At 38.6% G+C, this 71,041-nt stretch overlaps 8 protein-coding genes, 1 long non-coding RNA gene and 1 other non-coding gene across 14 annotated transcripts in view; 5 read left to right on the top strand and 5 right to left on the bottom strand.

Annotated features, from left to right (window-relative positions):
• The first annotated feature begins 7,011 nt into the window (after positions 1–7,011).
• LOC103849586 lies at positions 7,012–11,177 on the top strand. Its single transcript, XM_033276883.1, has one exon. The coding sequence runs from the start codon at positions 8,335–8,337 to the stop codon at positions 8,695–8,697; it is 363 nt and encodes a 120-aa protein (XP_033132774.1). The 5' UTR covers positions 7,012–8,334; the 3' UTR covers positions 8,698–11,177.
• Positions 11,178–12,594: 1,417 nt separating this feature from the next.
• LOC117127643 lies at positions 12,595–12,700 on the bottom strand. Its single transcript, XR_004450663.1, has one exon. It is a non-coding gene; the product is annotated as a small nucleolar RNA R71 (small nucleolar RNA).
• Positions 12,701–19,716: 7,016 nt separating this feature from the next.
• On the top strand, positions 19,717–22,222 carry LOC103849582 (metal transporter Nramp2). Its single transcript, XM_009126343.3, has 4 exons — positions 19,717–20,681; positions 20,772–20,908; positions 20,988–21,640; positions 21,778–22,222. Exons 1-4 carry the CDS (start codon positions 20,119–20,121, stop codon positions 22,006–22,008), a joined length of 1,584 nt encoding a protein of 527 aa, XP_009124591.1. The 5' UTR covers positions 19,717–20,118; the 3' UTR covers positions 22,009–22,222.
• Positions 22,200–25,509, bottom strand: LOC103849581 (cyclin-A3-4-like). Of its 4 annotated transcripts, none has more exons than XM_009126340.3 (7): positions 23,691–25,509; positions 23,380–23,618; positions 23,137–23,289; positions 23,023–23,056; positions 22,782–22,931; positions 22,571–22,705; positions 22,200–22,469 (listed from the first exon to the last, which is right to left on the bottom strand). In XM_009126340.3, the coding sequence occupies exons 1-7, from the start codon at positions 24,093–24,095 to the stop codon at positions 22,395–22,397; spliced, it is 1,191 nt and encodes a 396-aa protein (XP_009124588.1). In that variant the 5' UTR covers positions 24,096–25,509; the 3' UTR covers positions 22,200–22,394.
• A 287-nt stretch (positions 25,510–25,796) lies between these two features.
• LOC103849583 (cyclin-A3-2) lies at positions 25,797–28,044 on the bottom strand. Its single transcript, XM_009126344.3, has 7 exons — positions 27,464–28,044; positions 27,054–27,286; positions 26,809–26,961; positions 26,677–26,710; positions 26,436–26,585; positions 26,222–26,356; positions 25,797–26,135 (listed from the first exon to the last, which is right to left on the bottom strand). Exons 1-7 carry the CDS (start codon positions 27,776–27,778, stop codon positions 26,064–26,066), a joined length of 1,092 nt encoding a protein of 363 aa, XP_009124592.1. The 5' UTR covers positions 27,779–28,044; the 3' UTR covers positions 25,797–26,063.
• A 281-nt stretch (positions 28,045–28,325) lies between these two features.
• LOC103849584 lies at positions 28,326–32,845 on the top strand. Its single transcript, XR_004450062.1, has 4 exons — positions 28,326–31,422; positions 31,592–31,757; positions 31,984–32,050; positions 32,160–32,845. It is a non-coding gene; the product is annotated as an uncharacterized LOC103849584 (long non-coding RNA).
• Positions 32,846–34,850: 2,005 nt separating this feature from the next.
• LOC103849585 (WPP domain-containing protein 2) lies at positions 34,851–35,741 on the top strand. Its single transcript, XM_009126345.3, has one exon. It carries the CDS (start codon positions 34,968–34,970, stop codon positions 35,487–35,489), a length of 522 nt encoding a protein of 173 aa, XP_009124593.1. The 5' UTR covers positions 34,851–34,967; the 3' UTR covers positions 35,490–35,741.
• Positions 35,742–40,847: 5,106 nt separating this feature from the next.
• LOC108870572 lies at positions 40,848–41,699 on the bottom strand. Its single transcript, XM_018656074.2, has one exon. It carries the CDS (start codon positions 41,320–41,322, stop codon positions 41,071–41,073), a length of 252 nt encoding a protein of 83 aa, XP_018511590.1. The 5' UTR covers positions 41,323–41,699; the 3' UTR covers positions 40,848–41,070.
• Positions 41,700–41,951: 252 nt separating this feature from the next.
• On the bottom strand, positions 41,952–46,655 carry LOC103849587. Its single transcript, XM_009126347.2, is given in 7 exon segments — positions 41,952–43,262; positions 43,353–43,489; positions 43,751–43,951; positions 43,954–44,115; positions 44,118–44,256; positions 44,338–44,607; positions 44,609–46,655. Coding segments are annotated over 7 exon segments (1,284 nt in total). The 5' UTR covers positions 44,891–46,655; the 3' UTR covers positions 41,952–43,169.
• A 19,478-nt stretch (positions 46,656–66,133) lies between these two features.
• LOC103833094 (cysteine proteinase RD21A) overlaps positions 66,134–71,041 on the top strand; it is a 13,229-nt gene continuing 8,321 nt past the window's right edge. The window contains exons 1-2 of one of the 2 annotated variants that reach the window (XR_004450160.1): positions 66,140–66,913; positions 67,228–71,041. The exon at positions 67,228–71,041 is cut by the window's right edge and continues 6,442 nt beyond it. The gene's annotated coding sequence lies outside the window, so the exon portion shown is untranslated. The other variant, XR_004450159.1, reaches the window with a different exon arrangement.

A 71,041-nucleotide genomic window follows, 5' to 3' on the forward strand; every position in this document is an offset into this window, starting at 1 on the left:
CAAGACAGTTGCAAAAGTTTTACAAGCTGGATTCTGGTGGCCACATATGTTCAAGGATACACAAGACTTTGTTTCGAAGTGTGATTCTTGCCAAAGAAGAGGAAACATCACCAAGAGGAATGAGATGCCTCAAAATCCAATCCTTGAAGTTGAAGTGTTTGATGTGTGGGGTATTGACTTCATGAGACCATTTCCATCATCTTTTGGCAACAAATACATTCTTGTGGCTGTTGATTATGTCTCCAAATGGGTGGAAGCCATTGCAAGCCCCACCAATGATGCTAGAGTTGTAATCAAGATGTTCAAGAGCATCATCTTCCCAAGGTTTGGAGTTCCAAGAGTTGTAATCAGTGATGGAGGTTCCCACTTCATTAACAAACTGCTTGAGGGACTTCTCAAGAAGAACGGTGTGAAGCACAAGGTGGCAACTCCTTATCATCCCCAAACAAGTGGCCAAGTTGAGATTTCTAACAGGGAGATCAAATCTATCCTGGAGAAGATTGTGGGGATTACAAGGAAGGATTGGTCTAATAAGCTTGACGATGCACTTTGGGCTTATAGGACAGCGTACAAGACACCACTGGGTACCACACCTTTCAACCTAGTGTATGGGAAAGCTTGCCATTTGCCAGTGGAGCTTGAGTACAAGGCACTATGGGCAATAAAGTTGCTGAACTTTGACATCAAGAGTGCCAAGGAGAAAAGGCTCTTTCAGCTACATGAGCTTGATGAGATAAGATTGGATGCTTTCGAGAACTCAAGAATCTACAAGGAGAAGACTAAGGCTTTCCATGACAAGAACATCCTGAAGAGAGAGTTTAAAGAAGGAGACCAAGTTCTTCTCTACAACTCTAGGCTGAAGTTGTTTCCAGGAAAGCTTAAGTCAAGGTGGTCCGGTCCTTTCAAGGTCAAGGAGGTTAGACCATATGGAGCAATAGTTTTGTGGAGCACTGATGGAAGAGACTTCACAGTCAATGGACAAAGGGTTAAGCTCTACATGGCTACTGCACCAGAGGAAGATGGGGTTTCAACTCCACTGTCTGATCCTACCCCGGCCTAATCTAAAAGGAGGCAAAGTCAAGCTCGGGACTTAAAACAAGCTCACTTGGGAGGAAGTCCCATGCGTATCCTTGTACATATTGCATTGGTATTTCCATTTTTCATCTTATTGCATAAAAAAAAAAAGAGAGAGAAGTTGTGTGCAGGTGCTTGATCGGTTCATTTTGAGCAGGAGTCGTGCGTGGGAGCGAGGTCTCACAGCGACACCTCAAGGTCGCTCCAGCTGGGAGCGAGGTTTCGAGAGCGACACTCCATGGTCGCTCGCGTTTTCGTCGTCGGATCAAGAAAAAATCGCCTCAGAGCGAGGTCTCGGAGCGAGGCCGAAGGGTCGCTCCAGCTGGGAGCGACATTATGGGAGCGACACCTCGGAGTCGCTCGCGTTTTCGACGAAACGGAGCTCAAAAACTGACCCGGAGCGACGTCCTAGAGCGACACCTTGAAGTCGCTCCAGCCCAGAGCGAGGTTTCTAGAGCGACACTTCAAGGTCGCTCGCGGTTTTGTCGAAACACGACGCGAGGAAACGACTCGGGAGCGACCTCTCCCAGCGACACCCTCACGTCGCTCCCGAACCGGTCCAGGTAAGTTTCCTAACTCTAAACCCCGGTTTAATTCAAGTAAACCGACCCTAACCACCCTAGACCGAACCGGACGACCCTAACCCTACCCCCAACCCCCGCGACTCTATCTCTCTCACTCTCCCCTCCTCTCACAAACTCACAAACTCTCTCAAACTCACCCACACCAAAAATCCCAAAACCTTCTCAATTCTCACCCAAATCAACTAGTTCTTGTTTCTAAACCAAGCTTTCGCCCCTGTAGCCTATTCCTCACCACCCATTCACCATTTCCTTTCATCCAGAGCAAGGTATTGAGTTTTTAAATTCAAATTCGTAGGTCCATGAACCCTAGAATTTGAAAGTCGAAATTTGGTCACTTTCTTGCTAGATTGTGGTGAAATAGACTAGGGAAAGTTTATCTATCAAGTTGGGTTGTTGAATTAATGGTGAAATTGAGTTTAATTTGCACTTTGGCAAAATTAGGGTTCATGGAATTAGGGATTTTCGAATTTGACCTTAATTGGGTGAGTTTGTGGGTGAACTAGATGTGTTAAGGTGTTACAAGAGTGAGAATTGTTGCATTGTGTTGAACTTGAGTTTAAATTGATAATTCATTTGTTAAGTTCACTTTTGCAATTTTCTCTTGCAAAATCCTGTTTTTCTTTACTTCCAACTACTTATCCCTTTTCAAGTTTTTACTTCTTCAGGTGAAAATGGTTAAGAAGACAAAGGGAAAGTTGGAAGCTGAGAAGCAAGAAGCTGAAAGAACAGAGTTTGCATTAAGAGGAAAAGCTTTATCCTGCGAGCCAACTGGGTCAGGGACGCAGAGAACCGTTCGACAGCAGACTTTGGCTGCAAGGAAATCGCAAGAACAAGAGAAGAGGGCTGGGAAAAGTGTAGCAGTTCCCACTCATGAGGAGAGTGAAACTGAGAGTGCTGATGAGCAGGCACCTACGAAGAAAGCCAAGATGTCCAAAGGAAAAGGGGTTGCTGTTGATCGAGACAGGGCAAAAACTCCATCTGTGGAGGAGCTGTATGATCACTTGAAGAATGGGGTCACTTGGGCTCCAACCAGGTTCGCCGACCTCGATTTGCTGAAGGAGTTGGGCCTAGAATCCGATATTGAGGCGATGCTGGGACATTTGAAGATGCCAAAACTCCTCACCATGGCTTATCCTTTCTACAAGGATGTCACTTGTCAGTTCCTATCCTCTCTTGTGGTCACTTACCACGACACGGCGCATGTGAGGCAAGGATGGGGAAAAATCACGTTCAAGGTCAATGGAAGGGAATACAACATGAACTTCAAGGACATTGGGAGGGTCATGGGGTTCCAAGACCTAGAAGACCACTCACTTCCCAAGTGTGAGAACCTCCCCACAGAGCTTTGGAAGTTGATCACTGGAAACAGGCACTCTACCGGGGCTGACAAGAACTCACACATCCGACACCCGTCTGTACGCTACCTCCACAGATTGCTAGTCCATGCTTTCTACCCACGGAAGCAAGCTGGTAATGTTACTGAGGAAGACATGCGACTGCTCTGTCCGGCTATCCGTCCTTACGCTCAACCTGGAGTGTTACCCCTTCCCAGCACTGATATCTATGCTACCTTTGGGATGGTCAGTTTCTTTGTGGGCCGTCTCGAACACTACAGAGACTGGGCGTGGTACACCACTGATTCGCGCCCAAAGATGGGGATAGGCGGAATGATCACACCACTGCTCCAATTTCTGAATGTTCCCTTGGGAAAGGACGCAGCGGGGCCTAGGTTCATTGATGGCACCTACTTGAGGATTGCCACCTATTTCAGTGGGATGTATGGGAAGGACTACGTCTACCACTACTACTTGCAGGGCAAGCCAGTCGAGGTGGTTCTTCCAAACCGGAACCTGACGAGTTTAGAGATACCAGGAGCTGTCAGCTTCAACATTCCCCAGGAGTACTTTCTCGGAGAACACGGGCCTCTCGATCCAATTCAAGCAGCTTCATCAAGGAGAAGGAGTGTCCCTACGCAACCTGACCCGCCTGTTGCAGACACGTCTGAGCATATCTATGGACCTCCGCGCTACTACTTCAAGCCCCATGACGGAGTCCTTCCCCCTGGAGCTCTCCGTGATGCTCATGACCACATTGGTCGTCTCCAGAGGTGGAACAAAGCTCAGGACAGAACGATAGCAAAGCTGAAGGATAAGTGCAAGGCGCTCAGCAAGACTGTGAAGAAGCAGGCAAAGACTTCAGCCAAGTTCATGAAGAAAGTAGCTGATGTCTTAACTAGGGGAGGAATAGCTGGATGTAGCTCAGCCGATTTCGCTTTCGCGAACACCTCAAACCCCCAGCCCCCACCCCCGCCTGATGCTCTTGGCTTCCCCCTCACTGCTGCGCAGCTTCAGCGTAAGTGGAGGAACCCACCCACTCAACCTTCCACTTCCGGCAACAAATCCCAATCCCTCGCTTCTTCTGACAGTGAGCACGAGATTGACGAGGTTGAGAGCCAGCCATGGTATGGAGGCTCCGGTTCAGCATCCGGTGGTTACTACACCACCTTCCCTCCTGACGACGACGATGCTGGGGCATCTGCCCCCACCTATTATCCATAGGAGGTACTTCTTTCTCTCCCTTGTATATACCATCTCAATTTTTTTGCATATTAGTTTTCTTCTCGGTATCTCCTTCTTTCTTTGACAACACAGAGACTGTGTAACTCAAGTTTGGGGGAGGTACCAAGCATTTGATCATGTTTGCTTTGATTGTGTTTCATTTGAGTCATGCATTGCACACCTATTTGCATAAAAAAAAAAAAAAAAAAGATCTTTCATTTAGTTTGCATCATTTGCACCATTAGGAGAGTCTAGAGCATATAGGTTGCATTCACTTGCATTGGGAGCAATGATTTTAAATGCCTTGTAAAGAACACTACGTTGCACCATTGAGTAGCCATGCACCTCTCGAAAAGACTTGTATGTTTCGAGCCTTGAAAACTCTTCTTGAAACTTGTTGATTGCTGAAACTCAGTCTTTGAAGCCAACTACAACCTTATTAGAAATGAATGAACTTAATGCTTCTTGCTTAGGGTCCCTTGTGTACTGAGTCATGGCTATACACACTGGAGTTGTCACATCTTTTATGCCAATCTTTTTGACAAACTCTAGTGGTAGACCACTCCCAAAACCTTTCCTTCCTTTTAAGCTTTCATTGTTTGATGAGTGAGGCCTTCTTCGGAAAGTCTTACATGCGCATAATGTTGAGAGTATCGGGAACGACAATGCTTGATCTTCATTTTTGCTAGATTGGACACTCTTTTGTCTAGCTATAGGTGGGAGGGTGAGTGTTGTGATCATGATTTGGGAGAAATGAAAAATAAAAAGGATAGACTCTTTGTGCTTAAGTGAATTGATTTTCTGGGATAAGTAGAGAACCTCTAGCTCTAGTTTTGAAAAGTCTTGGCCCCCAACCTAAAAAAAAAAAAAAAAAAAAAAAAAAATCGAAAAAAAAAAAAAAAAAAATCGAAAAAAAAAAAAAAAAAAAAAAGGGGCTAGCAAAGTTGTTAGGAGCTAAGAAATGTTTTGAGGTTGTAGAAAAATCCCTTGTAGATTTCAAAAAGAAAGAGTTAAAGTTCTTAGGATCTTTTGGTGAGAGATGTGAGTTGGGTTTGACATTTGGGAATGATTGTGTAATTGTATGTTTGGGAAAAGGGTAGAACAATGGAGATTGAGCATTGTATGCATGAGTTGGTCCCTTTCTTAGATATATTATGTGCAATGTCAAGGCTACTTGTTTTGAGAGTAAACCACCTTAAAGATCATATGTTTTGAACCTCTTGAATCACTTGAATAAAAGCCTTCCCTTACCCAACCAAATGACTTGGACCAACGGACCATTTGCAAGAATTCACCTGATGTTTTGTGCTTAATGAATGTGAGAGTTGGTTGATTTGAATGTGTGGATGCTTGATGATGAGTGTAGGGACAAAAGGAGTTGAGATAGGCCTAGAGAAGCTAGAGTGTAATAAGAGAGTGTGCTAATTATATTTGCTAGTTGTGTTTCTTTTGGCTATGAGCTCCCACCTTCAAACCTCTCTCCTTATGAGTTCTAGAAAGTTCACTTGAGGACAAGTAAAAGAACAAGTTTGGGGGAGTTGATATCTTGCATATTTACATTGTCTTATCCATTTATTCATGTGCATTTTCATCATATAGATTAGGATTTAGCCATGTCTAGGTTGCATTTTGCATACATATGTCTCTATCAGGTATTTGAGTACCACATGGAGTTTCTGGAGACATTTAGGTGCATTTGGAGCTCAAAGGAGTTGATTAGAGTGGTCTTTGGACGAGCACTGCCTGGAGCGACTTCTCGGAGCGACGGCATGAGGTCGCTGTGCACCACATCCCGGAGCGACTCATCCAGAGCGACTGCACAAAGTCGCTCGCGTTTTCACATCCGGAGACACACATTTTGACCTCGGAGCGACCTTCCAGAGCGACGTGCTGAAGTCGCTCCCGAAGCTTGGAGCGACCTTACCAGAGCGACAGGGAGAAGTCGCTCGCCATTTTGGTTCTCGGAAACACGAAATCGCTCTCGGAGCGACCTCTCGCAGCGACCCAGCGAGGTCGCTCCCGAAGCCCAGAGCGACGTGCTGGAGCGACTTGCCGAGGTCGCTGCGCGTCGCCTATCTGCTCGAATTAATGTTTTCTCAAGGGCCTTTTTGTCATTTTATTATGCACGTTTTTTATTCTGAAAACCTATGTTTTAATACTCTGTAAGCCACCAAGAGGGGATTATCTTTGTTCTTAGAAAAACCACCAAAAACCTTTGGAAAGTCATCTCTTTGAATCAATTGATCAGTTTATTATTGAGAATTCTGTGTTCTTATCTATTTTTCCTGTGTTTCTCTACATGATTAATCTGAAATCCAACATGGGTTTAAGAGGAATCATGGAGATTAGTGAGTAATCACCTTTTGAATTCATGGGTTAGGGAGATTGAGGGTGATTAGGTTAGAACTAGGATGTTTTAGTGTAGATCATTCATATTTCCTTGCTAGTTGAGTGAGCATAATGCATCTTCTGAGTTGGCCACTCAGTAGTTGATCTTAGGCATTTCCCCCGAAAGGTGTTCGAGGAAATGCCCGAGACAACTCTTCTTAGCTTTTAGCATACTTTGCCAAAGACATTTGTTGTTAGAGGTGCTAAGATAGCCATTGGACTTGCTAGTTATGATTGCTTTCATATTATTCAACCAAAGACATTTGATGTTTGAATTGTGTTAAGTAAATGAACATTCATCTAGACATAGAGTTTGTTTAGGATTGTGTCCAAGCTTAAGGTTAATAGATTGATTGATCGTTTGCCATCTTTAGTTCGAAACTTGATCACCCGAGGTCTAATCCCTATATCCATGAGTTCTCTTTTCCAATAGTTAAGAAAGTATCATTTAGTTATTTCTTTTAATTAGTCATAGTTTAAAAACCCATCTAAATCATTGATTGCACTTAGATTAAGTGATTACTTGCATTCTCGGTGCTTTGATATCTCTCAGAACTGGTTCGACAATCATTTATACTACAGCATTTGTCTTAGGAGCCTTGAAAACTCCTAACATCAGTAAACAATTTGGTTGAACAAATAAGTGTCATCAACGACAACTCAGTAGACGATTCGGTGAAACAAATTAGTGAGTCGTAAACTCTCACATCAACCACCAATACTCATTTATGTTTCACTAATTCTTTTAAATCTTTTTTTTTGTTAGTAAACATGACTGAACAAGTCCTTTTTGGTTTCATTGGAGGAATATGAAAGGAGAAAGAAAGACCTGCATGGTGCTACAAGAGCATTTGGATTAGGAAATTGGAAAGAGCATATCGTACAGCTACAAATCATCTTTGGTTTGTTTGGTTTTTAGCTCGTCCAGTTTTGATGTGTTCACTGATTATTGTTGAAGACATTTTAGGAGAGAGACAAAGAGAGTTAACTAGTAAAGGAGAGAGAGTGAGTTTCACAAAACTAACTAGTAAAGGAAAGAGAATGAGTTTCAGAAAACTGAAACGGAAGCTTTTGGGTTTAGCGGTAATAAAGACTTTACACAGACAGAAAGTATGTCTCATGTGACAAGTGCCGTAAAATGTAACCGAATTCTTGAAATTTGTCTCTGAACATAATTTTCTCAAACCTTATGCATACCATGATGTCCAAAATATCTTATCAATGTTGTATTGTCCACAATTAATATATTTTAACTCATAATCAAAATTGTAAGTTTTGTGAGAGAGAGAGAGAGAGAGAGAGAGAGAGAGAGAGAGAGAGAGAGAGAGATAGATAGATAGAGAGAGAGAGAGAGAGAGATTTAGCTTAGATGTGAGATGATTTGAAAACAATAGTTTTGAACACTTCTGTGGGGCCAGGATACCTCTGTATAATTAAAAAAAAAAAAGCATAACAAAACGGTAGGACTATAAACTGGTCTGATCAGTTTTCTCATGACTTAAGAGTCACCAGTTGTTTGTTATTAATATTGTTCGTCTCATCGGTTTCAGCTTTGTTTTACTTTTGAAAACTGGTAATTAAATATATTATAAAAGTCCAAAAACGTTTCTTAACCTTCTTTCCATTAAATATAAATAGGTATGGGATTGTACTATCAGCAATCAAAACACAATTTCGATAAAGACTCATATATTTGAAGAAATCTATATTCTTTTTTTCCTTATCTCATAATGTCTATTAAACATGTTTTTTTCTCAATGGTGGTTGTGTGTGTTGTAGTCTCTGCCAATGCTCAACTACCCCAGTTTCCCATCTCATTTCCTTTTCCACTCCCATTCCAACCAAGTCTCGGCATTCCCGGATTACCTGATGTGGCAAAATGTTGGTCTTCATTGATGGATATTCCAGGATGCATTATAGAGATTTACACATCTATACTCACAGGACCATTTGGACATATAGGTCCCTCTTGTTGCAAAGCATTTTTGGAAGCAGAAGCCAATTGCTTACCGAAACTTCCATTCATTCCACTTTTTCCTCTCAAAGAACAATGTTCAAAAATTTCTAGCGCAGCTCCTCCTACCACAAAATAGAGTTTCAAATTAATAGAAGTAATAGCTATGTCGTTTTTATTTTCAATGTATTTTAACATTTTAGCTAAATTCTACGATGTTATCCTCCAAAAATACGAATATGTAAACATAATTTTAGAAGTAAAAAAACTTCCAGCATTTACTTCTAAATTAACCATGTGGTTCATGCCTGTGAAGATTCTCAACCAATCTTAATTAATAAACATATTTAAATTATACTACAAACTAAACAGTACAATTTGATATATGAGAAAGTACATGGATGCGTCTACACAATAAATATAAATAAAAACATTCAGAAGGATCGATTTAAGATATGAGTTTCATTTTACGACAAATCCTATAAAGTCTATTCATAATTTTCTTATAAGCTGTACAAGTTTCCTTTATTTCGTCTGTTTATTTTTTGTTTCATAAAAAAACATTTTTGTATTGCGAAATTAGGCAGTATAGCCACAAAACAAAAGATAATTAAGTATATAACCAAAAAAAAATACCTCCATTATTTCTGAAATATATATTATATTGCCCTTGTCATCCGGTTAATGTTAAATCAAAATATCTTCTTCTTTTTCATTTATCAATTACCATTACTCTTCTTCCATCTCCATTATCTCTCCTTCCGCCACCGTTACAATATATTCATCACCAACTTCATGATGTGTTCTGTACTTATCTTATCCATAAGCACCACTTTTTTATAATCAATTTTATTTTTCCTAATTATTATCACTTTATTTATATTCACATTCATCATTGAGTCGCCATCACCACAATCACCATAACAACCTCTGAATCTATAATCTCTGCTAGTACTGTAAATTCATGGTTGTACTATAATATTTAAACAATTTGTACTATGTTATTTAGTTTGTTACTATTCTATTTTAAAAATATTTCATATTCTGGAGGAAGAATGAAATCTTAGAACCAGACCAAGATAGGGATCCTTATCCCTCGATAATATGATATATTTGGAAGGCTCGTAATGATAAACTTTTCAGGGGAATAGACAGAGACCCATTGGAACTAGTTCGATATGCAGAAAGTGAATGTCAAGCCTGGTTTAATGCAAACGACAGAATACCACCAGTAGTACAGGTCAGCAATAATGAGGAAAGCCAAACCTTAAGCTTGGGTAATATTTGCCTAATAGATGGATCTTGGACAGCTTATGATCGCTTTAGTGGATGTGGATGGGTCTGGATAGATAGCGGGGAGAACACACAGCTTATGGGAACACATAATTTCGCGAGATGTGAATCAGCATTGCATTCGGAGGTAGAAACACTGCGATGGGCGATGGAGAATATGCTTCAACACTCGCCATGCCAGAGCTTTGGAACAGATTGCAAGGAGCTGATTGCAGTGATAAAGGAACCCCAAGAGTGGCCAAGCTTCACGACATAATTGGAGAAGATAAAGATGCTGCAGATTTGCTTCCCGGACTTCAAAATCACCCATGTGCCACGAGCGCGCAACCAGTTTTCTGATTTTTTGGCTAAAACTGCTAGGACCTTTCGTAGAGAGTTACTTTTCATTGGTTGTTCTATTCCGGTCTGGTTACCCAGACCACCTCAAGCTTGAGTAATAGAATAGCCATTCGACGTCAAAAAAAAAATCAACTATGTGCATATTTTTATATTTGAGTTAGGGTTTAGATTTGTTTAGCGTTTGGTGATTAGTGTTTTGGGTTTAGTTATGGAAGATTTGGATTGAAGTTGGGGTAAGCATTATCTATTTCTGCAATCATGAACACTTCAAAATTTGAACAATATATAGTTGATATCTTGCATATTTGCATTGTTTTATTCATTCATCCATGAGCATTTTCATCATATAGATTAGGATTTAGTCATGTGTAGGTTGCATTTTGCATTCATTGTCCTTATTAGGTGTTGGAGTGCCACATGGAGTTCTTCGGGACATTTGGATGCATTTGGAGCTTAAAGGACGTGAAACAGGTGATCATTGGACGAGCAGAGCATGGGAGCGAGGTTCCGCAGCGACGTCATGAGGTCGCTCCAAAGCACCTCTCAGAGCGACCTAGCTAGAGCGACCCCATGAAGTCGCTCGCCATATTTCATCCCGTTGGAAGCCCAGAGCGACTTGCCCAAAGCGACGCACCGAGGTCGCTCGCATCTCACACCCCTCTCGGAGCGACCTCCCAAAGCGACACCCCGAGGTCGCTCGCATCTCTATGGCGAGACGACAAGAAGCGAAGCCCGGAGCGACCTCTCAGAGCGACCCACTGAGGTCGCTCCCGAAGGCCGGAGCGACTTGTCGGAGCGACATGCCGAGGTCGCTCCGCGTCTATTGTTGGGTCGATTTCTATTTTACTTAAGGGCCTTTTGGTCATTTCATTATGCACGTTTTACCCTTCTAAAAAACCTAAGTTAAGTACTTTTGTAAGCCATTGGAGGCAAGATAATCTCTTTTCTAGAGAAGAACTAGTAAAAAACCTCTTTTGATTCAGATTTCATTGCTTTCATCTTGTGTTCTTGTTGATTTCTTATCTATTTCTCTACATGGTTAATCTGAAATCCAATATGGGTTCAAGAGGAATCATGGAGATTAGTGAGTAATCACCTTTTGAATTCATGGGTTAGGGAGATTAAGGGTGATTAGGTTAGTTCTAGGATGTTTTAGTGTAGATCATTCTTGTTCCTTGCTAGTAGAGTATTCATAATGCATCTTCTGAGTTGGCCACTCAAAAGTTGATCAATAGACATTTCCCACCCAGAAGGTGTTTGATGAAATGCCTGAGACAACTCTCCTAGGCTTTTAGTATACTTTGCCAAAGACATTTGTTGTTAAAGATGCTAAGATAGCTAATAGACTTGTTAGTAATGATTGCTTTCATATTATTCAACCAAAGACATTTGATGTTTGAGATATGTTAGCAAATGAGCATTCATCTAGACATAGAGCTTGCTTAGAATTGTGTCTAGGCTTAAGGTTGATAGTTTGATTGATCATTTGCCATCCTTAGTTCGATACTTGATCACCCAAGGTCTAATCCCTATGCCCATGAGTTCTCTTTTCCCTTAGTCAAGAAAGTATCATTCTGTTATTGCTTTCTAGTTTAGTAGTAGTTTAAAACCCATCTAAATCATTGGTTGCACTTAGATTAAGTGAGTACTTGCATTCTCAGTGCTTTGATATCCCTCAGAACTGGTTCGACAATCTTCTATACTACAACATTTGTCTTAGGAGCCTTGAAAACTCCTAACATCAAATTGGCGCCGTTGCCAAATTCTGAGTAGATTTGAACATTGAGATTTAGTCACTTGCTTGAGACTAAGTCATTTTTATTTTCTTTTGTTACTGATTCTCTTTCTTCACCTCCCTTTAATCTACAGGTGTATGAACTTGAGGAGCAGGGGTCCATCAAACCTAGTTCCAATAGCTGCAGACATCAGAGCTTTAGAGAGAGAGAGTGCTAGAAATAGAAGAGAAGAAGAGCAACATGCTCACTTGCAGAGATTGAGTACTGATATGGGAGACATACCTCAAAACCAACAGCGAGCAGCTCGACCCATTGGCACTTACGACCGCCCCAACATTCATGGTCATAGATTGGGAATCCGAGCACCCGCTGTGGCAGCCAACAACTTTGAGATCAAATCAGGACTCCTCAACGTGATCGAGAATAACAAGTATCATGGCTTGGCTCTAGAGGATCCATTTGATCACTTGGACAGGTTCGACAGCTACTGTGGGTTGTCAAAAACCAATGGTGTGTCCGAAGATGCCTTAAAGCTCAAGCTATTCCCTTTCTCTTTGGGGGATAAGGCACGTCAGTGGGAGAAGTCTCTACCCAGCGACTCCATCACCACTTGGGATGACTGCAAGAAAGCATTCTTGGAGAAGTTCTTCTCTACTTCAAGAACTGCTAAGCTGAGAAACGAGATCTCCAGCTTTCAACAGAAGAACTTGGAAGGTTTCAGTGAAGCCTGGGAAGATTCAAGGGCTACCAAGCTCAATGCCCACACCATGGCTTTTCTAAGGAGAGCTTGCTGAGCACATTCTACCGTGGTGCTCTCCTAAGTACAGAGCCAGACTGGATACAGCTAGCAATGGGTTCTTCTTGGGGAGAACTGAGGAGGATGCAGAAGAGTGGTTGACAACATGGTAAAGAGTGATGCAGTCTACAGTGGAGACCACGACAGAGGCAGTAGAACAGATGATAAGCAGACGAGGAAAGAGATCAAAGCTTTGGAAGACAAGATCGACCTACTCATTGCTGAAAAAGCCACCCAAGAGCAGCTGAAGTTTGTTGGTAACTCCAAGCAGGAAGATCCACTTGCTGTCAATGAGGTTGAGGGTTTGGAAGGTCAAGAGGAGTTGTGTTTCATTAACAACAATGGTAGCTGGTACAAAAAGGAGCCCAACTTTCAGTACAACAACTACCAACAAAATCCTATCCCAACAACCAACAGAGTGGTTATCCGCCTAGAAACAACCAGCAAGGCAGCTATCAGCCTCAGCAAAACCCCTCGTCTGGTTCCTCTGCTCCTCAAGAGAGCAGCACTGATACCTTACTGAAACAAATCTTGGAGTCTCAGACTAGAAGTGAGAAGCAAGTTGGTTATGAGTTGAAGAACCTTCATTCCAAGATTGATGGGAGCTACAATGAGCTCAACAACAAATTCTCACACCTTGCTTCTACAGTCAGGAATTTAGAGAATCAATTTGCTTCCATGAACACTCACCAGAATCGCCAGCAAGGATCTCTACCTGGAAAGTCTGACCAAAATCCCAAGGAGGCCAAAGCTATCACCCTTAGGAGTGGTAAGCAGTTACCTCCTAGAACCCTCACCAAGGATGCTGAGAAACTAGGTGAGGGGGTTGCCATCAACATAGATGATGAAGTGGTGATTGTTGATGAGAAGATCAATGACGAGATCTTGGAGAAGATAGTGGAAGCCAAAGGTAAAGGAAAGGTTGGGGAAGAGAAGAAGACAGTAAAGGATGGTGAAGTTGTTACTCCAGCAAGTGAAAGTTCTTTTGTTCCTCCCCCTATGAACCCAAACTTCCATTCCCTGGTAGATTCAAGAAGCAGCTGCTAGAGAAGTACAAGGCTCTGTTTGAGAAGCAAATGAGTGAAGCTCAGGTTGCAATGCCCATCATCGATGCTTTCATGTTGATTCCTCAATACAACAAGTTCCTGAAAGATGTTGTAGCTGCAAAGAAGAAGGAGATGGAAGGCATGATGATTCTTACCCATGAGTGCAATGCCATCATCCAGAGGCTTGATGTTCCAGAGAAATTAGAGGATCCAGGAAGCTTCACACTACCTTGTGCTCTTGGACCTATGGTATTTGAGAAAAGTCTCTGCGATTTGGGAGCTAGTGTCAGCTTGATGCCTTTGTCTGTTGCAAAGAAGCTTGGATTCACTCAGTACAAGAAGTGTAGACTCTCTCTGGTGTTAGCTGATCGTTCAGTGAAGTACCCTGTGGGCATCTTAGAGGACCTCCCTGTGAAGATTGGAAGGTATGAGATACCTACAGATTTTGTGGTGCTTGAGATGGGTGAGGAGGCTCAAGACCCATTGATTCTAGGAAGGCCATTCTTAGCTACAGCAGGAGCTATTGTTAATGTGAAGGAAGGCACGATTGATCTCCATTTGGGTAAAGAGAACATCCTCCACTTTGACATCAAGGAGAAAATGAGGAAACCAACTGTGTTCGGGCAAGCCTTCTACATTGAAGAGATGGCCACTCCTGCTGATGAGCATCTTGAAGAGTTACCACCTGAGGACGACGAGGAGGGAGCATCTCCCTCTACTCATTCCCCATAGAAGGTAAACCACCACACTCCCTTGTATATACCATTTCATTTTTGCATATTAGTCTTCTTTTCGGTATCTCTCTCTACTTGACAACACAGAGACTGTGTAACTCAAGTTTGGGGGAGGTACCAAGTATTTGATCATGTTTGCTTTGATGTTGTTTCATTGAGTCATGCATTGCATACCTATTAGCATATAAAAAAAAAAAACAATCAATCATTTAGTTTGCATCATTTGCATTTCTAGGAGAGTCTAGAGCATATAGGTTGCATTCACTTGCATTGGGAGCAATGATTTTAAATGCCTTGTAAAGAACACTACGTTGCACCTGAGTAGCTTTTGCACCTCTCAAAAAGACTTGTATGTTTCGAGCCTTGAAAACTCTTCCTGAAACTTGTTGATTGCTGAAACTCAGTCTTTGAAGCCAACTACAACCTTATTTGAACTGAACGAACTTAATGCTTCTTGCTCATGGTCCCTTGTGTACTGAGTCATGGCTATACACACTTGAGTTGTCACATCCTTTATGCCAATCTTATTTTGACAAACTCTAGTGGTAGACCACTCCCAAAACCCTTCCCTCCTTTTAAGCTTTCATTGTTTGATGAGTGAGGCCTTTTTCGGAAAGTCTTACATGTGCATAATGTTGTGAGTATCGGGAACGACAATGCTTGATCTTCATTCTTGCTAGATTGGGCACTCTATTATCTAGCTATAGGTGGGGGTGAGTGTTATGATTATGATTTGGGAGAAATGAAAAAGGAAAAGAATAGACTCTTTGTGTTTAAGTGAATTGTTCTATTGGGACCAGTATAGAAGCCTCTAGCTCAAGTTTTGAAATGTCTTGGCCCCCAGCCTAAAAAAAAAAAAAAGGGAAAAAGAAAAACGAAAAAAAGAAGGAGAAAAGAAAAAAAAAAGAAAAAGAAAAGAAAAAGGGGGCTAGCAAGGTTGTTAGGAGCTAAGAAATGTTTTGAGGTTGTGAAAAATCCCTTGTAGATTTCAAAGAGAAGGAGTTAAAGTTCTTAGGATCTTATGGTGAGAGATGTGAGTTGGGTTTGACATTTGGGAATGATTGTGTGATTTGTATGTTTGGGAAAAGGGTAGAACAATGGAGATTGAGCATTGTATGCATGAGTTGGTCCCTTTCTTAGATATATTATGTGCAATGTCAAGGCTACTTGTTTTGAGAGTAAACCACCTTAAAGATCACATGTTTTGAACTTCTTGAATCACTTGAATAAAAGCCTTCCCTTACCCAACCAAATGACTTGGACCAACTGACCATTTGCAAGAATTCACCTGATGTTTTCTGCTTAATGAATGTGAGAGTTGGTTGATTTGAATGTGTGGATGCTTGATGATGAGTGTAAGAACAAAAAGAGTTAAGATAGGCCTAGAGAAGCTAGAGTGTAATAAGAGATTGTGCTAGTTGTGTTTCTTTTGGCTATGTGCTCCCACCTTCAAACCTCTCTCCCTATGAGTTCTAGAAAGTTCACTTGTGGACAAGTAAAAGAACAAGTTTGGGGGAGTTGATATCTTGCATATTTGCATTGTTTTATTCATTCATCCATGAGCATTTTCATCATATAGATTAGGATTTAGTCATGTGTAGGTTGCATTTTGCATTCATTGTCCTTATTAGGTGTTGGAGTGCCACATGGAGTTCTTGGGGACATTTGGATGCATTTGGAGCTTAAAGGACGTGAAACAGGTGATCATTGGACGAGCAGAGCATGGGAGCGAGGTTCCGCAGCGACGTCATGAGGTCGCTCCAAAGCACCTCTCAGAGCGACCTAGCTAGAGCGACCCCGTGAAGTCGCTCGCCATATTTCATCCCGTTGGAAGCCCAGAGCGACTTGCCCAAAGCGACGCACCGAGGTCGCTCGCATCTCACACCCCTCTCGGAGCGACCTCCCAAAGCGACACCCCGAGGTCGCTCGCATCTCTATGGCGAGACGACAAGAAGCGAAGCCCGGAGCGACCTCTCAGAGCGACCCACTGAGGTCGCTCCCGAAGGCCGGAGCGACTTGTCGGAGCGACATGCCGAGGTCGCTCCGCGTCTATTGTTGGGTCGATTTCTATTTTACTTAAGGGCCTTTTGGTCATTTCATTATGCACGTTTTACCCTTCTAAAAAACCTAAGTTAAGTACTTTTGTAAGCCATTGGAGGCAAGATAATCTCTTTTCCAGAGAAGAACTAGTAAAAAACCTCTTTTGATTCAGATTTCATTGCTTTCATCTTGTGTTCTTGTTGATTTCTTATCTATTTCTCTACATGGTTAATCTGAAATTCAATATGGGTTCAAGAGGAATCATGGAGATTAGTGAGTAATCACCTTTTGAATTCATGGGTTAGGGAGATTAAGGGTGATTAGGTTAGTTCTAGGATGTTTTAGTGTAGATCATTCTTGTTCCTTGCTAGTAGAGTATTCATAATGCATCTTCTGAGTTGGCCACTCAAAAGTTGATCAATAGACATTTCCCACCCAAAAGGTGTTTGATGAAATGCCAGAGACAACTCTCCTAGGCTTTTAGTATACTTTGCCAAAGACATTTGTTGTTAAAGATGCTAAGATAGCTAATAGACTTGTTAGTAATGATTGCTTTCATATTATTCAACCAAAGACATTTGATGTTTGAGATATGTTAGCAAATGAGCATTCATCTAGACATAGAGCTTGCTTAGAATTGTGTCTAGGCTTAAGGTTGATAGTTTGATTGATCATTTGCCATCCTTAGTTCGATACTTAATCACCCAAGGTCTAATCCCTATGCCCATGAGTTCTCTTTTCCCTTAGTCAAGAAAGTATCATTCTGTTATTGCTAGTTTAGTAGTAGTTTAAAACCCATCTAAATCATTGGTTGCACTTAGATTAAGTGAGTACTTGCATTCTCAGTGCTTTGATATCCCTCAGAACTGGTTCGACAATCTTCTATACTACAACATTTGTCTTAGGAGCCTTGAAAACTCCTAACATCAATAGTATGCTATTTCATTTGTTAATATTCTATTTTGATAATTTTTTATATTATGTACTATGTGCATATTTTGATATTTGGGTTAGGATTTATATTTCCTTTTAGGGTTTAGTAATTAGTGTTTTGGATTTAGTTATGGAAGATTTGGATTGAAGTTGGAGTAAACATTATCTCTTTCTGCAATCATAGACATTTCAAAATTTGAATAATATATACTACGTTATTTCGTTTGTTACTATTCTATTCAGATAATGCTACATATTATGTACTATGTGCATATTTTGATATTTGGGTTGGGGTTTATATTTCTTTTTAGGATTTAGTGATTAGTGTTTTGGTTTTAGTTTATGAAAGTTTGGGGTTGACATTGAGGTAAACATTACATCTTTCCCTGCAAATATAAACATTTCAAAATTTGAACAATATGTATTATTCTATTTGTTTGGTACTAGTCTATTTGCATAAGTTGATATTTGGGTTTAGGGTTTATATTATCTTTTAGGAATTAGTGATTATGTACTATATTGCTAAATTGTCTATATGCTATTATTAATTTTGGACATATATAATATAAAATATTTAAACTCTTTTATGTTTTCATTAATATAAACTATATCATTTACCATGTTCTATTCTATTTAAATAATAGCACTATAGTAACCATTATAGTCGATATTATAAACAACATTCATTTAACAACAATTTTTGTTTTGTTTTATTTAAGTGACATATGTTTTTACCTTCAACTGGCTTGGAAAATGGACAAAACCGGAAGAAAATGAAGAAAATGCTAGGAGAACTAATAATGTCAACATCAGTGCTATATTCTTAATTTCCTCTCAAAATTGGCTATTACACCAATTAGCCCTTTTGTATTTTCAATGTAACTTTATTGCTTATGTATCCATTTTACTCATATTAATTAAGATAGCTACTACATATATTGATTTATGTACATTACATATTAAAGTATGATTCTTTTCAGTGTTGTAAGTTTATTATTAAAATGTGTGAAAATTCCAAAACTACCTTCTTCGTGAAATATAGTGAAAAATACGCACTATAAGAATTCACTTGTGAACACTCAAGACTTGTCTTGGAATATGTCCATCTCTATATTGACTTGTGCATTTACTATCTAAATCAAAAAAGCATATAATTACATAGAAATAATCTTTATTTCGTCATATGTCTGTTTAATGAGTAAATTGTTTCCAAATGATGTTTTTGCTCGTTAAAAAAGTTGCCACCTAAAGGAGCCAATATAGTTAGCCTGTTGAAATTGTTATTTTCAACAAAATTCTACTCTCAAGCTTATTATAAAAACTCGTTATCATATTTTGTCTCCTCAAAAATTAATTTATTTGGCTTAATGAAAAGTTGTTTAGCGTCTAACCATCAAAACTCTAGAAATTGGTATATTGTCTGCCCCTTGTTTAGAGAGAGAGAGAGTTCACTACTCTATTGATATTTACAAGAGTTATTTCTGATTTCATGTACAATATTCAAGTATAGTTTATAATATTGAAAATCAGTAATTAACAAAAAAAATATTTTAAAATTTGTCTACATTAAATGTTTAATTTGTCTACATTTACGAGTGACTACGCCGATCTTTATATGTTTTGGCCAATCCAAAATTGACCTTTGGATTCTGCAGTAGGGGCGCGTTTATCAGAGGAAGTATCTAGAAGTCCCCAAGGTTTCTTCTAGTCTTCTCCTCCCTTCCTATGTTCCGAGTGAAAGTAGAAGCGCTATTGGTGGACGGTTGCAAAGAAAGGCCGACAACGAGTTCAGTCAGGGGAGACAAAAGAGAGATGCTTTCATGATCTGCCATAATCTCTTTGAAGAACACATGGACTAGCCCGATTTCCATTACTTAAGAGGACAGAAAAATTATAACAATAATAAAATTATAGTTAATTCACAGATCTATTTTTCTTTTTATATGAAAATAAAAATATGAACATAGATTTATTGTGGTGACCAAAAAAAACATAGATTGTATTGTACATGTTATTTTTGAATACAAATGATATACATGGTTTAACTAATATCTCAATGGCTTAGATGGATAGATGACAAAAAAAAACTAATATCTCAACTAAATAGTAAAACATAAAATAGTTAAATCATGAAATATAAAACTATTAAAGTAAAAATAGAAAATAAAATAGCTAAATTGTGAAATAAGAAAATTATTGGAACCAAATAAAAAAAAATATATTTATTATAAAATTAAAATTTGTTAACTGAACTAAACCAAAAATATTTATCCTTTTTGTGGTTTATTACTTATTATTCATATATTTAACTCTAAATAAATGGTAATGTAATTGGCGAAATGTAAATAAACTGATGAATACGACATAATTCATGTGTCATAATAGTCATCCACCTAATCAATCGGTTCGCAAAAGCAATACTAAATATAATTTGGGTATGGAAAAGATAGAAAAAAAGACAATGCTTTTAAAAAAATTTAAAAAGTGTGACATAACCAAATGAAAAAGTAAAGCAATGCCTCAGTGCTGCAAGGAACCTGTTTTGTTTTATCCCTCCGCTCCCAATTCCTCATCACTCAGCTCCATTTCACCTCGCCGGGATAAATATTCCGATCCTAACCTCCCGGAATATTCCCCTTCCCAATGGAAAACGACGTCAAGGTCGACGAGAAAGTGGAAGAAGCCGACCGCCTTCTTCCTCCCCATTCTCTCCCCTCCAACTCCGACGAGGATGAATCCGAGGCCGCCTTCGAATCCAGAGATAAGATCGTGATCGTCGATTTCGAATCCGCCGACGATCCCTCCGCCGCGGCACCTCCTTTCTCGTGGCGGAAACTATGGCTGTTCACCGGTCCAGGCTTCCTGATGAGCATAGCGTTCTTAGATCCGGGGAATCTAGAAGGAGATCTGCAAGCTGGTGCCATCGCTGGCTACTCTCTGCTTTGGCTCTTGATGTGGGCCACCGCCATGGGGCTACTGATCCAGATGCTCTCCGCTAGAGTCGGTGTCGCCACCGGCCGACATCTGGCTGAGCTCTGCCGCGACGAGTATCCGACTTGGGCGAGGTATGTGCTCTGGTCTATGGCGGAGATTGCTCTGATCGGAGCTGATATTCAAGAGGTTATCGGCAGTGCGATTGCGATTCAGATTCTCAGCCGCGGCGTCTTGCCGCTTTGGGCCGGTGTTGTCATTACGGCGTCGGATTGGTCAGTCCTCTTTGAATTTGATTTGAAATCAAGAAGTGTTGCTTTTGTTTTTTCTTGAAAACTCGGGGCTAATGAGTTGTATGCAAACAGTTTTTTATTTTTGTTTCTAGAGAATTATGGTGTGAGGAAGTTAGAAGCTATGTTTGCCGTTTTGATTGCAACGATGGGTTTGTCTTTTGCTTGGATGTTTGGTGAAACCAAGCCAAGTGGAAAAGAACTTATGATAGGTAAACAAACAGAATGATCATTTTTTTACTTGTCTCTGGTTTTGCCTTTGATGGCTAAAAAATATCAGATCTTTTGTAGGTATTTTACTTCCAAGGCTTAGCTCAAAGACCATTAGGCAAGCTGTAGGTGTTGTCGGCTGTGTCATAATGCCTCACAACGTGTTTTTGCATTCGGCTCTTGTACAGTCGAGGCAAATCGACCCAAAGAGGAAATCAAGGGTTCAAGAGGCGCTGAACTACTATTTGATCGAGTCTTCGGTCGCTCTTTTCATCTCCTTCTTGATTAACTTGTTTGTAACCACCGTCTTTGCCAAAGGGTTTTACGGAACCGAGAAAGCTAATAACATTGGCTTAGTTAACGCTGGTCAGTATCTTCAAGAGAAGTTTGGAGGTGGGCTTCTCCCCATTCTCTATATTTGGGGAATCGGGTTGTTAGCGGCAGGACAAAGCAGTACGATTACTGGTACATATGCTGGACAGTTTATAATGGGAGGGTTTCTGAATCTCCGGCTTAAGAAATGGATGAGGGCAGTGATAACAAGAAGCTGTGCTATTGTGCCGACCATGATTGTGGCAATCGTGTTCAACACTTCTGAAGCTTCCTTGGATGTTTTGAATGAATGGCTCAATGTGCTTCAGTCTGTACAGATTCCTTTTGCTCTTCTCCCTCTTCTAACGTTGGTATCCAAAGAAGAAGTTATGGGAGACTTCAAGATTGGCCCCGTTCTCCAGGTTAATTTCAATGTCTTTTACTATAAAAGCTCTGAGTTTTCACTTGGTATGAGTCTTAATTGGTTACAATAGGTCTTTCATTATGCCATGAAGCTAGAGATTATGAGTTGATTGGATTTTATTGATTTATGTTGCAGAGAATAGCGTGGACGGTGGCTGCACTTGTAATGATCATCAATGGGTATCTTCTGTTGGATTTCTTTGTATCAGAAGTGAACGGTTTTATGTTTGGAGTTACGGTCTGCGTCTGGACAAGTGCTTATGTTGCGTTTATAGTCTACCTCATCTCACACAGCAACTTTTTTCCTTCTCCTTGGTCTTCCTCCTCCATTGAACTTCCCAAAAGAGTGACGGTCTCAGATAGCTAGCTGCACAAAAAAATAACTGCTCTCTGGCGGAACACATTTTGAAGATACGGTAAACAAACTTCACCCTCTCTATACATGCCAAAGTGGGGGAGTAAAGATTTATTTAGTGCGAATGTGACAACACGACCATCTTTGTTGTACCTTTTTGTTTTGTTTTTAAAAGGATGTGCAAGTAAAGTGATGCTCCAATATGATCTAAAGAGGCTTTTACATTGATAGAATCACAAAAAAAAAAAAAAGAGTAGAAGACAGATCAATCAAAGCTCATAGCCATTGAAATGAATGGCCAAGCAAAATGAAATTTCTATGGTTGAAAAAAATCTTCAACACTAAGCTGCAACTCTAATGACATATACAAACAATTAAAGCTCCTTTAAGCAAGCCTTTTATCTGATTGTAACATCTTCAAAGAAAGCTTGGGGCAGCTCAGGTGAAACAGGCATGGTAGCAACGCACTTGAACTGTAACACCAAGAGAATCAGATATTAACCATCTAGAAATGTTGTTGTAACATATCATCAAGTCAATGTTATATATCATTGTAACGTTGATTTTTTTTTACCTTATGCTGCTTGTATTTGTTCCTAACAGCTTCTAAACTGTTCCCTCGTCTGCTTAGATACAAGTCATGTATGATTCCCACAGGTTGTTGCAGATCAGACGCCTTGTACTTTGTGTACTCTTCTAACATTTGGTTCTGTTTTACATCACCAAAAGAGATTTAGATTACAATGACACAAATCTCTATAAAAAAAACAGTCATAGTTGCTTACCCAGGGACGTTGTTTTGGACGGATGATGAATCGAGCAAGAAAGACAGCAGAAGCTGCCAACATAGATGGCAAAAACTTCACACAGCTGTAATCCAACAGACTCATCTCTGAGAGATAGCAACAGAGGCACTCTATCTGCAACAGTGACTCCTGCAAAGAGGACGTGAAAAGAAAAAAACATCCAAGGATTAACAATTGAAGCTGTTTTAAGTTGCAAACGGTCATGGGATTTTGAGCTTACATTGAAATCCTCTTGAGCAACCCTTGTGAACCGTCTGCGTAAGCCCAACATAGAAAAGGGTAAAAACAATCAAAATGCGGCCAACCTTTTTAAGTACAAACAACAAACCGTTACCTTAAGAATGTTTTGATGGTTGGACATCCTAATTCAAACCGTAGAGCAAGAAGTATATCAGCCTCCATGGACACCACATCTTGTCTTGTAAACGTATTATCAGTAATGTAAACAAAATCTTCCACTTTAGGAGGACTTATCTCTTCGTATTTCCTACTTTTTTACAAAGCACCATATAAGAAACTTCACACTACAACAATAACCAAAAAAAAAATAAGAGAGTGAGATCAAGAAGATGCTTACGACGCAATAAGCATAGCAGAAACACCCACAAGCTGAAGCCTCTGCCTGTTAATAGGCTTTGCGGACAAGAATCTATCGACATAAGAGACAGTGAGATAGAGCGTGTCGGAGACGAGTTTGTACTCCTCAGCAACCTCCACCAACCAGTCCATCAAAACCCCTCTCATGCTAGGCGTCAAATCACTCTGAACCTTTTCAATGTAATCATGTAAAGGTCTTTGCTTCAGCTTCCCCTGAATCTCACCAAATCCAAAACAAACAAAAGCATTAATCTTTCAGCATTGCAATAAGTGCCAATGTTGATTGCTTACCTCCATTTCGCGGAGATAGGCGCAGATGTCAGCGACAAAAGGACCACACATCTGAGGATCGCTAGATCCGGATTCGAAATCTACGGTCTGAGGTAAGGGAGGGTTCTTCGTCTGCTTCTTGGCGGCGAAGAGAGTTGATTTAGGCTTCTGGGTCTCTCTTTCTTGGAGGGGTATGAGCGGAGCAGCGACATTGGAGTTATTCGGAAGCTCTCCGAGAACGACTCTCTTCTTGCTACCTGGGTTTTCGTCCGTTACGGAGGCCTTTCGCTTCGCCGCCGCCCTAGTCATCCTCGTGGAGTTCTGATTCTCCGCCATGGGGTTTCTCAGTGGGTAAGAGAGAGAGAGAGAGAGATTGGATTGAATATAGAAATGTATAAGAGATGGAAAGTGTAAAAGAAGCGCCATTTTTTTGTGTGTGTGTGTGTGTGGGTTTTGGGATTTTTTTTTTTTTAAGGTCAATGGCGCTTTTCTTCTGTAATGCTTTCGAAACTTTTAGGGATTTTTGACCATCTAAAAACAATTGGGGGCTTCGTAGATTTTTATCCCCCACTTATTTGGCGTCTGTTTTCTCCTTCTTTTTTTACCCTTCTAATCTTTTACAGATTACCTATTTATTATTTATGTTCACTGTATTTAATTTATAAAAATTATATTTCATTTTAGTGTATTTTTATTTTCACATTCTTTAAAAATAAATATATTAAATATCATATCTTTTATTATTTATTACTAGATTTTTATACGCGTTTTGATAATGTATAACTAATTTCATAAATTTTAATTTTAAAAAATAACATAGATTTTATTTTTATTTGTAAACCATGTTTTCAATAAATGTTATGTTTTAAAATATTATATTATTATAAAATTAATTTTATAGAAAATAATAAACTCAATTTATTGATTTTATAATTTATTTAATATTTAAAAGAATTGGTTTGAGTTTTTGGATGTTCTTATAACTAATACATTATTAATCTAATATTAATTTGTCATATTAGTTAAAATTTATTTTTATAATTGAAATAAGACAATCAATTTTAATCCGTCTTATAACAGTGTAAAGGTCTTAAATGTTTTGGCAATAGTAAAAACCTTAAATTAATCCAGCCTTTAATATAATCAAAGAATAATCTAGTTTTTAATATTTGTCATGTTAAATATATACATGAAAGTTATATATAAAAATTCATTAAGGGTAACATAGATTTTAATCGCTCTAACTTTTAACGTAAGAGATCCGTTGCGAAAATTACTTCGCAGATAATAGTATAGATAGATATGTTAACTTCCCCTGATTGGGAGTCTATTTATTTCTACGGCATCTACTGATGTCTTTTGTTGCGTTTTTCGCCCTTTGTTCCTTTGTTTCTTTTAGCCTTTCTTGTTTCAGATACCTCATAAGTCGATTGACTTAAGTTTTAATGGAATTTTTCCAAGACAAAAAAAAAGATCTGTTAACTTAACATATTACATTATTTAATTATATTTAGTCTTTACTTTAATAATTTATTTATAGATTCACACTTTCTTACAATTGTCAAGGTTATTAAAATTTCTCTCTTAATTTAGCTATATCCATCTTGTATTTTTCTAAGTTATGAACTTTAGTACAAACACTTCTCATTCAGATAAACTCCAATTTTGTCATGTGTAAAATTGAGGTCCGGTGCACAAAAAGAAGAAAAAAAAACGGATGTCCAACATAGAATCCACATTGGCATCTAGGATAAGAGCAGCTTTCTCTAACCACAATGCCAAGTTCACACCTATTCATCTGGTAAGCTTTGCAGATTGAGTTCCACATCTACATAATAAGCAATGAGGTTTGAGCCTCACCGAGTCTAAAACAACACTAGATAAGTTAGCTATCAAATGGCTAGCCATCAATTCACTACAAATAGTTGTTAACATTCATATCTATGAGTCTCGTATTTATTTCGATCAGATAGAAGCCCCCCAAATTTGAAGCTTTCATGAATTTTATCAGTTAATCAAATTTGGTGCAGCCACGGGTTTAAACTGAACAACCTACCATAACCGTAAAAGAAGTAAATTGTACGCATATGTATAGAGTGAGATAGTATCTAAATAAAACCCATTTACTTGTGATACGTTGCAGAAGATAAATTTTTAATCTTTTCATTTGTCAAAGAACTTCACTGGCAGGGAAAGAAAATATACAGACACGGAAAATTACATCTATGTATGCCCATGATGCCTCTCTAGATCAGTCTTCATCAGTCCTAATTGTTTCCTCTTTCAATTCAAGCTCAACCCGTGTCTTTAATACTTCCCAGGATCGTGTCTCGAGCAATGTGCGACATCTTTCCTCTTCCAGTTCTCTGTTCCCCAAAGAAGGACTGGTTCAAGTCAAATGGTAACATCCTCCCAGAAGGTAACCGGTAGGACAGGTGATACAGGCATGGTCGCAACGCACTGGAACTGTAACCAGAGGAGCAAAATTGGAAGTATCAGCACATGCTCAATTCAAATGATGGCACTGATCTCAATTGTAATGTTAAATTTACCTTGTGGTGCTTGTATTTATCTCTAACAGCTTGTAAAGCACCCCCTCTTCTCCTCAGATACAAGTCATGTATGATTCCCACACACTCTTGTAGATCAGCCGCTTTGTACTTTGTGTATTCTTCCAACATCTGATTCTGTTTTACATCAATTAGATTATTAGTGTCTCACTCAAAAAAAAAATTACATGTAAGAGAATGAGAAAAAAATGCTTACCCAAGGATGTTGTTTTGGACGGATGATGAATCGAGCAAGGAAGACAGCAGAAGCAGCCAACATAGATGGCAAAAACTTCACAGCTTTGTAATCTAATATACTCAACTCCGATAAGTAGCAAGAGAGTGGTTCTAGCTGCAAGTGTGGCACCTGAAATAAAGTCATATAAAAATAATATTTAGCATTTTGATACTCTTTAAGATTCCTTATCTTATATAAACCTAGATCAGTCTGAGCTTACATTGAAATCTTCTTGTGCAACCCTTGTGAATCGTCTGCACATTAAAAATGGAAAAAACAGAATGAGGACAATGAACCATGCAAACCAGTAAATCACTATCAGCAAAAGACATTGTTTCACCACAAATCTAACCTTATAAAAGAATTGATTGTGGGTCTTCCCAGTTCAAACTGAAGGGTAAGAAGTATATCTGCTTCCATCTTCACCACATCTTGTTTCGAAAACGTATTATCAGTGATGTAACAGAAGTCTTCCACTTTGGGAGGACTTATCTCTTCATACTTCCTAATAATTTCCAACAACCAAAAGAATAAGTTCCATAAGCTTCATTCAAAAACACAAATGACTAGCAAAATAGAGATCTCAAAGATGCTTACGAGGCAATAAGCATAGCAGAAACTCCCAAGAGCTGAAGCCTCTTCTTGTTGACGGTCTTTAAGGACAAGAATCTATCAATGTAAGAGACAGTGAGGTGGAGTGTTTCGGACAAGAGCTTGTACTCGTCAGCAACTTCCACTAACCAATCAACCAAAACACCTCTCATGGTTGGTGTTACATCTTTCTGAACCTTTTCCATGTAATCAGGTAAAGGTCTTTGCTTTGGCTTCACCTGAGTTTCAACCAAATGCAATAATCTTTCAGCTTCACATTTAACATAACCAATAATAATAATTTGACAAAACCAAATCAGATTATCATAATAAATCTCAGAAACTTAAAGATCAAATCCAAATTTAAATTGAAAGTCTTCAGACAAAACCCAAAACCTTAAAACTGAGATTGTTACCTCCATTTGACGGAGATACTCGTAGATGTCGGAGACATAAGGTCCGCACATCTTGGGATCATCGGATCGAGCATCAATGTCAGATCCAAATTCCACGGCAGCCGAAGCCACCGGAGCCGTCTTTCTCAATAGAGCTCCGAGACTCTTTGCGGGCTTCGGGATCTGATTGAAATTGGACAAGACGGAGATGTTGGAGAGATTCGGAAGCTCGCCGAGAACCACTCTCTTCTTGGTGACACGTTCATCCTCCGTGGCCGTAGACTTTCTCTTCACCGCCGCTCTGGTCATCCTCGAACAGATCTCCTTCTCAGTCATGGTTGAGGGGTTGAAGAGATTCGGAGAGAAAGGGAAAGTAAGAGAGAGAGAGAGAGATTGTGAGATTTGGTGGTGGTGAGGAAGAAGTGAGGGTGAGAAGGGGAAGAAAAAGGGAAGAGCAAAAGCGCCATTTTCGAGTTGAAAACAAAGCTTCTCGCGCTCTGTGTGCGGATTTTGAGTTTTTCTTTTTAAGAGTCAAAAAGTTTGGAGGAAGGAATCGAATATCAAATCTGAAAATTGTTTGGCGGGCGAATTTTTCATCGGATATCTCTGTCTGAATTTGTTTTACCGGTACGATTGTTGTTGAGTGATGCGAATTTCACCTTCTCTTTTTCGACCAATAACATTTAGAATTATTTACTCAAACACCCTTCTAATTACTAAAAAATATATTCATATCATATTTTTATAATATTTTGTCCTCGATAATTTGTAGTACATTTTGCCGATTTGTATATGTAAAAACAAATTTATAGAACACTAGTATCTGTGCACAAAAAAAAAACACTAGTATCTAAGCGGAAGTTTACTCGAACATTATACATTTTAAGACATATTACAAGAAGCATACAAAACTTTTTTTTATTACTACCATTTTTAATAGTGTGCATTTTTATTACGTTGTGATAACAAACGTATTTACAAAAATACCATTAATTTTTAATGTCACTTAAGCAAAAAACCGGTGCCACATATGAATGTGTTGACATGTATTAATGAACTCAGTCGTAAAGCGTTACAAACTTCATTACGGCTGAGTTATAGTTACTTTGCGGCTGAGTTAAACAACGCGGTTGACTTATGTGAAATTGGCAGACTTACGAACATAAGTCAGTCGTTAGTGATGGCTGATTTACAGATTTCATGCTGATTTATGGGATAATGGTTAACTTACGAACACAAGTTACGACTAACTTATACATCGGCGGGCTGATTTCTCAAAAAATCGGCTGAGTTATAGTTAAGACATTGTTGAGTTATGTTTCGCCGGCTGAGTTAAGTATCATCGCCTAGCTGAGTTACTAAATTTACGGCTGACTTATGGGAGGTTGTTACGACTTATATGTTTGATGACTCAGACGGTGTGTCATGTGAATAAGATAACTTTAGTTCATACAGTGAGTCTCCAACACATACTTATGGCTGAATTATGCATACGTTACGACTAAGTTATGCATATGTTACGGCTGAGTTTACCTCTAAACTATAAACCTAAACTTTAAACTTTAAATAATAAAAAGTAGTAGATCTAATGTTTAAAATATAAATTTTATAATTTTTATAACTTTATAGTTTTATAGTTTTAATATTGTGTTCAGAGTTGAAGGTAAATTGTTGTTTATCTTGAAGGAACGTTACGACTTGCTTATAGAAACGTTACGGCTGACTTACACCATTCAGATAAGTTACGACTGAGTTATGCATAAGTAAGCCGTAATGTTCATGTAAGTCAGAACACAATGTGTCCGTCCAAAATATGAAACGTCGCGAACCAAAAATTACATATGGCGACTGACTTATAGTTACATTACGGCTGACTTATACCATTCAGTTACATTACGGCTGAGTTATGCATACTTTACGGCTGAGTTATGCATACATTACGACTGATTTTAAATATAAACTCTAAACCTATCTTAAACTTTAAAATAATTAAAAAATATTAGATTTAATGTTCAAAAGATAAACATATTAGATTTAGTGTTCATACGTTACGACTGAGTAATAATGAAATTACGGTTGAGTTATGCACACATTATTGTTGAGTTATGGTTACGATACGACTTTGTTATAATCAAATGATGAGTTATTGTTACAATACAACTTTGTTATAACAATGTTCCCGCCCAGAATACGAAACATCGCGAAACAAACTACACTTGACGACTTACTTATAGGAACGTTACAGCTGACTTATACCATTCAGATATGTTCCGGTTGAGTTATGCATACTTTACGGCTCAGTTATGCATACGTTACGACTGAGTTATAATCAAATTACGGCTAAATTATGCATACATTATGGATGAATTATGGTTACAATACGGCTTTGTTATAACCAAGTCGACCAAAAAAAACTTCTAACCGGCTCAAGATTCATCATCCAAAGTTAAATTGAATTTAGAAACCTAAAGAGAAACTAAAAAGATAGTCTATATATTAGGAATCAATAGATAAATCAGGCGCATAAACAACATAGATGTAAAAACTCAAATCTGAGATAGGTCTATTGCAGTGGTTGTCGTCTTCGATCGTTGTTGGTTAGAGTAGAAGCTTTCTCTCCTCCAGTGTCATGTATGGTGATTCAACATCCTGATGCTCCTTCTCTCATCGGATTCGTCGTTTTGCAGATGAAAAAATGAGTTAGAGAGAGAGATGAAGAGGCTAAGTCATGTCAATTGTAAGAAAATGAGAGAATGATTATTGGCCTTTAGATTTCATTTAATCAATGACCAAAAAGAAAGATTAAACAATGAGAAAAAAGGTGAGGATAAACAAAAAGATAATTTTGAACCCTAAATTAAAATCAATCAATGGTCATGAAAAAAACAATATAAATTGTAATTTTAGTTATTTTCAATTTTTTTTAAAAAAATTGCTTAAATTTAAAGAATATAGTTACATGTTTAAATCAAAATTTAAAATATAATTTAAAAATTAAAGATTAATAGTTTTAAAAAAATTATTAAAATTTGAATTTAACTCTAAACTATAAACCTAAACTTTAAAATTTAAATAATAATAAATATCAGATTTAATGTTCAAAGATAAAATTTATACTTTTTATAACTTTATAATTCTATAGTTTAGGTTTAGTGCGTCGCCACTTTCTATGGATGAAGAAAAAAAAGGGCTTTGGAAGAAGAGAAACTACCATAGGAGCACTAACTGATCTAGAATGTAATTAGAAACATAGAAAGTGACTATGAATGTAAATGTTTCTTATATAAATAATGTCTTGCTACAGTTTTATGATTTATCTTTTAATAATGTCCTACTAGTTGTATGTGTTCTACTAGTTGTTAATATATTTATTCATTCCTGCTACAGTTTTATGATTTATCTTTTAATAATGTCCTATTATACTTTGCAAATATATTTTTTACGTTGACATCACCCTAAACTAACAACTAGTAAAGATTGGATCATCAACTAATTTTATTCGTACAAGAAATGAAATAAATTACAGTTCAAGGGCTTGCCCGCGGGCCTGATCTGAAAAGGCCCACTATGGGGCGGGATTGGGCAAAAATATTGTGGCCCGTTTAGTTGCGGGTCTCGCGGGACAGGACCGCGGCGGTACTGGACCGAAGCGGGACGGGCCGAAACGGGATGCGGGCAAACATTGAGGCCCGCTACACTTTTCTCACCGAGAACAGAGCTAAACGGTGATCGGGTGATGACTATGGCCTTTGGCCATTCTTGCTCTCTGTGTTTCTTCCCTTTCGATCGACAATCACAAGCTCTTGTACACAACTCATCTTTTTTGCATGCAATCAAAGACTCGCCTTCTTCTTCTCTTCTCTTTTCTTTTCGTATCTTCATCTCTTTCCGTCTCTTCACTCTTTCTTCTTCGATCAACGACCACATAGCATCTTCTTCTTCTCCTCTACACAGTAGAGCGTCGACGACCATGTGCAGAGGTATTTAGCTCATTCCTCTCTGTTTACACGATTTTAGATTTCACATTAATTATTACACTAATATCCTAATATAACATCTGGTACTTAGAGCAAATCAGGAGGGATGATCCTTCACATCTGTTTTTTTAGCCTTTTGTTATTAATCAGAATTTTTTGTTTATCCAAACAGCTCCATCAGGTTGTGGGCTGTAAGTGACGAAGTTCTAAGTCACGACTCTTCACCAAGGTGGTTTGTTTGGTACAGTGGAGTACCAGCTTCACAGCAGAACCTTGAAGACACTGGTGAAATTTGTGCAGATTCAAGATATCATTTTGATCATGGAAGTGGTTCTCAGGTACCAATGATAAATAACTTATGATATGCATGATCGTTCAGTCTGATAGCACTTTAACTGTTATTGCTTAGTTTGATAGGTAGTGAACATGTATTGTTTAGTCTGATAGAACTTGAACTTGTGATATGCATGATCTAATCGTTAGTCTGTTAGAACTTGAACATGTTGGTATCAAGAGTCTGACTTATGTTATAGTCTAATCTATCTTGGTCTCTTCTTGTTGCAGATGACGTGTGATTCACGAAACCATTCGAGGTCCTTTGTAGTCATAAGCTATAGTTAAGAGTTCCTTTGTAAGTTTGCCCGAAACCATTTGTGTTTCTTTTCTGAGGGAAGAACATAAACAAAATGTGAATATATATCAATACACTAGTTGAATGAATCACGTTTTGACCTGTGCAGGTTCTTGGTCCCACGAGACATGACTGTTGGACACTTCATTCACATGCTAAGCAATAGACTACACCGAACTACATCCAAAGCTCTGTTTGTTTTAGTACAGAACACACTTCCTCAACAGGTACCTAATTATCCAGCATCCATGTTCAAAAAATCTATTAATAATGCATTTACTCTTATCTTTGTTCTCTACAGCTGCTCCAATGGACTCTTTGAACAATACTGCCGTCTCCAAGCCCAGCTTCAAAAGCAGAGGAGATGAGAGCATGCTTAAGATCACTAAGACGAAACCACAAGTAAGAAAAACGTTTTATTTTTAAGAGCTTAGATATGAGGTTAGTTTAATAGAACTTGAATTGTTATTGCTTAGTTTGATAGGTAGTGATTCTAGTGAACACGTATTGCTCAGTCTGATAAACTTTGAATTGTTAGCCTTTAAGTTGAACTTATGAATGATATTACTTGATCCCATCAAGATGATCGTTTAGACATAGGATTAAAATTTTCTTATAATGCTTGAGTCCCTGACCAATGACGAATAAGGAAATCATTGTATAATTTTAAAAATTACATAAAAATATTAAACAAAAAATACCCTAGCGAGTTTATTAAACTCACGGAGCCATCTCTTTCACGACTAGACATATCGTGAGCCAAAAAAAAAAACCTAAACCGTAACAAGAAGAGAGTAAGAGACGACAGAAGATATGGATTCAAGTATTGATCCACGCCTGAAGTCAGTGATCTTTTTGCAATGATAGCTGTCTTTGATCCACGCCAGAAGCTTCCAGTTGTAGAATATTGTTTAGGGAGACTTGACATAAGTACATGTGATGCAAAAATGAAGAACTTGCGTCTGAAGCTGGAAGTTTTGTTTGAATCATACGACAAAAAATCAAAGTCAACATCACCTTCTGCAGAGCCTCGTGAGATGGATCAACAAAATGTTTGTGGAGGACCGAAAGGAACATTTGAGAACTATGGTGTAAGTCTCCTGTTTCATTTTTTTAAATTAATTCTGAACCTAAGCTAGATATGGATAGCTTTGAAAAGTTTGGATATTCCATCAAATTGTTTTAAATTTTTTTTTTAAATACTACAGGATTTTTTTTGCGTTTCGCAAAAGTAGTGTTGCTGCGAGTGGAAAGACAGCTCTCAAAGCTTATTTGGATGAACCTGCGCTAGATATTGATAGCTTTGAAAGTTTGGATATTCTCAACTGGTGGAACGATAATACTCACAGGTTTGGTGATTTGCCAGAAATGGCTTGTGATCTGCTTAGCATTCCGATCACAACAGTGGTTTCATAATCCTCCTTTAGCATCGGTTCGAGAGTTCTGAACAAATACCGGAACCGTCTACTTCCCAAAAATGTGCAAGCTCTGATATATAGTAGGAATTGGCTAAAAGGATTCAAAACTTATGAACATGGTAAATTATTCACATTATTATATATTTTAGAGTTCCATGTTCTTTAAATCTAATTAACTTCGAATTTTTTTAAATATTTCCAGAAGATGAAATAGTTGGTGAAGAAGAGACGGTACCATGGTCTGATGATGAAGTTGAAGAAGAAGAAGAAAAAACTTGATTTTTATTTTGATTTGGTGTTTTTTATTTTATTTACATTATGGATTTCATGGCGCTCTTTTTCCCTTGTCGAGTTTTGTCCCAATGGGTTTTCCCGATAAGGTTTTTACCGAGACCACATTACATTACTTGGATTTTGTTTTGGTGTTCGTTTACATTTAGAGGATTTGATTATTTGGATTTGTCATCGTTACTTCATGCCATACTTTGTGAATTAAGTATACTGATCGAGTCTGAATGGTTGCTTGATAGTTTAGTCTGATAGGATTTGATTTGTTAGACTTTAAGTTAAATTTGTGAATGATTCAGCACGTGTCAAGCGTCTATATAACAAACAAGAAACTTACATACGTTTGCGGCATCTGATTTGTTAAGAAACAAGCAAGATGTTGCTATATTTCTTGATTATGTCATTATGTGTTTCTAAATCTTGTCCCTGAATATTCTAAAGCCTTTTGTTTCCTATAGCTGGACAACCAATCGTGCATGTTTTGATGTTTAGAGCTAATGAAAAAAATTAGTTTTGATAACCGAACAAGAGTTTATATATATATATATTGATGTTTGTTTCTGTGTCCAGACGCAAGTGAGTTATGTCTGATCATGTTGTTTCGTTTATGCAGGTATGATGAACCGACGTCCTGCGGACCGACCCGCAAAGCCCATGTACTATGCGGAGCGGGATTGGTCAGCCCTCGACAAGACCGCATCCCGCGCGGACCTGTCCTGCTGAGACCCGTTTGAACTGAAGACTGCGGTGGGACGGGACGGGACGAGACGGGAAGACCCAATTGCCATCTCTACACCTAGGATGTCGGTAAGCACCGTCAAAAGAGAAACTAGAGCAAAAATGAGCGATAGTCATTAGCATCAAGGATGAAGGTGGTTAGTTCGGAAGTAATGGTGATTAGAAATATGGAAAAGAAAAGAAAAGTTCGCCGATCAGATAGTTGAATACTTTATGATTTAGTTGGTGAAAAAAGTTTATTAGGAGAAAAAATAAATTTATTTGACTTGATCCGGTATATATAAAGAATAAATTTGATTGCTGTTGAAAACCATTTGGTACAAAGTAGATTAGAGGAGTCCTTTTCACACCGAACCAACCAATAAACAAATGTCTTAAAGACTTTAACATATGTTCACTTTTTAACCGACGTCACAACTGATATCACCAAACCAAAACATCTCTCTGAGAATCCCTAAATCCACTTGAAAAAAATGGCAGAAACCGCGGAAACAATCAACACCACCGTCTCACCGCCGCATTCCGAATCGGAGGGCTCCACCACATTACCCGCGACGACGCCAGACCAGACATCGGTTGAAACCTCAAAAGCCGCAGATCTGAAGAAGGAAGAGTCCGTCGCAGAGACGAAGCCAGGAGGAGGCAACTCGCTCCGCATTTGGCCTCCGACTCAGAAAACTCGCGACGCCGTCTTGAAGCGCCTGATCGAGACGCTATCCACCGAATCCATCCTCTCCAAGAGGTACGGCACGCTCAACTCCGACGAGGCTTCCACCGTCGCCAAATCCATCGAGGAGGAAGCCTACGGCGTCGCGTCCAACGCTGTGTCTGACGACGACGATGGGATCAAGATCCTTGAGGTTTACTCCAAGGAGATTAGCAAGAGGATGCTTGAGACGGTGAAGGATCGATCTGCAGCCGCCGCCAACAAGGAAGCGGTTGAGGAAGCTGCGAAAGACGATGAAGCTCCTGAGTCGGAGAAGAGTGAGGCGTAACTCGTTCTTGATCCTTACCTTATCTATTAGGGTTTCGCTAGATTCTTATGAGTTTCTCAGAGTTTATGACGACAGATCTCTTCTTGTGGATTTGGTATTTGCCTATTTCGAAGATGCTTCCTTCTTCCTAATTCGTTGCTTGCTTTTGGTTTGGCTTGTTAACGATTATGCAATTAACAATAATATCATCTGCTTAGTACCTTCCTCTTTGTTGGTAAATTGTTTTTCTTTATGATTTTATTTTTTGCTTGATTCTTGCAGTCATCGTGTGCTTTGCTTCCAGCTAGTTTCCTTTGGTCACGTCCTTGTGAATATTGATTGGAGCAGTGTGTTCAATTTCTTCCGATAACATTTGCGTCTCCTTTCTATTTGACATTGGGTTTGGAATACATTGACACGTACCTTTAGGATTAAGGTTAAAGTTATTTTGATTTTGAACTTTAGTTACATCAAAACATGGAAACAAGATTTACCGACACGTTTCTAATGGTTACAGCACAGGTTTGTTGCGCATTTGGTTCTGATTGTCTGTTTTACGTTCTTTTCTTTTGGGTTAGATCATGGCTTATTGACTGTTATACTAAGTTCTGTGAAATGTGTAGATATTCTTAGCTCTCGTGGTTGTCTTGCATTGAAAAAGTGGATTGGTCTGCATTTTATAATCTCCTTGATTCTTCATTTTGCTTTGCATGGTTTACCTTTCAACTGTAATAAAACATTTTTTCTGTTTGCTTTGATTCTCTCCTTCTAAGCTTAGGGTGAGTATTTGTTGGAGTTAGTCAATTTCTGCATTTGTATAATCTCACCAGTGCTCTATACATTTCACTGATTCTCTCATCCTCTTCTTCTCTATCAAACTTCAGTATTTTCTCAATTCTTGACAGTTTTCCAAGAGTTTCTTAACCAATTTGCGAATCCAAATCAAGAAATAAGCTCTGGTCACTACTTGGTAGACGAATCCAGTCTTAAAGAAAATGGACAAGCTTGTACATTGTATCAAGATTCAAACAAAAGTGCACCTCGAGTAAAAATACTAAATAGTATTCTCTTCAGAATACATCATCATTTCCAAGATTTACTAGATATGGTGAGTCGGCTCAAATGTAACGTTGGCTTTGCTTGGTCACAATCCAAAACGCTCTCAGGTGCTGCTTGGGTATGTTTTTATTAGGACAGAAGTTGGTATTGGAAGGGACCATTAATAATATATAAGATAGATGAGACACTACTATTATCACCAATTGGTTTTAGGTTGGAAGCCCATTTAACTTAAATCAGAGTCAGATCCAAACCATCCAACACGATCCATTATTGATTCAGCCCAAAGTTGGTCTATCGATCTTTGTCCGAACATTCCGAGATTAGCGCTTAAAGAGCCATCATTTCGAAGAGGCGTATTAGGGACAAATGTCTCACATCGGTAGTTAAAGAGATATTAAATAATATATAAGATAGATGGGTCAATTCACTTATTACCAATTGGTTTTAGGTTGGAAGCCCATCTAGTTTAACATGGTATCAGAACCCCGATCCATGCAATCTAACCCGATCCATTGTCGATCCGGCCCAAAGTCGGCCTATAGATATTTGCTCAAACATTCCGAGATTTACGCTCAACGAACCATTGTCTCAAAAGTCTAGAGGCATATGTCAAGGAGCGTATTAGGGATATAAGTCCCACATCGGATATCGAAAATGATCATTAGTAATATATAAGATAGATGTATCACTCCTCTTATCAATAATTGGTTTTAGATTATAAATCCATCAATCTTACAGTTTTGTTACAGTTTTGTTCCCGGCGAGAGTGCTACTACCATGGTGTAGTTAGACTTCCTTCTCCATGACCCTGTTATCTCCATTATTATAAGGGCCCGTGTTCTGCTTGTTTGCTCTGGCATAATCATTTTATTTACTCTGTTTTTAACAGTATACGTTGTTTTAGCTCGGTTGGATGAATCTTGTTACGATATTTGAAATACACAAGTAGTCAATGGGGAAAAAAAGAAAAACACAAAGACATAAAGTCATAAACCGATTCTTAGACGAGAGTATATTTCCTACCGACGCAGGAAGCTGTCTGCGCAACTTAATTTACCTTGCTTTTCCTAATTAGTGTCGGTGTATTAGAGCAGTGATGAGATATCAAATAAAATCACTTTTTCATTTCCTTAAATAACTTTCAAAAATTTATTATCTAGGTGATTAAGTAAAATACATAGAGCATTTTTAATAGAAAATTAAGCTAATTTTTATTTTAGAACACCCATTTTATTTTAAAATATTACTCTTAATAATTACTACTATTTATGTTCATTTGAAACACTTAGTGTGAGTTAACAGAGCAGAAACAATTTAAAACAAAGAAAAACAAGAACTATTAACACTAGAATTTTAAAATTAGAACGGCATATTTCAAATAACAGAATCGCCTGAAAACATTACAAACAAGTTATTTAAGAAAATAAAAGGTGAAAATTTAGTTATAAAATTATTAAATTTGAAACTCATTTATTTGAAATAATTTGCTTTCCAGACCGGTCATAAAAAAATGCCAATGCACACCGACTTAAACGTGTTTCTGGTAGTTTACTCCTCTTTAGTCTCAACAGGATGATAAGTGATGACTGATGAGTAGTATGTCTTTTATATTAGTTACTGAAAATTCTTTAGGCCCTTTTTAAAGTAACGTGTATTCTACTTTTTATTGTTGCTTTTGTTTGTGACCTTTTAAACTCTTTAAAAATAAGTAAACTATAAATTTGTTAAAAACCTTTTTCCGTAATGCTAGATTTATTTAGCTTTTTTATTATTTTATAATAAAATAAATATTTAACTATGGAATAGAGTTATTAAGAAACACATATACATTGCAACTAAAATTGAACTCAATCTAAAAGATATAAACCAAATTAAATCAATTAGACAAAACTCTAACTAATGAATGTAGGTCTGGCGTTCCGGTATACATTCGAAGGTTTGGCGTTTGGATATCCATTCGTGTTCGGATCAAGTATTTTGATTTTTTTAAATTTTCAGGTTTACATTTATAAATTTCATTCTAATATTTTATTAGTATGGATCCGTTTCGGATAATAACACTTTGGGTTATGTCCAAATTTTTATTGCATCCTAAAATCAATAAAATAACCATATATAGTTCAAATTCGGGTTATATCAGTTCGATTTAGATATATTCGAAATAAAAAAAAAAACAAAATTTAAAGCAAAACATAAAGAAAAACGCTTAATTTGAATATAAATTAATCCAACAAACATCAAACTGATAAAATAACAATAAAATATTAAATTAAGTACGAAAACAAACATCATTGGTAAACAATATACTTTACTTATAAATAAATCAGACTTGTTATTTCAACGAACAAATTTATGAATTACTTATTTATAACTAATGTGATATTTAAGGTATTTATTTAAATTTTAATAATTATTTTTATATATCATATCAACATAAACACTGAATTGAATATTTGAAATACTTATATATATTTCAAATATTTGTATTAACTATATTTTCGGGTTATCCATTCGGGTAGATTAATAACACTTCAAGTTCGGATATGTTTCAATCCACCCTACAAAACCCGTTCAAATTTTTTTTTTTACATTTTAGATCAGATAACAAATCAAGTTTTTCGGTTCGGGTTTGGTTCGGATCTCGAACTCTAAATTTTATGCCCAGCCCTAGATTAAAGACCACCATCTTTCAGATTTCTTCTACAAGAAATCTCTGATGGTTCAGAACTACCACCAAAACCGAGATGGTATAGAAGACATTCACCCCAAACATTCACCATAGAGAAACAAACGATCATTGCTAAATAAAACATTTACACTGCATACGACTTGCACGCAATCAGCATCATTAATAATCACCACTCCTCGATCGTGATCCCTCGCTTAACAACCAGATATCACCCGGTTTGCTTTAGACTGCACCATGACACCATGTCCACAACACGTACCACAATCTTCCTTGAATGTAACAGCATATTGATTGGTATATATAAGTGTGATCTCATTTCCTTTGAAGACGCACCCATAGCCAAATTAGAAACAGTCAGAATCAACATCACTTGACTCACAACCGCTGCTATTTGCTCCCTAAGCGATAATTGGATTTATCCCTCTCTTTCCAGTGCTTAGAAGCTACTCGTGATCATCATGTATTAATTCTGCTGCCGATTACACCAAGGCTCAGTCGCCTTGATTCACCCTTTGCTACCGGTCACTTACTCATACATCATTGGTCGGTACTGCCAATAAACTCGATTGATCATGATCCCATCGTTATCGTACATCCCCCGCAGACACTGCTAGGCAGCCATTACTCGAGTGACAACCACCACCTACGAACAAGATCAACCCTCCGACCCTCATTCTCTCTTTCACCATCTGTTTCCATCTCTGTTTTCTCTGTGTTTATCCAACTGTCTGTCCAGAAACTTGTGTCTTGATTACTCTCCAAAATGCTATTTATAATTGCTTGACGACCACCGCTCTGCGCCTAGACTTGTCAGTAACTGCTCCGTGGCAGTTACTCCGGATAAACCGGTAACTAATTTTTCCCTCCGTCAACTACCCAATCCACTAACCGTTTAATGAGCGGTATCTACTCTTCAAGTTTTGTGCAGATTTTGTGTTTGGTCTAACACATGGTGGGTTTGTTGGAACAAAATTTGTTGTCAGTTTACAGGAAATCATATAACTGCCCTGCAACAGTTAATCGTCCAATAACGGCCCTAGTTACGCTTAGTAACCACTCAAATAATTGTTCCCATCAATTCTCTTTTGTCATTCCGTTGATGTTTAGCTTAATAATCATACTGGCCAAAACATCAATCAGTCAGTCCATACACCAACTAATTCTTGGATGACAAGTTTAATTGTCTTGTCTAAAACTGGCCAGCTTTGTCTGACAAGCTAAACCGATATGTTCTGTCCTTGCTGTATAGTCCTAATCCGACCAATCTTCTAACCAAACCCATCCTTAAACTGTTCACACTCAATCCACCCCTGATTAGTGATTACATGCTTATGAATCAGTTAATTGTTTTTTTCTTTTGAGATGAAGAGAAAAACTTAGTTACACAGATCTTTATATATGCTGCAAATGTACATAGGTCATGCTAATCTTATACATAGGTCATGCTAATCTACTTTATATATTTCTAATTTTACGGGATGTGCCCGAATGGACGTATTTGTGATATTCTATTCTTTTGTACTCAACTGAAAGCGTATCTTTTATATTAGTAACTGTATATTTTTGGCTGTTCATATAATAAACATTTTATTCTTTCGATCGTTTGCTTTTGTTTGTAACGTGAAAAAAGTGATTAAACTATAGTCTTTTGTATCCATTATAGAAAAGCAAACCTTTACATGTAACGACTTGTGCAAACAAAAAGCCATAACTACGCCTCTGATTAGTGATTACATTGCACATGAATCAAACAATTGTTTTTTTTTCCTTTTGAGAAGAAAAACTACACAAATCTTCACATAAGTTGCGAAGGAAAAAAAAGAAAAAAAGAAAAATAAGTATTAACGTTAATTAGTGTCCACGGCCTCTCTTGCTCGGTCCAGACGCTAATCGGAAAGCCAAGCTCCTCATCAAAGGAATCCTCGAGCTGTTCGCAGCACCAGCCGCTGAGAAAAAGCTAAAACCACCGCCGTCTACGGCGGCCATTTGATCACAGCCGTTCATCTGCTCTGTTCTCAGAGCTCTGCAATCAACTCCAGAAATAATCAAAGACATATGCACCAATAAGATGGTGAATAACACGATCAGAAGCTTTTTCTCCATATCGATCTTTAACACTTCACTTTATTGCTTCTCTCTCTAAGTCTTAGTGTCTCTCTCTCTCTTTGAGAATTTTGGCTTTGTAAAATGAGTTGTTGAGTTATGAGATGAAGGGCATGTGTGTATGTATATATAGGTGTGTGTGCGTGTGTGAGCAAAGGGCATTTCTTGACCAGCAATTAAATGCTAGTGTAATTTGATTTGGACTTCGCGTTTTCTTTATATTAAGTATATATAAAAGTAAGCTTTATGGCCATTGAATATTTCAGGTTTCATGTTTTTTACAATGTGTATGCATATTTCTCCAACCTACTTCTCTTGGCTAAGAGATATTGTTGGCCTCTTGACTATGGGGAAAATATAAAATATAATGGTCATAATAGTAATAAAAAAAGAAATTGAAGAAAACTACAAGACGTTGTAAAAAGTGGAATTTATTTGTAGTTGTGTCTAATGTGAAGAGACAAAATATTGTTGAACGAAAGAAACTAACAAAGAAGCGTTGAAGAGAAAAGTCTTAGGAGTGTTGTTGAGTTGTCAACTTTTGACTTTTGTTCGACGCCGGTTCTTGGTTGTTACGGTGAAGTCGCGTTCGTCGGAAGGGGCAAAAAGGTAACTAAACGCGAGTTCTCAGTTCCTTTTGTGCTGTCTAGTGAAGACATGGCACCGTCTAACCCAGTGGCACATGCCCTTCGTTAACGTGCTTTCGTTTTCTTTTTGGTTTTCGTTTTTTTTTTCCTGACCATCTGATTTTATTTTGAGAAATTAGCAGCAATAACCAAAAAATAATATAATTCCCAAATTAATCATATAATTTGTTAGACTGATATTAGTAGATTCATACTACTATATATTGATCCTACTTTTTTTTTATCAACATATATTGTTCCTACTTACCTTTACGTTTTCTTCTTTTTATTACTTTTCTTTTCTTCTTTTAATTCTCTCTTTTTTTGGACATTCTATTTCTCTTTCTTCTTTGAAGAAAACAAGCTTACCCCCTTTCTCATTTTATTTAACATCACTCTTTTGCACAACTTAATATAAATTTGCCGACTAAACAATAATTTTAGAATATCTAGTAAATTTTTTAGAGCAAATTAGTTCAATATACTAAAAAAAGTGGGATACCATAGAATGAGGGGAAAATGATAACGATGGGAAGAAGAAAATTGAGAAAATACTTGAGAAAATGCTAAAATAAAATTATTATATATCACTAAATTCTACATATTCTGTATATAATATAGAAGATTCCATTATATTTTAATAAAATTTAAGCTTTCAGTTTATTTATACAATTTGATACTTTATAGGTTTGATAGTTTATTTAAGCTTTTAGAGAAGAAACAACATCAAGCGTAAATTAAAAGCTTTGAGAAAACAGAGACTGAATATATTGGTTGCAAATAAAATAAAAAACATGAGGAATCATCATCAGACTCCCTATTTATACAGATTTGTCTTTTTTACAAAGTTAAATTTTCTTCTTTTTGCGAGCATTGCATAGGCCGAGAAACAGTAACAATATTATCACCTGAAAACAAACCAGAATCATGTAGATGCAATACTACTAAACACTAGACCCTGTATTTTTATAACATCTCATATGTCAACAGATGAAGACTTAGCCCTCGTTATTAAGATCTTAAAGTGCGCAAATCAAAAACCCGAAGGCTGGCAGGTTTGTTAACAATATTGTTCAAAGATGATCATAACATAATGTCAAATCCGAAACGAAATAAAACACATAAAGTAGATGAAAGTGATTAGAGACGAGATCTAGAGAAGCTAACAGCTCTTTTCCCAATAGAGTTTTAAAATTTATCCTTCCAGCTTCTTTTTTTTGGTCAAAATCCTTCCAGCTTCTTTGCAAGCAAATCTGAGAGCCCATTGGTTAATGCAGAGGATGTCGCAAAGGAAGCTTTGAATAAACTGATAGCCTATTTTCATAAAGACAAAGAGAATATGTTAGACATGTTGTAGTAACTAACATAACAAAAAAAAAAACAAAAACTTAAACTAATGCATACCTCTGCTCGACCGATAGTTATCTGTTCAATTGTCACATCATTAAAACTAATCTTCAGATCATCTAGCTCCCTCATTGTAAGGTCTGACAGCAGAGGTGTGATCCTCAGATCATCAGAAACAAGAAACTTCTTACCCCCTCAGTTTCTGAATAAGTGTCACTTTGACACTTTTCACACATACTAAGAAAATAACGGAAATATATGTAAGTTGTTATTAATTACATTTTTATAACCAATAGTATTTCAGATAAATAAAATTATTTATAAAACCAATGCAGTTTGTAATTAATTTTTAACTGAAAATAAGTATAATTTGCATAGAAATTGTAAAGCGACACTTTTTGTGCAACAAGAAAAAAGCTAGAATGACACTTATTATAAAACACATGAAGTATTACTCTTCACAAACCCACCACTACTTCTTGGCTGGCCACACTCGGTTTTTGGATCTATAGCAATGACATGCTTGAGTCTGTGTTCGTGGTAGAAGCTAGGCTGATTCTACACTGTGATGCCAAGAAGATTCTTTTTGCAGCTATAATACTAAGGAATGGTTATCTCATCACGGCATAAACCTTTGAAGGTTCTGAACAAGTTACGATACATCCCAAACCGTCGTCACCACCACCACCACAAGAGATGTTACATATATACTCAAGAGGAAGCACAAGAAATATGCAAAGGAGATCAATAAAGTCTTCTCCACACTCGGCATAAACAACCTTCCTTTTGTCTTTCTTACTCATATACACTTTCAAAGAAAAACTTGGCCTAAAACCAAATCACATGGACTTATTGAAGGCTTAAACGCTATGGTAAAAGGATGTGATGAACTTTGAAACGGAAAGAATGTAGTTGTCAATGGAGTTTCTGATGTGAATAAGGACCGAAGCAAAGTCACTGCCTGTGCAATCAGAATACGGAAGTCAGATTGTCTTATTCTATAAAATGGAAAAGGGATTTAAGTACAAAGCAACAAAAGTACCTCTCGGAAGCCAATCTCTGCTTCACCTTCTGCCGCCTCATCATAGAGGTCGACACAACCTAAGTTTTTGATCTTCTTACGGAAAAAATCCCAACAAAAATTATCAATTTTCAAATCATCACTCAAGATAAAAGCAAATTTTCCATCACCATGAACAAAAACTCCATCATAATCATAACAATCTCTCAACATCTCTCCTTCAGGTGATGGGATCTCTTTGTTCATCATGTTTCCACAACTACACTTTGAGGTGTTGAAGTTACTAAAAAAACTCTCCGCATGATTTTCTCTGGAAATACATTGGGCTTGGTTGCCTCCGTGTGCTCATGTCTACAACACTTTTGTAAAGGTTGTTGAGACAACCTATGACGAGTTTTTGTCGTGACCTTCCGTGATTGTCAAGCAACCTCACAATGGTTCCCAAAGGCATGGTGAGAAAACTATAGAGCAAGTCAACAAAATCATTACCAGATTGAACCCATACAGCGTTTTGCTTGTTCAAATGGTTTGCTATAATGACATTAATCATTCTTTTCTCCAATCTTTGATCCATTAGATGATTCTTGAAAAATAAAAGTAAACAGCCAAGAAAACAAAGAACGATTGCAGAGAGACATATGATTTGAAAATTGAAAAGATTGATTACGTTTCAAAACAATAAATAAAGACCTCATTTTTTGACATTCCCTGTGTACATATTATTTAGAGTTACACGTCCCTAGGACTGCAAAAGCTTTACTCTTTTTAAACCATTTGAGAAGTCCAGCCAGTAAAATTGATTATTGCAGCCAGAGTATTTGTTGGGAACTAACAAGAAGTTTTGTATAAATCAAAACACATAAAAACATTGAGCTTCCCCATAACCGCGTGGCTGAAATTGCATGTCCCAAGGGGTCCGTACGCCAGTTTTTTTTGGGTCAAATGGGTCCGTACGTCAGTTTAAAGAAGTCATTCATTCCCATAAGAAAAATAAACATCAAAACCAATAGTAACTAAAACGGAAAGTAAACAAAGGTTTCATGTCCAAGAAAAAGATAAACATTAAAAAGTTGAACATAAAAATCAATGAGGTGATCGAAATCTTACCATGATATTTCATTAAAAGTTCTTTATGAATAAAAATTAAAACTAAAATATTTAATTTGAATGAAATAATATACAATATAACATCTTTAAATTAATACTCTATAAATTAATATACACTAAAAATTTCTATAAAATAATATAATTTTATAGTCTCAAATTGAGTTTTTGGTTCAATTAGTATATCGATAAATTTATATTTCTATATAAATTAATAAAAATTATAGTTTTGGTGTAGTCCCAACATTATTAATTTATAGAGGTTTCACTATATATAGTGCTTCCGATATTAAAAATCACTTTGATCTAGATAAGTGTATTTCTGGGATTGTCACGATCAAATAACATATTATAAACCACATATTTAAAAAATAATTTGTCTATATAAAAATATATAAATTAGAGTAAGCACATAAATCAAAATAATAACTTTTGTTTATTTACAATCATTTTTTTTGGTAAATAAATAAAAACAATCATTTTATTTATTTTATAAATATTGAAATAGATATATACATATAGTATATTTTAATATAAATATTTATGGGAAATGCCCTATGATAGCACTAAAAAAGTTTATGTCACAAATATAGACTATAAGAATCAAAATGACCAAAATGTTTCATTAAAGATGTAAATATACACTTATATCCCTAGGGTTAAGTGGTTAACTAATCCAAACATTAGGGTTTAGAGAGTTAAGGGGTGGTGATTTGGGATTGAGATTTAAAATTTTACAAAATAAAAAATAAATATTAAAAATTTGGAAATAAAAATTAAAAAAAAAAAAAATAAAATAAAAAAGTATTTTTTTAGAAAAAAGTTCGAATTTAAAACATAAAATCTAAAACTATAAAAAAAATTTATTTATTATTATTATTTTTTTAATTTTTATATATCTAGGGTATTAGTGTCATTTTACCTATTAAATGAAACAGTTTGGTCATTTTCTTCCTTCAGGTCTATTTTTGTGATCAAAACTTGAAAATAATCTATTTAGAAGAATTGCCCAATATTTATTATTGACACTTCCCTACTCATATGATTTTATTAACATTTCTTATATTTGCTATAACAAAAATTTAAACGGTTAATCACAAAACTTTTAATGTGAGATTTATCCATACAAATTTTCAAATTAAAATTTTAAGATCTCAATAATTTTTCAATGCAAAAATTTAAATTAACATATATATTATATATTTTATATAATATATATTTTAATTTTAATTATATTAATATTAATATATATATACATATATATATATATAATTTTCAATGTGAGATTTTTATCATTTTTAGTAATTTACAGTCGTTTTAAAAAATTTAAAATATAACATATAAAAAATCTAACTTTTTTATTATATGGTTAATGTGATTTTTAATTTCTTTTAATAATATAAAATTAAACAAAAAGAGAGAGAAAATACACAAAATATTATCAAATATGTATTATTTATAGTTATTAATTGTCATATATATGTTAATCATAATAGGTAATTTGTAGCTTTTATATAAAGAAAAATAGTGGATATTTTTTTGTACACTACTAATCAATTTGATAGTTAGTTTAATAAAAAACATAATATATATTTATATGAACCAATTTATTTTTCTTAAGATTCTAAGAATCATATTAGTGATGACATGTGGCTATGAAAACATGTTGTAATGTTCCAACATTAATATATAGGGGATAAACTAAGAAAAAACATTATAATCTATATCTTATTAAAGTAGAAGTACTTTAAGATTTTGTTTGGCAACATAGATATCAATTAAAAAAATAATGTTGTTTGGAAATATGGATAACACTAAGTTAGAAAAAAAAGTAATGGACTTATGCTATTAAAAAAATTGGAAGTCCATTATATTATATTAAAAAATAATGGGTTTATGATACTTGATATACATATTCAAATCAAAATAATAATTTAAAATTAATTTATATCAAAAATTCATTCAAAATATACATATATTCAAAATTTGATTTTTACTAACAAATTTTCCAATAACCATTATAAAAATGTTTTCAATATATATAAGAAAAATAAAATACAAAGCTCAATTTCAAACACCAACTTAAATTATGGTTTTTATATTTCACACTAAAATTTAAAAATATAATATATGTGATTATTTATATGATTGTATGTATAAAATATTATTAATTATAATAAAACTTATTTGATGGTACATATAAAATACAATTAATTATATGATAACACATATTTTGCAACTTATTTATGATGACACATATAGGATATATAATAGTGATTAGGGGTGGGCGTTCGGGTTCGTTTTTGGGTCTGTTTGGGATTTTGTGTTCGGTTCAGATCTTTGAGGATTCGGTTCGGATTAAATTGGTTTGGTTTAAATATTTGGATAGAGAATTAACAATTATTTAAGTATTTTGGTGTTTTGAGTATATTTTAACTATTTTAAATATTTACGTTTGATTATTTGTAAATAACTTCAAGTATTTAAATGAACTTAAAAGTATCATATATATTATGTATGTTTTTATATATACTAAATCTAAAAATAATTACATAAGTATATAAATCTATTTTGGATATCCAAAATACTTCAGTTCGGATCGGATTAGGTTTCAGTTCTTCAAATACCAAAATTTTTAATAATTCAGATATTTAATCAATTTCGGTTCGGATTTGGTACTACTTATTCGGATTGAGATCGGTTCGATTCTTCGAAGTCGAATTTTTTGCCCAAAACCTAAATAGTGACATAAAAAATAAATAGCATCATATTTTTTAGAAAATACACCTGAGCTTGTCAAAATCTAGTTGCACTTTAAAGTCGCACGTTACCCTCGGTTTAGTTATTCCTACAAATATTTTGGGCCGGTCTGGTTCGCGATTTTGATTTTTGGAACTGCAGTGTCAAACTGTCAATGCTCTCGTGTTTCCCTCGAGTATTGCACCTGTTTATGCACTCCATTATCCGGACAAGAAAAGAGCACACAGTGGTTTGATTTAAAGTTTTTTTCCTAGTCTTTGCTAAATGCCAATCAGATAAGTTGATTGTTAATTACTCTTTTTAAAGTTGATCAGAGTATTCGGTTTCCCTGGAGTATGTTTTTTGTTTGTTAATTACTCTTGTAAATCTAGGTAAAGATATGCAAAAGTTGTTGTTATTCACTTGTGTTTCACGTACATATATATCAAACTCTACACCGACAATTCGGTTAGATAACTACAAAGATCTTCCCGTAATATCTCCCAAGTATATCTAAACATATTCATCCTTATTCCCAATACTCCCCCTCAAGTTGGGAATATGAAAATTTCTTACTCCCAACTTGAACAATAACGCTTCAAACTGCACTCTACCAAGCGCCTTAGTCAGCACATCGGCGACTTGCTCAGTTGTTCTGACATGAACTGTCTCAATGATACCTTCCTGCAATGCGTCTCTGACTTGATGACAATCCGACTCGATATGTTTTGTCCTTTCGTGAAACACTGGATTCGCGGCAATATAAATAGCAGACTTGCTATCACAAAACAGCTTCGAAGGCTTCAGTTGCTTCTCACTCAAGTCAATCAGCAACCGGCGTAGCCACTTGATTTCTCTTGTTGCCTGTGCCATCGATCGGTATTCTGCTTCTGCCGACGAATGCGACACCACCTTCTGTTTCTTTGCCTTCCAAGACACAGGTGAATCTCCTACCAATGCCACATATGCACTCAACGACCTTCTTGTAACTGGACACGCTGACCAGTCGGCGTCACAATATACCGATAGGCTAAGATCACCTCCAGAATGCAGCAAGATCCCTTGACCAGCAGTTCCTTTGAGATACCTCACCACTCTTAATGCTGCATCCCACTGCTTCTCTCTAGGCGCCTTCATGAACTGTGAGAGAATGTGAACCGGATACGATATGTCTGGTCTAGTAATTGACAGATAAATCAATCTTCCCACCAGCCTTCTATATTTTTCAGCATTGGTGATGAACCCACTCGTATCTAACGCGAGTTTGTGATGTTGTTCCATCGGAGTCGCCACTGGCTTTGAGCCTAGCAACCCAACATCGGCTATTAAGTCCAACGCATATTTACGTTGTGATAACATGAACCCTTCTTCTCCTCTTCCAACTTCTATCCCAAGGAAATACTTTAACTTCCCCAAATCCTTCATATGAAAGCACTTGCTCAAGTACTCTTTAAACTTTGTAACCAATTGCCAGATCGTTAGACCTTGTTTAACCTAGCCGCCAAGGGAGACTTTCTCTGAAGCTTTCAGATCTGCCCTCTCCGGTGTCCGGTTCTCATCGCCGGCGTCGTGAGAGGGTGGGTTCATGTGTCTTTTAGTTCTTCTGCTCTGATTTTAGGTTTTGACAATTGTCATGTTCAAGTTTCGAGCTTTGTCTCAGAGTTGAACTGTGTGTTGCGTCTGGTGCAAGATGTACAGGTCGCGGATGGTACGATGTAGCTGCTGGGAGTGGTGTGTTTTTTTTTGGCTGATGGCCTCTAAAGATCTGGCGGTTTGGATGGCTGGGTGAGGAGGTGCTGAAGGCTTGCGTCTCCACTCATAAAGTTTTGCCTTTTATGAGGCTCAGATGTTCAAAGAGCCAATTGTGGTTCAGACATGGCTTGGATTGATGACTAGGTTGGGATTACAAATCCAGCCTCTTGTTTACATCGATTTGTCTCTTTGGTTGATTTGGATTGCTTTATCTTGGTCTTTGTGGCAACGGTCCAGTCATGATGTTGATTGTTGTGAATCGTAAGTTTTGGCTGAGTTTCTCCGGCTCTAGTCCAATTGTTTGGAAATTTGGTTTATGTTTACTTATCGTGGGAAGTCGTAAGGTGGACTTTGATCGCTTCATACTACTATCGAAATGGAAGCGAATAGTTCTTAGTGTTGTTTCTCACTAAAGAGATGATTTCAACTTCGGTTATGACCGTAAACGCAAGTCTTCTCAGGTTTCTATGCTGGTGTTGGAGCTCAAGAAAGAAGCAGTCTCAAATTATGGCCTGACAGTGCTGAATAGTTTTAAGCATGCTGGCTCTTGGTTTGGAGTGGTCTTTATATGCTTGTTCCTTATTGTGAAGCTATCGTATGACATCTACTGATGTTACTTTCTAGCATTCACTCTTTATGTGTTTTCTCCTGTTTTCTTTTAGAGTTATTTTATTTTTGGATTTCTCAGCATGTGGAGAACATTCTCAACATTTTGTAACTCTATATTTTGATATTCAAACCTAGTGTTAAAAAAAAAAACTTTGTAACCACCTTTATATCATTGCCGCACACGAGTAAATCATCGACATATATCAGCACTCTGAGCTCCACTCTTTTGCTTGAATAGATGAATAGGGAGTAATCAGTTCGTGAGGTTTTAAAACCATACCTTTTCAGGGCATCAGTTAACTTAGAGTACCAACAGCTAGGTGCCTGTCTCAAACCATAGACCGCCTTGTGTAGTCTACACACTTTGTTAGGATCTGAAGCTTGAAAACCCTGCGGAAGCTTCATGTATACTTCTTCCTTCAGATCACCATGTAGAAAGGCGTTGTGCACGTCCATCTGATGCACGATCCACCCCTTCCCTGCTACTACACGCAACAAACTTCTCACTGTTGTCATCTTTGCAACCGGTGCAAATGTTTCCTTGAAGTCTCTCCCCTTTTTCTGCCTGTTACCCAGAGCCACCAAGCGAGATTTTGATCTCTCCAAAGTACCATCGGAATTGTACTTAAGCTTGTATACCCACATATTCCCTATGGCTTTCTTCCCTGGTGGCAAATCCACTATGCTGAAGGTTTTGTTTTCCTCAAACGCCACCATCTCCTTCTTCATTGAATTTCTCCAAATTTCATGCTGCATTGCTTCTTTGAAACTTCACGGCTCTCTTTCATTTGTTATAGCCGCCAAGAATGCTTTGTGATCTGGAGAGAAATATTCATCAGAAATGTAATTTGCGAGAGGGTAGGGTGTTTTACCTTGGACTGTTATCGAAGACTCTGATGTGGTTGCTGAAGCAGGAAGAACGTGATGGGAATTCTTCAAGTGCTGAGCATTGTAACTGATGTAGTCCCGCAGCTTTACTGAGGGTACCTTTTCTCTGCAACCTCTTCCCATCTCTGTTACCTCCTTTGTTTCTACAATCGCTCCACTCTCACTACTCTTCTCCTCGACTCTTACTTCCTCACACTGTCCTTCTTTATCACCTCCAACCATCTCAGACTCCTTCTCTGTTTCCGTAACTCCCACGACAGGTACCGTGTTTGTCACTCTATCTTCAGTTGTAGCATCATTTACTTGCGACTCACCCCTATCATCTTCTGCAACGACATCTACCACCCAATCATCATCAGGTGTTCCTGTCAACTCTCTCAATTGCACAGTATTGGTGTGCTTTTCAACATAAGGAAACACATCCTCACAAAAGCTTACGTCCCTTGATACTATAAACTCATTTGTATCCAAATCATAAACCCTCCAGGCTTTCTTTCCAAATGGATATCCAACAAACACACATCGTCTGCTCCTCTCTCCCAGCTTGTCCTTGTCCCGATCTCTTCTATGAACGTAGCATAATGAGCCGAACACTCTTAGTGACCCATACGACGGCTTAGCTCCGAACAGTATCTCATAAGGAGAACTTCCTTTCAGTACCTGCGACGGCGTCATATTGATCACATGAGTGGCTGTTGAGATGGCCTCCCCCCAAAACTTCACTGGCATCTTCGATTGGAATAACAAGGCTCTTGCTACATTCAAGATATGCCTATGTTTTCTTTCCACACGACCATTCTGTTGCGGAGTGTCTACGCATGAGGTCTGATGCACAATCCCCTTGTCCTGAAAGAACCCACTCATACACATAGACTCAGAACCGTTATCGCTACGTACTTTCTGAACCTTTTTATCAAACTGTGTTTCTGTATAGGCACAAAACCGTTCAATAACTTTCTTCACTTCTGATTTAGCTAGCAGAAGATAGGTCCAAACGGCTCTAGAAAAGTCATCCACTACCGTTAGAAAGTACACCGCTCCACAGGATGCAGGCACACGGTAAGGACCCCAAACATCTACATGTATAAGCACAAAACACTTCTCTGTTTTATTAATACTAAGATTGAAAACATCTCTTGTTTGCTTAGCTCTAAAACACACGTCACAAGGACTAGAGCTAGCCTTATTCATAACACCAGAAAGCTCATGTAAAGAATCAAAAACACCAAAAGCTGGATGTCCGAGACGTTTATGCCACAACAGCCGATCACCACTGCCATCTGCTCTGTTAGCTTGCGCGCCTCTTACATCCTTAAAGTAGTACACCCCACCACGTTCCTCACCGGCTCCAATCAGAGTCTTCGAAGAACGGTCCTGCAAAACACAAATCGTATCGGTGAATAACGCAAAGCAATTACTGTGCTTTAACAATTTCGATACAGATATCAAAGTGCAGTCAAGATTAGGCACAAAGAGCACGTCTTTGAGTGAAATACTCTCTGTGAGTATCATATCTCCCATCTGTATAGAGGTCGAAGTTCCTCCATCTGCGAACCCCACTACACACGGTGGAGTGTTCCTCACATTCACAAGTTCTCTCACATCACCAGTCATGATGTGAGGCACCGGAGTCAATGATCACATCTCCAAGTATCTTACCAGACAGTTTCTCTGATTGCGAAGACCTGCTCCCATCATTCAAGATTTGAGTAATAGCCTTCCATTGTTCCGGTGTGAGATCAGCAGCACCGCCACCATACGAACTCGTAGCTTGTGCTGTATGCGCAGTTCCACGGCCTCCACCTCTTCCATTAGATCCACCGCGGCCTCTGCCTGAACCTCTTCCACGTCTCTCTTGCATCCACTCTGGAGAGCCAATGATCTGCCAACAATTACTTTTGTCATGTCCAGTCTTCCCACAGTTAGGACACACTCTATCTCTAGCTCTGTTCCCAAAACCAGAGCCATTGCTGTCGATTCTCCCACCAGCATCTCGTCCTTCGTTCGCTTCTCTTTCACTCACCAATTCTCTTCGAGCGGCAAAACCAACAGCTTCTTGTGCTACTATCTCTCTGGATTTTGCTGAACTTAGTCGAGCTTCTTCTCTGATTACCTTGGCATACACTCTTCCTAGGTCAGGTAACTCGTCAGACTCAATTATGGCTGTGACCACATTCCCAAATCTCGACTCATCCAACCCCATGTTGGGGTCAAAATCGGTTACGACGGAATCAATGTCTGAAAGTCCGTAAAAATCAGCATAACCGTTTTTACGAAAAGTAATCTTCGTAAAGATATCTTTACGAACAGCCTTGCAGTAAAATATCGTCCAAATCTCAATCGAACCACTAAATACCGATTGTCCGAAGGCAACGGACATGTATCCAAATCGGCCGCGGACAAGCTCGAGTATGGAAATCAGACCGCGGACAAGCCAAGCTCGATCGATACGCGGCAACCAAGCATGCACACAGCTCGGTCGCTACGTAGCGACCGAGCTCGAGCCAAGCTCGGTCGCTACGTAGCGACCGAGCATCCGTCTCGCTCGGTCGCTACGTAGCGACCGAGCATCCGTCTCGCTCGGTCGCTACGTAGCGACCGAGCCCGAGCCAAGCTCGGTCGCTACGTAGCGACCGAGCGATCGTCCCGCTCGGTCGCTACGTAGCGACCGAGCTCGAGCCAAAGCTCGGTCGCTACGTAGCGACCGAGCTCGAGCCAAAGCTCGGTCGCTACGTAGCGACCGAGCGATCGTCCTGCTCGGTCGCTACGTAGCGACCGAGCGATCATCCCGCTCGTCGCTACGTAGCGACCGAGCTCGAGCCAAAGCTCGGTCGCTACGTAGCGACCGAGCTCGAGCCAAAGCTCGGTCGCTACGTAGCGACCGAGCGATCGTCCGCTCGGTCGCTACGTAGCGACCGAGCGATCGTCCCGCTCGGTCGCTACGTAGCGACCGAGCTCAGCCAAGCTCGGTCGCTACGTAGCGACCGAGCGCTCGTCCCCTCGGTCGCTACGAAGCGACCGGGCTCGAGCCAAAGTTCGGTCGCTGTGTAGCGATTGAACCTTTCCGAACGTCAATACGACACCAGTTCTTGCATTCTCGTCAAAACCTTCGAATGCTATCTCCCGAAGACCGTAGCAAGCTCAGTCCATGTTTCCCGCCATTCTAATTCATCGATCAAACTTCGCGGATTAGAAACCGCGGAAAACTCGTAGTAAACGTGTCGAGTCGGAAGACGGCCCAAAGGGACCTAAAAACACGACTCGAGGCCCATCCTACGATTTTCCTAATCAAAAGCCCGTAAACCACAGCCTGGTTTACGCTTGGTCCACAAGGAAGGATAAATGTCAAGTTTCCGCGGATAAATACGGAAGTTTTGAAGATAATTGTGAAGATCGGGAAAAATGGAATATCTCCATTTTTATGCTATGACGGCTTAAGGGCAGAAGAGTAAAAGCGTAAACCGACCTTGGAGCTAGTATATAAGGAGTCCTAGGCGAGGAGCAAGAAGAGAACTTTTTAGATTCGGAATTCTCTGCACTTAGAAACTTTAGGCTTATTCTCGACAAGTTCGGTTTCTATGACTGGCACTCAATTACTAGACGAACTCGCCCAGGCAGTTCGATCTCTTGTCCAGCTCTATCAATTGAACTACGTTCGGCTTGATCCTCGAAAGGGGTACGTAGGCAGCCTTTAACAAGGTTCAGTCCGAAATCAATCTAAGCCTTTTAGATATCTTTTTCGTCCTTTGTTATCGAGCTGCGACTCAACTAGGATTAGGGTTTTATGTTGCTAGAACTAGGTAACTCGCTGACGGGCCCTGCGGCCAAAGCCTTTGTATTCTCTTGTAATGATCACAACGCTCTTACGCGGACTCGAAATAAGATCTACTGTTTTCTCTAAACTCGTTTGTTATCTTTTCATGATTTCCGCATATATTCGATCACTTGTCGTTGGCTCTCGCAGAGATCCGGGACCTCTGGGAAATTAGGGTTTTCCTAGTTTCCTTATTTAAACAGAAATCGACAGTGCGAATTTCGGTTCCCACAGTTTGGCGCTAGAAGGAGGGGGGGCTACGGATTACTCTTACTCATGGCCACAAAACGCTTGATCGAAACGATGTTTGGATATATGAAAGACAAACTCGCAGCACTGACTGCTCCTATGGCCAACGCTTACGCAAACGCCGTAGTTTTCAACAAAATCGAAAACTTAGTCGCGACCTTCCGCCACAGGAAGAGCACTAAAACAAGCTCGCGATTCCTCCCTGTAAACAAGAAGGGAAACGATAAATCTTATCAAAACCCCGTAAACAAATCTCGATGCATAAGGGTTTTACCAAAACACGTTTTCCGAAAACATTTCGGAAGGATAAAACTTGTTCTCCCAAAAAAACCGCTGAAAACCCCTACGTTAATCGCGGAAAAAGGAAACACAACAAAACGATTACACAGCTCGGTCGCTACGTAGCGACCGAGCACACACACTGCTCGGTCGCTACGTAGCGACCGAGCACACACGCTGCTCGGTCGCTACGTAGCGACCGAGCACGCACACGCTGCTCGGTCGCTACGTAGCGACCGAGCACACACGCTGCTCGGTCGCTACGTAGCGACCGAGCACGAGCACGCGCGACGCTGCTCGGTCGCTACGTAGCGACCGAGCACGCACGCTGCTCGGTCGCTACGTAGCGACCGAGCACACACGCTGCTCGGTCGCTACGTAGCGACCGAGCACGCACACGCTGCTCGGTCGCTACGTAGCGACCGAGCACGCACACTGCTCGGTCGCTACGTAGCGACCGAGCACACACGCTGCTCGGTCGCTACGTAGCGACCGAGCACGAACACGCTGCTCGGTCGCTACGTAGCGACCGAGAACGCACGCTCGACGCTACGCGACGAGCACGCACACGCTGCTCGGTCGCTACGTAGTGACCGAGCTCAAGCCAACTCTCCGTCGCTACGTAGCGACCTGTAAGGCCTCAGAAAGGTCCTCCTTTGGGTTCTCTTTTGAATCCTCGTCGAAACGCTTTTCGTTTCGTCTCAATCGGAGTTTCCGTTGAGATTTTACGACGAACACGAGTGGGACTCTTCTCGGCTTTCTTCCACTCGCTACGTAGCGACCTGTCAGACTATCGGTCGCTACGTAGCGACCTGTAAGGCCTCAGAAAGGTCCTTCTTTGGGTTCTCTTTTGAATCCTCGTCGAAACGCTTTTCGTTTCGTCTCAATCGGAGTTTCCGTTGAGATTTTACGACGAAAACAAGTGGGACTCGTCTCGGCTTGCTTCCACTCGCTACGTAGCGACCTGTCAGACTGTCAGTCGCTACGTAGCGACCTGTAAGGCCTCAGAAAGGTCCTCCTTTGGGTTGTCTTTTGAATCTTCGTCGAAACGCTTTTCGTTTCGTCTCAATCGGAGTTTCCGTTGAGATTTTACGACGAAAACAAGTAGGACGCTTCTCGGCTTGCTTCCACTCGCTACTTAGCGACCTGTCAGACTGTCAGTCGCTACGTAGCGACCTGTAAGTCCTCAAAGGGTTCTTCCTTTGCGTTCTCCTTTGAATCCTCTTCGAAATGCTTTTTGTTTCGTCTCAATCGGAGTTTCCGTTGAGATTTTACGACGAAAACAAGTAGGACGCTTCTTGGCTTGCTTCCATTCGCTACGTAGCGACCTGTCAGACTGTCAGTCGCTACGTAGCGACCTGTAAGTCCTCAAAGGGTTCTTCCTTTGCGTTCTCCTTTGAATCCTCTTCAAAATGCTTTTCGTTTCGTTTCAATCGGAGTTTCCGTTGAGATTTTACGACGAAAACAAGTGGGACTCGTCTCGGCTCCCTTCCACTCGCTATAGCGACCGAGATGACATCCTCACTCGCTATAGCAACCTGTCAGGCCTCAAAGGGGTCCTCCTTTGCGTTCTCCTTTGAATTCTCATCGAAACGCTTTTGGTTTCGTCTCAATCGGAGTTTCCGTTGAGATTTTACGACAAAAACAAGTAAACCTCATCCTAAACTCCTTGGCTTGTTTCTGCTCACCCTACCTCCATCTTTGCGTTCACTTTCGAATCTCGATCGAAACGTCTCTTGTTTCGCCTCGATTGAAGTTACCATTGAGACTTTACGATATAAAAAAAAAAACCGCAAAGACCTATTTTCTCGCATGGATTCAGATTAATCGTATAAAACGGCAATGGTTAACTTAACACCTTAGCCGCCTTAACTATACGATTACGTTGGACCTTTTTACAAAAATCGACGTCTTATCTAAGGAGAAGATAACAGTCAAGTTCGGAAGATAAATGTCAAGTTTCAAAGGATAAACACCAATATCGGAAATGGCGAACATACACGAGAATAGGAAACGGAAATGAGCACGCAAAACTGAGAAGGGACAAAACTGCATCTTCGAGAGAACTAAGGTATTTCCGACTTGAAATTTTTGAAATCAGACTTGGAATTTTCGTAGGAAATTACTTTGAGGCTGCCATAGAACTTTAGGGAACGTAAAACCTAGGCGGATAGTCTAGCGAACTAAGTTTTAAGCGATTTTTCCTGTCTCGATATATTGTCCCATAATTGTTCATCCAAATCTTGCAAACCGATCTAAACTCTCCGAAAGTCGAGAAATGATCGCCACGCATATCAAGCTCGCTTCCTAAAGAGAGAAAAAGTTAGAGACATGAACGTCGTCTTAAAACCGATTCGTTTCTGGCAATTTTCTCGGAACCGACATATCCCAAGTCGTCAACGTGGAAACAACCAAATCACAGTCCAAGCGTCGTCTATAAATCGTCCCGAATTATCGATCATTCCAAACATCAGGAGAGGAAACGTACACAACCCTTCAAAGTATCGGTTCAACCGTTTTTCTTTCGTAAAAAAAAAAAGGGGGAGTAGGTACGTATACTATACTCGTATACTCCCAAACTTCAAAAAACTTCTGCAAATCGTCAAGAATAGGCAAACGACAATCTTAATATTCGTCTAAACGCTAGCAACATATCCAGACGATCATGAACATAATCTCAAAAACTATACATCATTTCTTGTCGCAATCATGCGTACAGAAAACTTGTACCAATATCAAACTGAAACTCGACGATTAGCCAAAGTATTGAAGCCTTTTCCGGCTTCAGAAAGCCAGTTTCGTTTTAAACTTAGCGGCGAGAAATCTTCAATCACCAAAGCATTTCTTTCAGTTTCCGTTGTACCAAGTAAGTCACGGAAAAGTATCGAAAACATTTGCGACGAAGAAAACTCGAGAATATATGTAGCATCGTGCACATTAAAAGAAGCACTTTCCTCCCGATGGTTAGCTAGATCCACTTCTGGTTGACCAATTCTTTCAAGAAACAAATGTGTCATGAGAATCCTCTCGAAAAACCTATGAAAAACGTTCCGCGACTAGATCGTATTGAAATAAACTTCGGTAATACTCCATGGGTAACGCCAAGCAACCTTCACCTAAGATCAAAATCACAGCGGGAACGTTTCTCGTAGAACCCGCAGAAACAATGCTACTTTGACATATGTATACATATCACTGATTTACGACCTTCGTAAAATCGGTTATATGATATGATAAATTATCGTATAGCCCACAATCGGAAATCATATGATAAATTCTTCATAACGAAACTAAGTCCTAACAACCAAACGGTTAACGGAAAATCTAAACTTTTCGAAAATTGACCAAGTTCAATACGCTCCACAATTCACTTTAAGCCCGCAACGTTTTAACCACAATACGCGGCATGTAAGGAAAAATTCGTAACAAAGCTTCTAGAGCTATACGAAACATCCTAAAAAATGCACGAAATACATCTCGGAAGGCCAACTCTTCACAAAGCACCATGAAGGAAAACACTTGTTCCCATGGACAAATTTACACGACACCTCAGTCATAATTCCTCGATCGCAAACAAAACTATTAGCATCCGAACAGGAACAACAATTTTTGGCTGCGAACATTCTTAGTCAAACCAGAATGTTTCTCAAACACAGGGCTAATACTAAACCCTCGCAACATCGCGAAATATCTTCAAAGCCCGCGAACATTTCAAGCACGAAACGTGGCATACGAAAGAATAACAAATCTTCAGCATCGCGAGACGTCGCGGACGCCTGAAGATTAGTTCTTCGACGAAATTTCCTTCCTCGATAAAAACACCTTCATGGAAGACCAGACAGTCATACGCACTAACATCTTCTCAAAACATATTCTTCGCGAAGACTCAAAATAGTAATTTTTACCATTAAGTTTGTTGCTGATCACAACAAACTCTTAACGTCCTAAACAGACTTAGCCATCTCGTAGAAGATGACTCTCTTACATCCGACACAAGGATAATAGCGCTATAAAAGAAATCCGAAATTTTGGTCCAGCACTTCCGGTCTCCGGAGAGATGCTCGATTCCAACCATACAAGTCGTATAAGCCGAGAACCTATCGCGGACTTTAAATCGGTATGGAATCAGGATGAAACTGAAACGGGATACGTAAGTCGAATTAGTCATCGCACCCTCTAAAACCAGGAGTAAACCTAGGTCTTGCCCTAAACCCAGCGCACTGGTCTCTAACATCTCTAGGCATAGTATCAAACACCCTGATACGAGATCCCAAAATTTGTCTCTTTGCCAATATTCGAACGTCTTCAGAAAATCCCGCAAGTTTACACACTGCGAAAACTCTCGAAACAGATTATGGATATGGCAATTCACACAGAGTTAGATTACGAGACGACAACTCGTAGTCTTCCCTCTACACCCATACAAAATGCCATCGGCAGCAACACGCCTTATAACCGCTACATAAAAACTAGACCATAAAGGTCCTACTGGAAAACTAGTCATAAGAACCTTAACTCCAAGATGAACTACGAAAGGCTTGATCCCTTCAACAAGGGTACGTAGGCAGCCGTCATAAGGCGCAGCCCCAATCTTATCGCGTTTTCTACTTTTAGGAGAGCGAGAAGATCACTTACCACAGACCTTTTCAACCATTAATTCCGCCTAACTCACCTACCTTGCCTAACTTGCCAAGCCACTCGCTAGAACCTCACGCTAGAAGCTCATGATTCTAACGAGCTGGGGGGCTAACTGTTGGGGTCAAAATCGGTCACGACGGAATCAATGTCTGAAAGTCCGTAAAAATCAGCATAACCGTTTTTACGAAAAGTAATCTTCGTAAAGATATCTTTACGAACAGCCTTGCAGTAAAATATCGTCCAAATCTCAATCGAACCACTAAATACCGATTGTCCGAAGGCAACAGACATGTATCCAAATCGGCCGCGGACAAGCTCGAGTATGGAAATCAGACCGCGGACAAGCCAAGCTCGATCGATACGCGGCAACCAAGCATGCACACAGCTCGGTCGCTACGTAGCGACCGAGCTCGAGCCAAGCTCGGTCGCTACGTAGCGACCGAGCATCCGTCTCGCTCGGTCGCTACGTAGCGACCGAGCCCGAGCCAAGCTCGGTCGCTACGTAGCGACCGAGCGATCGTCCCGCTCGGTCGCTACGTAGCGACCGAGCTCGAGCCAAAGCTCGGTCGCTACGTAGCGACCGAGCGATCGTCCCGCTCGGTCGCTACGTAGCGACCGAGCTCGAGCCAAAGCTCGGTCGCTACGTAGCGACCGAGCTCGAGCCAAAGCTCGGTCGCTACGTAGCGACCGAGCGATCGTCCTGCTCGGTCGCTACGTAGCGACCGAGCGATCGTCCCGCTCGGTCGCTACGTAGCGACCGAGCGATCGTCCCGCTCGGTCGCTACGTAGCGACCGAGCGATCGTCCCGCTCGGTCGCTACGTAGCGACGGAGCGATCGTCCCGCTCGGTCGCTACGTAGCGACCGAGCTCGAGCCAAAGCTCGGTCGCTACGTAGCGACCGAGCGATCGTCCCGCTCGGTCGCTACGTAGCGACCGAGCTCAAGCCAAAGCTCGGTCGCTACGTAGCGACGGAGCGATCGTCCCGCTCGGTCGCTACGTAGCGACGGAGCGATCGTCCCGCTCGGTCGCTACGTAGCGACGGAGCGATCGTCCCGCTCGGTCGCTACGTAGCGATCGTCCCGCTCGGTCGCTACGAAGCGACCGGGTCGAGCCAAAGTTCGGTCGCTGTGTAGCGATTGAACCTTTCCGAACGTCAATACGACACCAGTTCTTGCATTCTCGTCAAAACCTTCGAATGCTATCTCCCGAAGACCGTAGCAAGCTCAGTCCATGTTTCCCGCCATTCTAATTCATCGATCAAACTTCGCGGATTAGAAACCGCGGAAAACTCGTAGTAAACGTGTCGAGTCGGAAGACGGCCCAAAGGGACCTAAAACACGACTCGAGGCCCATCCTACGATTTTCCTAATCAAAAGCCCGTAAACCACAGCCTGGTTTACGCTTGGTCTACAAGGAAGGATAAATGTCAAGTTTCCGCGGATAAATACGGAAGTTTTGAAGATAATTGTGAAGATCGGGAAAAATGGAATATCTCCATTTTTATGCTATGACGGCTTAAGGGCAGAAGAGTAAAAGCGTAAACCGACCTTGGAGCTAGTATATAAGGAGTCCTAGGCGAGGAGCAAGAAGGAGAACTTTTTAGATTCGGAATTCTCTGCACTTAGAAACTTTAGGCTTATACTCGACAAGTTCGGTTTCTATGACTGGCACTCAATTACTAGACGAACTCGCCCAGGCAGTTCGATCTCTTGTCCAGCTCTATCAATTGAACTACGTTCGGCTTGATCCTCGAAAGGGGTACGTAAGCAGCCTTTAACAAGGTTCAGTCCGTAATCAATCTAAGCCTTTTAGATATCTTTTTCGTCCTTTGTTATCGAGCTGCGACTCAACTAGGATTAGGGTTTTATGTTGCTAGAACTAGGTAACTCGCTGACGGCCCCTGCGGCCAAAGCCTTTGTATTCTTTTGTAATGATCGCAACGCTCTTACGCGGACTCGAAATAAGATCTACTGTTTTCTCTAAACTCGTTTGTTATCTTTTCATGATTTCCGCATATATTCGATCACTTGTCGTTGGCTCTCGCAGAGATCCGGGACCTCTGGGAAATTAGGGTTTTCCTAGTTTCCTTATTTAAACGGAAATCGACAGTGCGAATTTCGGTTCCCACACCCCATGATGAACTGATGCACACGTTCATCTTCTCTCTTCTTCTCGTAGATCGCAGCTGCAGAACAACTACACGCAGGAGGTGGTTTATAAGTTTGTAACTCCTCCCACATCACTGCCAAGCGACCATAGTAATCAATCACCGGCTGCCCGTTCTGTCTGCAAGAAGTCAGTTGCTCCATCAACTGATGAATACGGACTTTGTTTCCCACTTCAAACCTCTTCTTCAAATTCTCCCACAACTTATGAGCCTCGGTTATGAAAGTCACCGTTGACCTTACTCTCGGTTCTATGGATGATCTAATCCAACCGACTATCAACGAGTTTACACTCAACCATGACTCCAGATCAGGACTGTCTTCAGCTGGTTTTGGTAGAGTTCCATCTATGAACTCATTCTTCTTCTTTGCCCTCAGTGCATTCATCATCTCCATGGCCCATTCATTGTAATTGTCTCCCTTAAGTTGAACGGACGTGATGAGCGCACCAGGATTGTCTGAACTGAACAGCGAGTATGGTGAAACCTTCATCACCTCACCTTGTTTTACTATCAATTGCTTTGACTCGTCCCCATCTGTCATTGTTAATCGACACCTTGCTCAAGACGTTACTATGAACAATTTGATTATTCAGATCTATGCTCTGATACCATGTAAATCTAGGTAAAGATATGCAAAAGTTGTTGTTATTCACTTGTGTTTCACGTACATATATATCAAACTCTACACCGACACTTCGGTTAGATAACTACAAAGATCTTCCCGTTAATATCTCCCAAGTATATCTAAACATATTCATCCTTATCCCCAATAACTCTTTTTAAAGTTAAATCAAAACTATTTTCTAATACGATAAAAGTATGGACAAGTAAGCGTACGACTAATTCCAAGAATACATAAATAAAATCAGAAGTTTTCCACAAATTCATTACATTTTATGAACTTAAACATCTGGACCAAAACCCAAAAAAACCCAAATAAGACCATGATTAATCTCAGTATTTTAACTGAGGTTTTTAGTTTCAGTTAAGAGATGGTTCTTAACTTTTAACTAAGAAAAACTAAAAACTGTTTCTTAAATAAGAGATATAAGAGACGTTTCTTAGCCAAAAATTGTAAAAAACAATGTCAAATCATGAGTTAAGAACCAAAAATAAGAAACCGGAGTTAATCATGCTCTAAAGTAATTTTATTTCTTGTAAGATGGAGTATTCATTTAACTATTATACTCGTTAGGTTAAAATATCTTTCAACTAGTCTACAGATATTTTTAGCTACCTTGTGAATGGCTAAGCTTCTTCGATCCTTTAAAAAAAAAAATAATTTTGAACAAATCTATACCTTTTCTTTGTTTGAACTGGGCTACGTACCGTTTTGTTTGGGACAAATTTTACTTTGTCTTCTTCAAATCTACAGATCTACATACCACGCGTTGCGAAGATACTTGACAAAGATAGTGTTCTAACATCACAAGCTAATCTTCAAAGCATTATTACACCTCTTCAAAGCAATCAATTAAAATAATGTTGAGTAAACTAAATAAACTATAGAGTTGAACTAGCCAATAAAAAAAAAATTGAGTAAACTAAATATATTATAGAGTTGAACTAGCCAATAAAATTTATAACTATTTTGAGTATTTTACATACGGAAGGAATCATAATAATAATAGAGACGGCAATATAATTTCTAGTATATAACTTGTAAGTTGTAACACTTTAGATCCATTACGTATTAGTATTACTGAAGAATCTCTCAGCGTGCATACAAATGTTATCCCACGCGCTGTTTGTAATGCGTGAACACTCGGGCGCTCTTAGTTGTGTGGACATGACACGTTGGGTTTGCCCAATCAGACCTGACCTGCTTGCCGTCTCAATTCTGCCTTCCCATATTTTGTTTGACCAATAACTGCTTCGGGATTTCACTAGTTTTTCATTTTTATTTTATTTAGCAAAATAAAATCCAGATATAAATGTCCAAACCTAGGTTGCATGAAAACGAAAACGTATACGTGGAAACGAAAGGTTTCGAAACGTGATTTTCAATTTTTTTTGCTTTAGAAATGCTTTAGAAACGTCTATAAATAAATATATATATATATATACACATACATATATATATATAACTGATTAATTTTTGCATTCATTTTTATTATGTTTAGTATATCTTAGAATACAAAAAAATAAATAGCCATTCTATTTAATCATACGAGAATTAAATAAGTCATCATTAAACATCAAAATCATATAAAATTTCAAAATAACAAAAATCCAATACTTAAATATTAAATAGTTTAACTTAAATAAAAATTATAACAACAAGTCATAACAAATTGGAAAGTTCTGGCGTTTACAGAACAGAAACGCGACTTTCCAAAATAGAAACGCAAGTTTCACTAAGTTTCCAAACTGAGATTTTCAAGAAGCGAGTTTCCAATGCATTTCCAGGAGCTTCCGACAGATTCTGATTCCGAAACTTCCGAAACGTGAAACGGACCTTCAATTGAGTTTCCATGCAACACAGGTCCAGACGAACCAAAATAATTTGAGACCTTTTTTATATAATTTATCATCCAGAGTAGTCTTGTAAAAATACAAATTCAACAGTAGGACAAGAATAAATAATTATAAAACATTTTCACAAATAAACTATTTATATCATCTCCAAAAAAGACTCTCTATTATAGAGTTTGCAAAACTCTATATATAAAATTTTAATGTGTTATTCTCCAAAAGCAAAACTTCAAATTTAACTTCAAAATTATTTGTAATTTACGCGATGGTCCTTATATTTATCATAACTAATAGAAATCTATAAAACTTTTATAAATAACTAGCACATATATAAAATGTTATAGTAACATTCATTAATAAAATATTACATTAAAATATAAAATTATAAATAGAAATACATAATTAAATATTAAACTACAAGCACAATACCACATTATTACATAATTTTTTTTTAATGTTCTATTTTCGGTTACACAAAATTTGTTTGGACAATATTTTAGAAATTCCGGAGCAAATTTACTAGACTATTAGTGTTGTTGTAATATTTAAATTTGTGTAATAATTATGTCTTCATGTGTCTTTTTAAAACAAACCCATGAGTTTTTTTTGTAATATTCTTGTCGTCTAATTCTACTTTTAATTTTATTTTTTATTTTCAAAATTTTTGTGCAAAATTTAAATTTATAAAAAATAAATTTGAAATATTTAAGGTATACAAAAGTTTTAAAGATTAAAAAGATGAATGAGAAAATACTTATGAATCATAAATATGATGTATAATTAATTATAAGGACGAAGATGCAAATTAAAAAAATGAAACTTCAAATTTATAGTTTTGAGTAGTGAAACTCCAAATATGAAATTTTACTTTTAAAACTCTAAATTTGAAATTTTGAAGTTCCTTTTTTGGAGAGCAAAAAAACTTTATATTTGAAGTTATAGTTTCTTTTGGAAATGCTCTTAATATATTTGTTCAAAAAACTAATAAAATAGATAAAATAATTTAGAAAAGATAAAATATATTTAGTCATACAATATAATTTAGAAATAGATAAACTAATAAAATAGATAAAAACTAATAAAATAGATAAAATATATTTAGTCATACAATATTCAAATTTATATGTTATATCTTATTTTATCTTTTTATATTCTGAGTATTATATTGTATTTTAGGATTTTAAATTTGTTTATATGATTTAAACATGTACATGAACCCAAAACAAATCCAAACCAGAATTTACAAGTATTCAAATAGAAAATAAATCTTTAACTAAAAAAAACGAAATCCGAATAGGTCCGTATGTAACTTGAAAGGGCATCAGAATTTCCACCCTCACCAAAACTACGTTAAATCGAATTATTATACCCACACACTGTAGGCCAAATGGAAAACATGTTAAGCTATACCTAAAAGAAAAGGTTAAGCTATTACCCTCGATTAAAATGTTTACGCTTATTATACAACTTTTCAAATGATCTCTACCAAGTCTGAAATAGTGGTAAACTTAAGTTCATATTTTTTGAATAGTAGTAGAAGAAATATAATATTTTCTTATTATTTTAATTTGATTTTGAGTTAATTATATATATCAAAATAACTTTATATCAAATGTGAAATAAACAAAAGAAAAAGGAAAATAGTGACTAAAGTAACGTATTGGAGTGGCGACGAAGATGGCGATCTAGATCTACGATGATCTCACGGCGTTGGAATCCTGGGATTCGAGGTTTTTATGAGGGCTCGATCTCGCAATATGTGGTTAATCTTCGATGGCTTGGCTTGGGGAAGTGGTATTTGGGGAAATCTCAACGATTTGAAATTTCCTTGATTTGGATTTTGATTTCGATCCTCTTTAAGACGGAATCAAATCCTTATAGAGGTATCGTAGTTCTTTCTTTTGGTATTTTCACTCAGAGATCTGGGGTTAATAGAAAAGGGAATCGCGATGGATTTGATGTGGAATTGATTTGGGAAGTATGGGTTTTGCGATGGAGTTGGTTAAAGGAAATTGATTCCAATTATAATTATACAAGATTCTGCGATAATAGGAGAAATCGTGGGAATGGAATAATGAAGATTTTGGATCAGTATAAAAGGGATATGGGGATGAGTTTTATCATCTCATTCAAAACTTTCTCTCTTTCTCTTGAAAAAGATCAAAGTTTTACTTTTCTTCTTTTGGATATGACGCAGAGTCAGCTCTTGGGTAATGTGGGGGAGGTGAAGAACGCTGAAGGCACTCGCAAGAGGCTGAAGATCTCGGTGCCCCACTTTGACAATTCAGCGTTGATCAAAACCTTTTCGAAGACCTTGCTTGGTCGCTGTATGAATCCTGAGAAACAGGAGATGAAGGCGCTGATCTCGAATATGCCGAAGATCTGGAAATTGGAGGAGAAGGTGGTGGGTACAGACTTGGGTTTCGGGAAATTTCAGTTTGATTTCGAGAAAGAGGAGGATATGGAAGGGGTTCTTAAGCTCCAGCCGTTTCACTTTGACTACTGGATGCTCTCTCTGGCACGCTGGCAACCAAAAAAGTCCTTGCTATACCCGTTTGAGATCCCGTTCTGGGTACGTGTGATAGGCGTACCGGCGGAATTTAAAACAGAACCCACATCCGAGAGCATTGGCAATGCTATTGGAAGGACGGTAGCTGTGGATGTAGTTCACTCCCGAGTTCAAGTGGTGGTTGATGGGTTTAAGGAGCTCTGTTTTGAAACCACGGTGGATTTCACAGGCGGAGAATTCTATGACGGCGAGGAAGCTCCAGTGTCGTTGAGGTACGAGAAATTATTTGGCTATTGCCAAGTGTGTGGTAGTTTTTGTCACAAAGATGAAGTGTGCCCATTAGATGAGAAGAATAAGAAAATGAGTCCGGAGAGGAAACATGAAGGCAGAGATGCAAACGGTTCATGGCATGAAGGTGGAAAGCATGAGGATAGGGCGAGGAGCTACAAGGGTGTTGTGATAAACGGGAATGCGCATAATAAGGAGAGAGATGGACGTGATCACTATGGCAAAGGCAAGAGCAAAATGGTGGAGGAGCCAGAGTTTAAGTGGATAAATGTATCAGCGAAAGGAAACAAGAAGGCATATACCAGTCGAGGAAACTATAGGGGAGATGGTGATGCTTCTCGTAATAGACCTGCAAGGAGAGAGGATACACGAGGTGGAGTTGAGAATGACCAACCAAGAGAGCAAAAGGAGTACAAAGGGGCACGTGAGGAAGCTCGAGAGGAGGGAGAGATTCGGAATGCCGAGGAGCGGGTGGTCACAATGCCATCTCAAAAATTTCAAGAGGAACTGGCCAAAACTCAGGCTGATGGAACAGAAGCAATTTCTGATCCTATAGAGGCGGAACAAGGCTTAGTAACGGTACAAGGCATGGTGGAGGATCAAGGGGAGTTAGATGATGAAGACGTGATGGACATGGACGAGATTAAGGCGCACCTACTTGAGAACGGAATAGATATGGATGCTGAGGACTTTATGGAGAATTGTTCAGAGGGAGAGGCTGAGGAGGTGATCAAGGAAGGTAATGGCAAGGAGGAAGAAAAAGTGGCGTTTGTGGAAGAGGAGCAAGGTCAGATTGGCGGTGATGCAGGGAAGAAACATGGGTTACGTAAGCGCCTGTTCAAGCCTGCGTTAAGCACGGTGGGGAGTTCTAGGATGAGGGTCTTCAATGCGCTGGCGTCACCAAGGAAAAGAGCTGTACCTAAGTCAGGAACAAGGCAAGGAGATACCAGTAAGCAAACAGAGTTTAAGGGTCCTTTAAACCCGAAATCTGGCCAGCAGAAGTCTTGAGTTTATGGATAGAGTCCCTCTACAAGAGTGGTTGAGCAAACCGGGGTTGGTTTATGGTCTGTTTAAGGGTTTTGTTTGTTCGTCGGTTTTACTAAGCTTTAGAAGTATTTGGTTTTCATTTGAGTTAAAGAATAAGTTGTGTCTGCTCTTTGTTTTGTTTCATGGTTGTTGGTTAGTCTTTATCTGGAGAGAAATCAATGGATTAATAAAAATGCGCTGGGTCTTTGGTATTGCAGTTTCTTTGTTTTGTGTTGTATTCGGGTTTGGTATAGTGGTGACAGTTCTTTTCAGGAGTATGACTGTTATGTGGATATGTTTATGTACCGGAAGGTAGTGAGTGGTGGTCTATCTGGTTTCTTTGGTTTAGTGGTGTTAATTAGAAGATTTAGGGTACACTGGCTTGGCTCGTATTTGTGGCAGCAGAGGGGTTGGGGTATAGTAGTGACGCAAGGGGGGATCATGCTGTGGAGGTGGAATGGTTTCGGAGTAAGAAGTCATTCTGTGGTACTTAATGTAGACGATAAGGCTATTTTAGTTTATTGGTCGAACAAGTATTTGGGGACTACTCGATTTAGTACCTGGGTTTATAGGGTCTTGGGGCGTAACATTACACTTTTGTTTATCGTATGTTGTTGTTTTATTTTTAAAAAGGGGAGTGTAATTGGTTTAAAAAGGTTTCAGTCTGTTGGAGGAGATTCCTGGATATGTGGAAGAGTTAAATGTTTATCAGGTGATTGGTTAATTGGACAAGACTTTGGGGGGTTTAATAACCTTACCGGGAGTATGTTACGATATATTCATATCAGTTTCGTTTTATATTGTGATAGAGAGGCTTCGTTGTTTAATGCTTTGAATGAGATTTGGATAGTGGCAAAGATGAAGGAACAAAGGGTTGGAGTGGTTATGGTTATTTTATGGACTGACCACAAAGGGTTTCATTACATCCGCTGGTTTCTGGCTCTCCGGAGTAAATAAAAAAAATAATTTTTAATGAGAGTTTTAAGTTGGAATTGTCGAGGAATGGGAAGTAAATGGACTATAAGTTATTTGAGCGAAATACGGCATAAACCGGATTTTTTATTTCTGGCAGAAACTAAGCAAGAACCAGATTTTGTTCAAAAATTTCAAGCTCACTTTGGTTATGACAATTTGGTAACAGTTGATCCATTGGGGCGGAGTGGAGGCTTAGCACTTTTTTATAATAACGAATTTCAGGTGAAGGTATTATATTCTAGCAATCAAATGATTGATGTAGAAGCAGAGGCTCTTGGCAAAACGGTTTATCTTACTTTTGTATATGGAGATCCAGTTCAAAAAATGCGAGAGCAAGTGTGGGAACGGTTAACTAGGTATGGACTGGCACGATCTGAACCATGGTTTGTTATTGGGGATCTCAATGAGATTACAGGGAATCATGAAAAAGATGGAGGATCTATTAGGAGTGCAGATTCTTTTGTTCCTTTTAATAATATGATAAGAAATAGTGGTTTACTCGAATTTCCGGCCCGGGGGAACAAAATGTCATGGCAAGGGAGAAGAGGAAAAGGAAAAGGGGCTGTGACGGTTAGATGCCGTCTAGATCGTGCCTTAGCAAATGAAGAATGGCACACTTTATTCCGATGTTCTTATACAGAGTATCTTGGAATGGTGGCATCTGATCATCGGCCAGTGGTGGCATATTTGGAGGATAAAGTCACCAGGAGGAAAGGACAATTTCGGTTTGATAAGAGGTGGATTGGACAGACGGGCCTTATGGAATCAATTATATCAGGTTGGATAGATTATAATGAAGGAGGAAATGAAGGGAGTACACATAATGTAGTGGAAAAAAATAGTAACTGTCGTCACGAAATTGCTAAGTGGCGAAAAGATAATCCTCCTTATGGAAAGGAAAAAATTAATGAACTACAACAAGCCCTAGAGGAGGTGCAAACAGATAATTCTAGATCTCAGGAGGATATTTTGGAGGTCTCTAGGAAATTACAGAATGCATATAAGGATGAGGAAGAGTACTGGTACCAGAAAAGCCGGAATATGTGGTATGCATCTGGGGATCTTAATACAAAATTTTATCATGCTTTAACAAGGCAAAGACGGGTTTGTAATAGAATTGTTGGTTTACATGATGTGGATGAGAATTGGATTACGGAGGAAAATGGGGTGGAAAAAGTAGCAATAAGTTATTTTGAGGATCTATTTACTACCA

This window comes from Brassica rapa, chromosome A08 (genome assembly GCF_000309985.2).
Source record: "Brassica rapa cultivar Chiifu-401-42 chromosome A08, CAAS_Brap_v3.01, whole genome shotgun sequence".
Taxonomy (NCBI): domain Eukaryota; kingdom Viridiplantae; phylum Streptophyta; class Magnoliopsida; order Brassicales; family Brassicaceae; genus Brassica; species Brassica rapa.

Coding starts and splice junctions, on each gene's coding strand:
- LOC103849585 (XM_009126345.3), top strand. CDS start 34,968: ATGGCAGAAACCGCGGAAACAATCAACACCACCGTCTCACCGCCGCAT.
- LOC103849581 (XM_009126339.3), bottom strand. CDS start 24,095: ATGGCGCTTCTTTTACACTTTCCATCTCTTATACATTTCTATATTCAA. Junction 23,293..23,379: donor TCTGCTATGCTTATTGCGTC/GTAAGCATCTTC, acceptor TTTGTAAAAAAG/TAGGAAATACGAAGAGATAA. Junction 22,470..22,570: donor ACAAATACAAGCAGCATAAG/GTAAAAAAAAAT, acceptor TTGGTGTTACAG/TTCAAGTGCGTTGCTACCAT.
- LOC103849586 (XM_033276883.1), top strand. CDS start 8,335: ATGTCTATTAAACATGTTTTTTTCTCAATGGTGGTTGTGTGTGTTGTA.
- LOC108870572 (XM_018656074.2), bottom strand. CDS start 41,322: ATGGAGAAAAAGCTTCTGATCGTGTTATTCACCATCTTATTGGTGCAT.
- LOC103849583 (XM_009126344.3), bottom strand. CDS start 27,778: ATGACTGAGAAGGAGATCTGTTCGAGGATGACCAGAGCGGCGGTGAAG. Junction 27,287..27,463: donor AGTATCTCCGTCAAATGGAG/GTAACAATCTCA, acceptor GTTGAAACTCAG/GTGAAGCCAAAGCAAAGACC. Junction 26,711..26,808: donor ACAATCAATTCTTTTATAAG/GTTAGATTTGTG, acceptor TTTAATGTGCAG/ACGATTCACAAGGGTTGCAC.
- LOC103849582 (XM_009126343.3), top strand. CDS start 20,119: ATGGAAAACGACGTCAAGGTCGACGAGAAAGTGGAAGAAGCCGACCGC. Junction 20,909..20,987: donor TGGAAAAGAACTTATGATAG/GTAAACAAACAG, acceptor GATCTTTTGTAG/GTATTTTACTTCCAAGGCTT. Junction 21,641..21,777: donor AGATTGGCCCCGTTCTCCAG/GTTAATTTCAAT, acceptor TTTATGTTGCAG/AGAATAGCGTGGACGGTGGC.